Consider the following 71,650-nt stretch of genomic DNA (forward strand, 5'->3'; position numbering starts at 1 on the left):
TAATTAAAGATTGACAGCATGCAAATCCTCTAGAACTAAATGTATTTTTCTCTGGGTTTGGTGGTTGGGTTTTTTTTTTTAATTTCGGTTCCAGGAGCTTTGAAAGTTCATTAATTGAAATCTATGTGCATTTCATCATTATGTCTTTGACCTTTATACAGCTGAGCACCCCAGTGTCTCAGAGCACCTTGTAATCTGCAGCTGGCTACTGCGGGAATGGCTCACTCTCCCCACATGCTGCAGCACATGAGTGAAGGAAAGATTATTTGGCAGCACTAAAGGACCTAGACTGTTACCAAAAAAACCAAACCCCAAATCCCACACATAAAACCTACAGTGGCTGGCAAGGAATATTTGTACTGAAAGAGAAGTTTCCAGCCAGTAATTTATTGGGCAGATGACACAAACAAGTTAGCAGTACCAAACAGCGTCCCATGGATTACAACAGCAAAATACAGTTTTAACCAAATATGGTTGCTCTGACTCAAGAATAACTCAGTTTGCAGATCCTGGGGAGATGATCAAACACCAAAGGGACTGCATTTTTTCTGGCATGTGTAGGCTGACTTCACTGCACACACTAGGGCTCCCAAATTCAGGGCTAGCCACAGACAATGCAGAAGATTAAGGAATAATTAAAAGGAGGCTCAAAAGTAATCAAAAAAATGCAAATCAGTCTGTTCTTAGAGCCAAAATTTTAATCTTGACCCCATTTTCCTCTACTCTTCAGCAGTACCACGCAGCCTTCTCAAAAGAAGTGTCCCACCTAGATGCTTGTCAGTACTTGTCTGAGGCTCAGGCTGTTGCTGCTGGAAGCCATGTCAGAGTCCACATCCCATCACCCTTTCGCTTTTGCCAGTTTCCATATTGCCCTTGCACAAGACCCTGCTGTGTTTTCCTCTCCCTGCTTACGGGAGCTTTGTGTATCTTTTCCTTCCTCATGCTAGGAGCTACCTGAACCTTCAGGTTCACCACCATTCTTTTTGATTTTCCTTTTTGTTTAGTAGACTAATCATTCGGGTTGCTCACATTTCAAACCCCTACTAAGAAGAAAAGAGTAGCAACAGTTGTAACTGCTCTTGCTTGAAGATAACACCAGCCACCATTCACTGATCCTTTAAGTCCTAGACCTTCCTGAAGGCCATGGAACTCCTCCATTTCCCAACCCTGCCCAGCCTTCCTTTCTGCTCCAGTTTACACTTGTCACCTACAGATGTCCCACAGATCTGTGGGACATGCCCTGGAGCTGGGGGACTGGACAAACTACAGCTTTCACAGACAGAAATGTTACGAGGTCAAAGCACCCTGGGAAGAAATAAGATGTGGCAACAAAAAATACTGTCACCTCAAAAAGAGACAGAGGTGGACAGAGGTTCCCTGTGGGGAACAGCCCATCCCATATGACCACCCATGCAGTAGCAGCAGCTCAGCCCTCTGGATGTTCACCTGCTCTGCAGCAGCCCGTGGCCTCCAGATCAAGTCTATCAGCTGTTGCTGACAGAACAGAGGAACATGAGGAGGAATCCACATGTGTTGTCCTTTACCATCATAGGGGATAGCGTTTACACAAAAATACAGAATTGTATCCTCAGTTGTTGAAAACTATCACTGCCCCATTCAATCCAAATGAGTTACAATATATACACCAATGGAGGATTTTCTATTCTGCTCTTTGCTCTGAAATCTCTGTTCACAAATACAAGAGAGCATAGATAAATTATCAATGTCTAGTCAACAGGACACCTTCTGCTTCTGGGTATCCTGGTACTGTCCATTAAACTAGTGCTCACCAATATTCTTCATGTCAGTATGGTGTCTGTCTGCAACTTTTTGCTCGTTTTGTCTTGGCTTTTGTTTTAACAAAATCTACCGAGTTTTTATAATGTCAGTTGGGCGTCAACTTGAAGCAACTATGGGCCAACTAAACCTGCACTTCCTAGCAGGCTAGTTGAAGGTATGCAAACTTCAGGGACTTCCTGAAGGCACAAAGTCTACTGTGTGCTGACAGTTTCCAGCCTGGACTTTGGTTGTGACCTACAAACCCCTTCCTTTTCTCTATTAATTTCTTTTGCATACTGAGTATGCATTGTCCCTCTCTGCTGCCTATCTTTGATTCAAGCTTACCTATCCAACTAATTAACTCCAATATACCAAATGACCAATAAGCAATAAACCATAGAGGATGGGAAGAGAGCTGCTAATGCAAGGAGGAAGAAATAACTGTTTTCACCTTCTCTTCGTGCAGCTTAGAAAATGGTTGACTTGAAGACCAGGTGACTTTGACTAAGCACTGATTACAGGATAGATAGATGTCCAGAGCTCTCTTTCCAAGCCTTGCATGACACACTATTTTCCATTTCACTAGACCTTCCAGATTTTAGTTAACTTGCTCGCTATTCATAGTGAATGCACCTTAGGCTGGCCAAGCTGGGAAATTTATAAACCATCGTAAGGAGAAAAATAGGTCCACACCTTTTCATTTTACTGAAATACATTGAATTGAGACATCATTTTTGGAGGAACAGAGTGGAAACCCTGCTAATGTCTGGCATAAGAATAGGGGCTGTTCTTCCTAACACAGAGAGCTGGCATGAACACCTCCCCCCGGGACAGATCGTTCATTACCTCACTGACATTAGGCTGAGGAAACACCTCTAAACAGTATAGGTTGTGCACAGATTTGGCAGGAAGTAATGGCGCATTTGTCTCCATCTAATTCTGTTTGAAGTTCATCCTGTACTAGCAGGGACTACAATCTACCACCATCTTGTGTAGCTGTGTAAAATGAAATGGTGGTGTCCCTCTATTTCTCCAGCAGTACATGCCTGCAATGCAAAGACTCTGCTGTAGAAGTCAAGAGCTGACTCAGATTATGGCCAAAAATTCAATACACATTAACTGCACTTAGGAAGGCAACTCAGATGCAGAGACATGACATTAGTCTTTGACAATGCTCCCTTTTTATATGGGAAAAGGGCAACTATTGGTGTGAATCCTAACCTGGTTAATTTTTTTAATGGAAGACTAACAATCCTTCATTTTGTTCTATAGATGCAAGAAGGATCCCTGCTATTCAATATTATGACTCAAATAATTGCAATCAATTATAAATCTAGCCCTGTTGCTGGTTTCATCCCAAATAGTGCACATTTACCTGAGTTTCCCCTCAGCTGAGTTCATGTCTCCCAGTACTTCCATCTTCATTTTCCTTTATCCCTTCTCATCTTCCCTCTTTCTAGTAACAGTCCAGGGTTCAAAAGTGACACATAACATACAAAGCAGCACTGTTACCTCCATGGTATAAATGTGGAAATTACTGGTGTAAACAATGCTGTATTCCTCAGGGGCTGCAGGAGCTGCAAGGCTCCATTTCCCACACCACTCCTCAAGGATTTATTTTACTTCTCAGCATACTATCCTCTGACACCTGCTTAAGATTTTGCTCCTTCAACACAGTTGATGAAGTTAATGTTACCTGCTGATGAAGTTAAATTAACTGGCCAGGAAATCTACATTTTCAGTTTTTAACAGCAAATAACAGAGATGAGTTTTGATTTAGCTAGCTACTTCATCTGGAATTGATCTACTGTCCCAATTCTCTCTGGGTTCCTTTATCACATATATTATGTTTTTAGTTTCATAATAAGACTCATATTTTGGTTCCTCTGTCTGATTTTTCTTCCTACATGTTGTTTCTACAAACCACCACCCACTTTGATGCTTCCTCTTTTCTGTTTCATTCTTTTTTGAAATTAGGTTCATGAAAAGTTTCCAGTTAGTTACATTGGCTTTGTTATTTTCTATTGATTATTCCAGTCCTTTTAGCACATTCCAATTGCTTTAATGTACATTGGAGTTATTTTTAGGGACTTCCATTTGTATAATCACCCTTCTCCACTAATAACCCTAAAGCCATGAATGGACCTGGATGAGCAACCTCCCTCAGATTTGTTCTATTCTGTACTGTTGGCTTTATTGAGAGGCTTACATCTGAGCTAAGTCCATAAATCATTTGCCATGTACTGATGCTGTGATTAAAAATATTGGCATTCTGTCACCACACAAATATAAGGAAGTAAGAGTGGTCATACTGGGTTAGAAAAAGATACACCTTGGTCAGTACCCTGTCTCCAACAGTGGCCAAGAGCAGTTAGGAAATGAAGGGTACACAAAGGGGCAAACACATACAGTACCTCTCCTAGGTACACTCTTGGCCTCCATTTATTTGCAGCTTGGGAACTTCTTCAGCTGGAAGTCTACTTACCTGCTACTCTCAAAGGATTTTTCTTCCATGAACTTGTCCAGTCTTCTGAACTCTTCCCATGCTTCACCTTACAACACATGTACAATGAATAATACCACATGGTAAGATCAATATACAGTCAAAATGCCACTCAGAAATATTAATTCTGAGTAGTATCCCAGGTTTAAGTATAATATTTAGAAACAGAATGGGATTAGTTTATTTTTTTTAAAAAAAATATATACAGGGCAAGCACCTGTAACTAATCAAAACTATTAGTGTCTCAGTATGAAAAAATATATTAGCACTGTCAATGTACTTTGTTTCCAACTGCTAGGTTGTAATTTTAAAATGTTTGAGTTACAACAGCCCCAATGCATGGATAAAAGGGCAAGATAAACATGCTCTGAATGAAGATGGGATTTCAGGATGTATTCCTGTGTTTAAAATCAGAGAGGCTCCCCTCTGGAGGAGATTTTAGGGACTTCTTTAATGCAGAGATTTCTGATTCCCTGAAGAGTACCTAACTATAGTTGCCACCTGAAATTCCCTCTAATAACCCTCTCTCCTTAAAAGTGCTGTATTCTACTGAAATTTAGCCCCTCCAACTCTGCTTTTTGCTTTATCAGAGCTCTTACCAAAAGATCCCTTGTCCATGCTTCCTCTCACAGTCAAAAGGACCAGGTGGAGGAAAGTCAAAGAGAACAACTCAGTTGTCTTTCTTCACAGATGGCTGCCTGGTCATCTAAGGCCACATATTTCTTTTCTTCAAAGCTATATAAATTGCCCAAACAATGAAATCAAATAAAGATATAAATAACACAAATGTCTTCACACTCTTTGCAATTAACATTTAAATTGACATACTATCACTACTCAATACTTCATTTTCCCTGGTTTCTTGGATATCAATTACCTATTTAAACAAGTTTGTTACTAAACAAGAAAACAGTTACTGGAATTCATTTAGGCCTCTATGCCTAGTTTCTTATACTTTCACATTTTTCCTCAGATATTTCCTTGATCATTTCTTTTTTATACACTATTTATATAAGACTTCCCAGAAATGTCTAGTGTTCTTAATCAATTATTACTTTGCCTCCTCCAAATCCAATTTTTTTCTATCAAGATGTCTCTTTAGGAAAAAGAATGGCTTTACCCATGACTAATTTTAAGATATAATGATAGTGTTATGATAGCAATATTTTTCCAGCATGTAATACACAGACTTCTGATGATCCTTATACTCCCCCCCCTAAGAGGGTCAGCAAAAGGTGAGATATAAAAACCTGCAGGCAGGCACCTTACAGTCACTGCATGGAAGTATGCACATCCAGTGGAAAATATTCAGTTCATGTATCAAAAAAATATTTAAACCCACTGTGATAAATGGCATTTTAGTAACTTCACAGGTTTCTTCATGACTACAGGGAATTCCTAGACTAATTCAGATAAAGACAATTTTACGTAGGTAAAACATTCTGTAAGACAACCAGCAAGCTTCAAAAATGACTGCATATATAGAACACCACCAAACATGACATTCTTTTCCTCAGTGGAGCTTCTCAAGTTTGATGGATTGCAACTATATATTCTCACTCAGATAATGAAATGTGTTTCAGATGTGAAGAAAAAGTGAGCTGCAAAACCAAAAATCAGATTCTGGAAATCTCCTTCCCTTTCCAGAGCTGTCTTCCAGATTTCACTCATTTACCTTTCAGCTGCTTCTGTAATGACATTTCATTGCTGTGAAAATGCTTAAGCTGAAGTTGCAAAGTGCAGCACTGATGTAGGCTGCAAAGCACTTACGATTCAAAGACTGCTTGGAAAAGGAAGCAACGTGATCATCAAGAGAGGTCAAGCAGGTGCAACCCAGCAGAGCTCAATAAATGAGTCTGTTAATGACAAACTGATGTGATAAGAAGCAGTCACTCAATTTAGCTGCACTGGTATTACAGGGTTAGCAGGGGTACAATACTCAAATATATACTTACAACTCTGACATCTGTTCTTTCAAAATACCTCCTTCAGAAATAGCTCTGATTAGCAAACAGATTTCAGTCTTCACAATCACAATGAATTAAAATTCACTGTCAACATGTAACAGGCTGTATTGTTATATCAGTTTTAGATGCAGCTAGATAACTTCTAACTTACACTTTAATACTGCTTGCTTAGGAGTGACATATAAATCATTAAAACATGTTTACAAATTAAGGAAAATTAATTGTTAATAGTAATATTTTGCCAAATATTATATAGTGAGGGAAAATGAACAGACTATTTACATAGTGTGGCAGAAAGAAATCCCAATTTATACATAAAATCTATCTCTTTTGTTTTCATTTCAATGTTTGGGTTACGTTAGATAGCAACAGATCTTCCTATTATCACATTTCTCCCAAGAACAAGACCATATAGATCTGGCTGATAAATCTACACAATAACCACCACGTAAACAGGTAACTGGTTCATAACACTGTCTAAAACAGACTTGCTCTTTACAGTTTAGTAGTAGGCACAGCCTAACATTAGTCTAGTATTTTTTTGCCATTACAATACTACAAGAGACCAGGTAAAGACAGAAGCCAATCTCATCCTTCTCTAGAGCCTAGTCCAAAGCTCTTTTAGGAGAATCCATTTCTATTTCTCTTTTATAACTGGAACAGCCCAAGCAGTCCAAATGCTCTTTGAGAATAAGACAGGCTGAAGTAGGTCAACCCAAGCTTCTCCTGGTTTTAACAGTCCAGAAGCAGCATGCAAATCAACACTGAAGAAGAAATACACAAGGAGTCATCATAAGATGAAGTATGGCACAAAATAACAAAGGACTACAAAAGTTGTCCTTTTCTTTTTCAGGACTACAACAGATGAGAATAGCTGCAGTATCTCTACAGCAGCTCTCTTCTCTACAGATAGATGAGATACACCATGACTGTTCCTATGTCATCCCATAGAAAAAAAAAAAAAATAAAAAAATCAATTTTTTTCAGAACTGACAGCTTTGATGACTTACTGCTTTGGGGCACAGGGACTATGACCAATCAAATAAATCCTTCAGTTTTGTGACACACCAGCTCCCTAATGGATGCTTACTAAGTAACACCTCCCCTTTTCTTCCCTCAAGCTGTTATTTCTCCACATACCAATATAATATTACCTGCAAGGAAAGAGAACAACTGGAACATGTGCTTCTTCAGGCAGCTTTCAGTTTTCCCATAATTTTCTCTATTGTTTCAGAAATATTAAACTCACAAAGACTTAGTGATTAAAAACCCATTCAATCCAGCTCTATGAGATGGTGTACAACTGTGACACTCTGGCTGGCCATATGCAGTGGTTCATCCCAACATACACTACTAACCCTAGTACTACTGCTAAGTTTCGTGAATAATTCTTTAGAAGCAGCCTGTTTAGTTTTTCTCCAGTTCTTATGTCATAGGAACCTAAACATGGAGCTTTTACATTTATGATAGAATCATAGAACGGTTCGGGTTGGAAGGGACCTTTAAAGGTCATGTAGTCCAACCCCACTTTGCAATGAGCAGGGACATCTTCAACTAGATCAGGTTGCTCAGAGACCCCGTCCAACTTGACCTTGAATGTTCCCAGGGATGGGCATCTACCACCTCTCTGGGAAACCCATTCCAGTGTTTCACCACCCTCATTGTAAAAAATTTCTTCCTTCTATCTAGTTGAAATCTACCCTCTTTTAGTTTAAAACCACTACCCTGTGTCTTTTTGCAACAGGCCCTGACAAATGTTTGTTCCCATCTTTCTTATAAGGCCACTTTAAGTACTGGAAGGCTGCTATAAGTTCTCCCCTAAGCCTTCTCTTCTCTACGCTGAACAACCCCAACTCTCTCAGCCTGGCCTCACAGGAGAGGTGCTCCAGCCCCCTGATCATCCTCATGGCCTGCTCTGGGCTCGCTCCAAAGGGTTGTCATGGTTAACCCCAGCTGGCAACTCAGCACCATGCAGCTGCTTGCTCTTTCCTCCAACCTCACAGTAGGATGGGGAACACATTCAGGAAAAAAAATTAAAACTTGTGGGTTAAGAACAGTTTAATGGTGAAAATAAAATAAAATATTATGATTATTATAATACTACTAATGACAATAATAATAGTAATGAAAATTAATATAGCAGAGAGAAAAATAAAACCCAAGAAACTACAAGTGATGCACAACACACCATCCACTGACCAATGCCCGAGCAGCAATTCACCCTTCCCAGCCAACTCCTCCAGTTTATATACTGAATATGATGTTCATTATGGAACATCCCTTTGGCTAGTTTGGGTCAGCTCTCCTGGCCATGATCCCTCACAATTTCTTGTGCACCTGCTCACTGGCAGAGCATGGGAAATTGAGAAATCCTTAATTTAGGAAAAGCACTACTCAGCAACAACTAAAATATCAGTGTTATCAACATTATTCTCACACTAAACACAGTACTGTACCAGCTACTAGGAAGAAAATTAACTTTGTCTCAGCCAAAACCAGGACACAGGTTCATGTCTTTCCTGTGCTGAGGACCCCAGAGCTGGACGCAGTACTGCAAGTGGGGTCTCATGAGAGCAGAGTAGAGGAAGGACAATCCCCAACCTCAACCTGCTGGCCACACTTCTCTTGATGCAGCCCAGGATACGGTTGGCTTTCTGGGCTACGCATGCACATTGCTGCCTCAAGCCCAGCTTTTCATCCACCAGCACCCCCATGTCCTTTTCCACAGGCCTGCTCTCAATCCCTTCATCCCCCAGTCTGTATCGATACTGGAGGTTGCCCCAACACATGTGCAGGACCCTGCACTCGGCCTTGTTGAACCTCAGGAGGTTCACATGGGCTCACTTCTCAAGCCTGTCCAGGTCCCTCTGGATGGCATCCCATCCCTCAGGTGTGTCAACTTCACCCCTCAGCTTGCTGTCATCTGCAAACTTGCTGAGGGTGCGCTCGGTCCCACTGTCTGTGTCATTGATGAAGACATTAAACAGCACTGGTCCCAGTACAGGCCCCTGAGGGACACCACTCATCACTGATCATCTGGAGAGTGAGCCATTAACATGTACCTTCTGGATGTGACCACCCAACCAATTCCTCATCCACCAAACAGTCCACCCATTAAATCCATATCTCTCCAATTCAGAGAGAATGATGTTGTAGGGGACCATGTCAAAGGCCTTACTGAGGTCCATACAGATGACATCCATAGCTCTTCCCTTGCCCACTGATGCAGTCACTCCATCACAGAAGGCCACTAGGTTGGTCAGTCTGGACTTTCCCCTGGTGAAGCTGTGCTGGCTGTATCAAATCACCTCCCTGTCCTCCATGTGCCTTAGAATAGCTTCTAGGGGGATCTGAACCATGATCTTTCCAGGCACATAGGTGAGGCTGACAGGTTGTTAGTTCCCAGGGTGCTCCTTTCTACCCTTTCTAAAAACGGGTGCAGTGTTTCCCTTCTTCCAGTCACCAGGGCCTGCACCTGATTGCCATGACTTCAAATATCATGAAGAGTGGCTTGGCAACTACATCAGCCAGTTCCCTCAGGACTCTGCCATGCATCTCATCAGGTCCCAGAGACTTATGCATGTTCAGGTTCCTCAGGTGGTCACAAATCTGATCTTCTCTTACAGTGGGAGGGACTTTGCTCCTCCAGTCCCCATCCTGCAGTCCCTCCACTTGAGAGGTGTGGGCAGAGAGATTTCCAGTGAAGACTGAGGCAAAAAGTTGTTGAGAACCTCAGCCTTCTCATCCATCGTTACCAGTTTGCCAATCTTGTTCATCAGCCAGGGTATGCTTGCTTTGACCTTCCTTGTCTGGCTGACACACCTGTAGAAGCCCTTCTCACTACTCTTTGCAGCCCTTGAAGTTTTAAGGCCTTTTATCTGTAGGTCTTGTGTAAGGTTCAATGATCTTATCCTGAATAATATAAGTGAGAACAGAAACAGGCAAGTTATTGTCAGGATTGTGATAATCTTGAAAAATTTTTATTAAGCTGCACCTAAAACAAATCATTCCAGACAGATACAGCTGGGTTCCAGAAACCTACAAGTATTTAGAGAGGATGAGACAACCATAAACTAAGGATGACACTGTGTAATCTTAAAAATTATATACAAAATACTGAATAGTTTAATTAGCTACAAAACCACATCAAAATTTCAGATCATATATACAATAAATATTTTAGGAATGGATCAGTGATGTTTACTGATGAAGACATTTTACATGTAGAACTTGGTCTCTGCAATTAATTAAAACAGCTTTTACATTTACAGCTTTTTCATACTGTACTGAGAAGACAGCTTTAAGATAAAATAGTTTTAACAATTTTCATTGATGCACATGTAAATGCTGCTCTTTTTTTTTATTTTGTAAACTAAAAAGGACATTTAAATAAAGTAATTAAGTCTGGAAACTTCCATTTAAATAAAACACCTCTAAAGTGCAAATCCACCATAACATCAAGCTATTAAAAATATATCAGAACTTCTTGGTAAGGCATGGTTTTTATTTAGCTACCATCAGCTTTCTCTCCAAACATGGACATATTTTCCATCACCAGTCTCTACTCGTCAGATTCAGGCTCTAAATTATCCAAGTAGAACAGAGATCAACTTTGCTACCACATGTACATTGAGGCTGTTTCCCAGAAGACGGTAGCATTGCTTTATTGTTACTTTATCAGGAAAGCCTAAAACAAAAAAAACCATATAGTTAAACATCATTAGTCTGGGTTTGTTCCTGGCTTTTAGTCTACTTTTTTCAGTGAACAGTTCAGTTATCACAGATTGCAGCAGGGTTCACCTACCCTCCCTCTAAAATTCATGAAGTTACAAAAATAATTCCCAACCAGTTCATTAGATTTGTATCAGTTCTTCCATAAGCAGTATTGTAATCTCTAAAGTTTAAAAAGAAGCCTCAAAACATTGATCTGTTGTGTGACTAATGCAGATCTATCTTCTCTTCATATAGCTCAAAAAAAATGCAGCAGCCTCAAGTAGGGGCAGCAGCACCTAAAACACCGCACAACCATCACTCTAGAGAACATCCAAAGGAATGTGGCCACAGCACAAAGAAAAAGTGATGATTCTCCAGAGGGACTAAACTGCATTTCTCAATAAGCTTTATATTGTATTTCTAAGCCCCTCTAAGCAGTTGAGACAAATCAGATGAGTCTCACAGTGCAATATACAAGCAGTACAGATTTACCTATGAGCAAGCCTTATTCAGTGAGTGATCAAGCAGCTGAACAATTTTCCATGTAATTCAATGCTGACCCTGTCAAATGCACTCAGAAATACAGACAGCATCTGACACGTTCTTCACATGCTAAGTGCATGGACTGGCAGGAAGAACAGAAGCACAGAAAAAATTAAATAGGTCCAGGTATTGTGAAAGGGCTGTGCTGTACACTGGGTGCACAAAGGTGACCAAGCTTCTGAGAATGAGGAAGTTGCCAACAACCAGCTGGTCTGCTGTCACTGTCCTTGCTCATACTCTTAGCTTACTCCATCTGTGAACTAAAGTCTATTTGGTTCAACTTGAGTGAAAGATGAACAGCAGTGGTGGTTCAACCATTAGGGTCATTTGCTAAGCTGCTGAAACTTGATCACATGCAATTATTTGATCATTCCCTAAAAAGAAAACCTAACTTTGAGCCCAAGGTCATCACCAGCCAGATCAGCTTTGATGCATAAACACACTGCATGTGCAAGCAGTGCTATACATGTTCTGAAGTTTTCCTAGCACTTCAGAAAATTCCTCTTCCAGGGATTGCTCAGGAGAGAACACGGTTGGACAGTTGCTGAGCCAAGGGTGGAAAGCTGAGGAGGTGGTGTCTGGGAGGAGTTGTTCCATCCTTCTCTGCCAGTTATTAATGCCTCGAATGTGGACTGCTTTGGTAAACATATCTTCTGCCAGCTCCATCGACTCTACCCAGCTTCCTGGCACTCACATTTGGGCAACTGTTCTCTGGAACAATCACTTGCACTCCCACACACGTTTCCTTAGACGAAGTTTTCACCTTAAACCACTGAATAAGGTACAGAATCTACACATTTTAAAAGAGTATATAAAAATATATATTTATGCACACACACACACACACACATATATGCAATTATAGCTCAAGAAGCTTATCTGCACCCTGAAAAATTTCAGTTTCTTCTTCTGCCTCTTGGCACCTGAAAGCCCAAATTAATTTTCAGGGCTCACTGTTTCCTTAATCCCAAGCCTTCTCCATCTGCCTGTTAACATTACCTTGCACTTTCTATCTTCTTGGCTCAAGTGTAGCCTACATCAGAAGGACAGATATCACAACTCATAGTACGCTGGCACCTGCAGCACAGCTCTCACCATGTCCTTTAGGTCATGCATGCTACTTGATGTTGCGGTCTTGGCAACACACACTACCACACTACACTGGCCTTCCACTAGGCTGCCATTTGATTCCTAATAGCTTATATACATCACTAACAGGAAAAATGGAAAAGGCATCCTGACATCACCCTCATGAATGCAGGTCGCAGGTGCAAGAATGCTCTGATCAGTTTTAATGATATTGCTGTGGGACCCACAGACACATGACTGCAATATTTCACTGACCTATAGTGCAATTGCTATTTATACATTTAGATGTTAAAAGCACAAATAAATCTCTTAAACGTTAAGAACGAACAGTGATTTTAACTCTGGATCTCATGTATTGGAAAAGGCCATCAATTTGTTAAAATACAGAACCGTTTAGACACAATCATGTTTCTTCTGATAATACTGTAGCTGCAGCTAGTAACGGCATCTGTTACAAAGCTTCCTGTCATTCACTTTATTTTCAGCTTACAGTTTTGTCATTCTTTAGCTCCTTGGACCAACAACATATTTGCAGTGGGTACATCTCCAGGCTTTCTGTTACTGAAAATTTGAGCCCAAATGTTCTGTCACTACAGAACACAGCAGAGAAATTCTAGCATGTTTTACTCTGAAAACACCACATTTCAGAATAATGACTTGAAATTTAGCATGGGAGAAACACCCTTTGCTGTAGCCATAAATATAGCAACTTTCAAAAAAAACCCCACAGCTTGCAAATCTTCAAAAGAAACTTATAGTACCTAAATTCACCAGAGATTACAACCACCCTAGAGCTGAGTAACACTTTTTTAAAGTACAAAATGGGAAATGTCTTAGATTAAACACACAGGAAAGAAATGTCAGACTTCTGACTCAGCGCATTGGGAAAAACTTGTTCTGCCTATGATTCAGGAGTATACGTGAGAGGAAGCCACCAGATGAGAGATGCTTGTTTCATGTGTTGCGGAAGTTGGAAAAGTAATAAAAAGAGGCAGGGAACTGCAAGAACTGTAAAGAAGGTCCTGTGATTAAGGCAGAAGGGTATTGCCCTCTGAGAGATGGAATCTGTCTCTCTCCCTCCCTCTGCAATTCCCAGGTGACAAAAGAAGGTTTGCTTAATGAGCACTTCGCAGATGGTGACAACCTGGATGCTCCTCAAATTCAGAAGCCTGACTTGTCTTGAGAGTTCAGTTCAGTTCTGGTTTGCAAAAACACTGAAGCTCACAGCTGACCTTAATAGATCTCAACAGAGAAAGCATGATATCATTCCAAGCACTCTGAAGTAGTGAAGGTCAGGTTTCGCAAACTGATTGCCCTAAATTAATGGACTCTTCACAAATAAATTTCTCCATTGTCTCAGTTCTCCATCTGTAAAATACAAGCCATATTAACCCTACTACACCTCTCAGTGATGCTGCAAAGACTGATTTAACATTTGGAAAACACAAGCTGTATTGTTTAAAAAAAGAGAAAATGGACAAATCTGTGCTCAAAAGGGAGCTTGAACAGCATGATAAACATATACAAGTCAAATCCAGACATGTTTAGCTCAAGTTTCTTTACACTACCTTATATCAATACGGAACAGAGCTGTGCTAAGGAAAAGGCTGTCTGCAAAAAGAACAAATTTATTAAAGAGAGGCTATGAAAAAATACTGCATGTTGGCATGTAACTCAACACAGCACACTCCTGCAAATAATCCTAAGCAAGTAAGGTTAGTGCTGACAACTCTAATGTTTGACTTTTCAACTTTAATAACATTCTTTAAATGTAGTGATTTTGAATACAACTAAGTAATAAATGAGAAAATAAACTAAAATTGCAAAAGAAAGAAGTATATAAAATCTTTTGTCACTCCTCAGTACACTAAGTCACTGAGAAAGTCAAAGAAAAATACAGTAAATTACTCAAGATCAGTGGTGTCTTATTCTGCTGAAAAATAATAAACTGATCTGATGTGACAGCAGCAGGCCAAGCTCCTTAGTAGGTAGTTGCAGCTACACTTCCTTGACTGCCTTTCTTTACAAGGAGAACTCTGGTGAATTTTTTTCAGGCTTAATTCTGGTTGACCTGTGTCCAATATACTGATTTGATGAGTCTTGCTCCTTGACTCCCTCTTCCCCCCAGAAACAGTTAGAAAATGAAGTAACTGACCAAGGGCTAGGACCGCCTTTTCTAGAAAACAGAGATGACTTAAAAGATCATTAGCTGAAGAGTTTGGTTACTCCTGAACAAAGAAGTATATGTATCTTCTGAAATTCCATTTCTGTCAGCAGCTGCAAATGTGTCGAAGGGAGAAAGCAAGCAGCTCAAACACTGAGAACCACTAACAGACCGTCTAAACTGGCAGGATCTCTTGCCTTACCACAGTTGTGAGTAATGCTGACTGCTGAATAAATAGTTTCAACTTTAAACAAAGGTATTCCTTCACTGCCATTCAGTAATAGAGCATTTCTCATGCCAAAATTTTTTTCTTAGTTTATGAAGATAAACCTAACCACAGAAGCTGACTTTTATAAAATATAAAAAAAATAGTGGAAATTCAGAGAAATTCAGAGTTAGCCGAATACCAAGAACCAATCATAAGAACTGAATGGTCCAAGAGGAAATGCAAAATAAAAAGCATGGATTAGTCCCCAGTAAAAAGACTACACTGGTATTTCTGAAGAATGATGTAGAAATGGGTACTTTGTAGCACATACCAAATTCCAGAGGGAATCCATGAAGATTTGCTATTTCTCTTGGAGTAAAGTACCTCAGTTTTAGTGTTGACAATTTCATAAGCTTCTCTTCTTCTGGTAACTCCTCAATGTGTTTAAACACTGATTCAAGCTACAAAGAATATCCAAACAACAGATCCAATCAATGCAGGCCAAATACGCAAAATTCAACACTCACATCTTAACAGAATATTTCTTTATCACAGTGCCAAAGACAATAGAGTATTTTTGTTGAAAGTATGATTGGTGTTGTGTCTTTGCAGCCAGTATCTCAACACATGGACTTGCAAGAAAGAATCAATGTTGACATGACAGCATTCATCATTTCTTCCTCCAGTTACAAGCTATACTAGTACTTAACGAGGCAATCAAAGGATTATAAACATTTGTTAATGACAGGATAGTGACTTAATATTGCAGACCATGCACACAAATTAAGCTGTATACATGCAGCTGTTTTAATATATTCGCTTTGACATTATCCTGAATTCCAAAGCTGCATTCTTCTTATGCTTAGAAATGCCATACAGTATTAGTCAACAGCACATAAGTGCAAGAGGAGGTGCTTGTGTACAAAACAGGCTTTATGAAAAGTATTTGAATGATGATTCACCAATACATTTATTTTTACCTTCCCCAATGCCAAAACATCACTTTGCGGTGAACTTAGGATCAACAGTAAAACTTTTCAAAATACTATGTCTTCCCAGATAAATAATACTTTTGAAATTTAAACACGTTAAACATTTGACAATATTTACTGGATCATCTGCATACAATAAATGGCCCTAGATTCACAACACTGTACTGTAGTTTCACCATAGAATTAGTCATTCATAATGTTTTCACATAGCCCTGTGAAATCTCTGTATGACACTATGGATAATAAAATAATAGCAATACATATTCTCCATCGAGAGAGGCACACACATAATTTTGATTTAAATGAACTGTTGTTTAAGAACACAAAGTAAATCAACTGGAAACTCGGTTGCCACAAAACATAGTTTTAAAAGCTTTTTTGTTATAATATTCAGAATAACAAAGCAGAAGACAGAAAAAATAGTTTTAAAACAAGCAATTCTCATATGTTAGTCTATACATTCTTACCTGTACATCTACTGCTGTCTGCAGAACTGAGCCTGTCCCTTCAACATAGTGTCCATACCTTAACAACAAAAGTAATAATCTTAAATTAATAGTTTCACCAGACCTCACAGCACTGACAACTACAAAGATACAGGGAAGTTCCTTAGGTTCCTTTGCTTTGATTAACAAATAGCCTCCTGGATAGATAAAGCAAAAGGCCTTGTTATTAACAATGCTAACCCTTGGAATGCAGTAGCCTCTGAATGTGCTCTCTAGGGATGAGTCTGCAATCAATGCACAAGGGTTTATCCACACTAATGTCTTGTATGAGGCAACTATACAAGGCCAAGGAATTCGAGCACAGCATCATCAGAAAGGGCCATCTGCACTGCACAAACCAATTTTACACTAAGGCAAAACATGTTAAAGGCCAAATGGTCCTAGGGGTTCAAATCAGCTCTCTGCATTCAAAGGAGGACCATTAGTGTGAGCCTTCAGCTTCTATACTAATCCATTAGGAACAAAGTGGTTCAGCCAGGTTTAATTTTTGGTTGCTTGTGGATTTTCCACAGAGGGAAGAGATGGATGATGGCCAGGTATCTATGCAGAGTAGTAGAAGAAAGAAAGAAAAAGAAGAAAGAAAAAAATGAAATACAACTAAACAGTAAGCAAACTTACATTCTAAAACCATACGATAGCTTTTTTTTGATGCTTTGTGGTTGATTGCACAACATGTTTACTCTGTAGTCTCTTCCAGGCTATCATTTAAATATAATTACAGGCTTTCAGAAATATGCTCTGCTGGTCTAACTGTGATGGTGTTAGTCTCTCTGTTCAGGACATTCAAAGTCAAGTCCACTTTTGCACAGTGGAAGAACTTCAGAAGATCCCTAGTACAAGATGGATGTGGTCTGCATCAACCATTCACAGATACTACTCTCTAGTTTTATCTGTGTATCTGTAAAGACAGTTATAAAGGTCTTTTGTTTCACTTGCGGCCCATTCTAAAGCAAGGCACTGGAAAAACTTCTGTTTCAAGATTTTTAATGCTACAATGAACAAAGGAATAGTCTCCCTTCAGCACAGACATAATGAGCCAGATGCTCAATCTTGAGAAGTTTTTCTTCAGCTGAAAAAGCTTATGAGTAGTTCTGCCAGTATCAGTGAGAGCAACACTCATTTTAAAATAAAGTGCTTGCAAGTCTTCCTTAGGATCAGAACAAAAGGCCCTGAACACTGATGCAGATTAAAATGCAGTTTTTTCATCAGTCCTTCTGGTCAAAGGGAAGGGGTTTGAAAGTACAGCCGAATCTGGTGAATCAACAATTGGTTACAGAACTGGTGCCATAGCTAGGGGTGGGAGACCATGGGACTCGCTTTGAGAAACCTGGGCTACTGGGAGATGATGGGGTCTGTCTGTCAGAGAAGGGGAAGAACATATTTGGTCAGAGTATTGCCAAGATGGTGAAGAGGGCTTTAAACTAAAGTTGACAGGGGAAGGGAACCTCAATCCATCCCACTCCTACCAGGTTGATGCCAGTGCCAGCAGGAGATGCCCAGAGCCTGGAGAGGGGTCACAGGTCAGCAGGAGAGCACCTGAAGAGTAGCACAAAGGAATTTCAGAAGGACATGGACCTGTTCAAGCAAGTCTAGAGGAGCCCACAAAGACAGGCAGGGAGCTGGAACACCTTCCCTATGAGGACAGCCTGAGAAAGTTGGGGTTGTTTAGCCTGGAGAAAAGAAGGTTCCAGGGAGACCTTATAGTGACTTTCCAATACTTAAAGGGGGCTACAGAAAAGATGGGGAGGGACTCTGTCAGGGAGTGTAGGGATAGGACAAGGGGTAATGGTTTTAAACTGAAAGAGGGTAGATTTAGATTAGATAGAAGGAAGAAATTCTTCCCTGTGAGGGTGATGAGACACTGGCACAGGTTGCCCAGAGCAGCTGTGGCTGCCCCCTCCCTGGCGGTGTTCAAGGCCAGGTTGGACGGGGCTTTGAGCAACCTGGTCTAGTGGAAGGTGTCCCTGCCCATGGCAGGGAGGTTGGAACAAGATGATCTTTGAGGTCCCTTCCAACCCTGTGATTCTATGAAAAACACATGGAATCCATCTATGTTGTAAATATATCACCTTCAATTGCTTAGCTGCATCCTGAAAATGCAACAAGTTAAACAATGGAACACCCATAGCACTGAAGAATCCTGATGTTTCTCTTATATAGCATCTGACTGTATCTCAGATTATTATTTCTGAGCCAAAATAAATAAATGAGGATAAATTTCGCAGTGGTATTTTAGAGTTTTATTGGGGAAAAAGCACCTTTTAACAGTATCCATGTTATATAAAAGTCTAAATAATTGGCACTACAGAACTCACAAAAAAACTCCAGGTGGTGTAGAAGTGGTTTGGGGGCCAGGGAGGAAGCATGTTGGGTTTTTTTCGACAAAAATATGGGCAGATGGCCAATGTTAGCTGGATTATTATTAATTATTATTGCAGCTGCTGACTACAGAAAAATTAAAATTCCTACTTTAGACTCAGAACATAATTAAAGATGGTAATTTTTGCCATAGTAAAAATGATGCATTGATTTTCTGACATTTCATTACCAGTTATAATGAAAGAAGTTGGCTTAAGAAATTACAGTCTTCAATTTTCATCTGACTCAAGATTTTCCCCCCCTTCTATTTCAGTAAGCTTTTAAAAAAACCTTTTAATTTCATAGACATAATATATTATTTCTGGGTATATTGAGTCCTGTGACTAACAAAAAGGTAATTTCCATAATGCTAGAGAGAGTCTCTGTAAGTAATTTTACACTATTTTAGAAGGTATTGCTTCTCTTTTCAATAGCACATCAAGAATTTACAAGTAAGCCCAGAACCATTATATCTAAGGAAGCAGTTTTAATTTGCTCTGTCCTTTAAAATGGACAACTTCCTCTCACAACTCCAGTCACCACAAACCTACTTTTAAAAGAAACCATGATGTTTGTAGTCTCAAGAAACTCATGTAGTCTCAAGAAACTCAACAATCATTTTCCAATTACCTAGAAGTCCAAGATCCGAAGTGAACACAGGATCATCTGCTTAATCTCTCATGCATCACAGCCTGTAACATTTTGCCCTATACTCCACCAAAGCCTTTCAGCAGATGTACTGGTATGACAAAGGCAGAAAGGCAAAAACCACTGATGAAATATCAGGTGTTTGAGGTCCCTGAATAAGCAAGGACTGGAGAAGGCATACTTGGATTATCCCCATCACACAAACCTTGCTGGAAATAACTGAAGACCAATCAAAACTGAAGGAAATTTTTCTCCCAGTCTCAAAGTTGATGATCAGTATGACTTCTAAGAAAGACACCAGACAGGTATCTCAGCAGAGGGATTCTCTGTACTACTTGGATTACTGTTCTGCTTCATTCAGGGTCCTCTTTCCTAAATCTTAAGCTCTGGAGAAACATAAAAACAGAACTCCTAGAACACATACAGCAGCAACTTATTCTTGGCCTTAGAAAGTGACCTGAATGAAGCCTGAGATGTAATTATAATCTTTCTTTTAATGCAGAGCTGTAAATGATATGACCACACTGAGAGCCATGTTGGAAACTTTCCAAAAAGGAAACAAAGACTGTAAATCAGATTCCTACGTTTTGGGCCAAGAAGGACTACCACAGCTATCTGTTCTGGCTCCTTCCACATCAGCAGAAGGGCAACAGTCACATTCAGTGTCAGATTTCCCACCACTATATGTAAAGACTTCATATTAACTAAAGAGCCTCCTTTGATGTGATTTTAATAAACATGACCACAAACTACCATGACGTATTCCGGTGAAACCACATATGGCCCATTTATTTTTAATTATACTTGAGGCAAACGGGAGATACATAAGAGATCATTCTGGCCGAAGTTTTTTGACTATTCTAGTTAAGAAACAGATCTCCACAAAAATGTTGATCCCCCACAACTCAAAAGAGCGAGGGCACAGAAGGTGTATGTCAATGAGAGCTGGGGGAAGAGCGTTTCTGTTGCAAAAAGTTTGAACTTCTGAAATTCTTTCTCTTCTCAACTCTTATTGTCAAAAAGTTGAAATCACAAAATCTGCAGAACTCTGTCAATCTGGAAGTCTAACTTCTAGTTAGCTTTAACTCATCAGCTAAGTCATGTTGCTGAAACACTCTGAGAATTCAAAAAAAAACCCTCAAACTAATCTGAAAAATTCACCGACATTAACATTTTCCACAAACATCCAGGCTCCATCTGGCATTTTCCAATACAAACGCATTCAGTGGAAAAGTTCCTGACTGTTTGTCTGTGGGTTTCAGAACACTTAACAACCTCCAGCAGTCAAACTTAAAATTGTAAAGTACAAATCAGAAAACTACTAGACAGAAAAGCACTGATGTTCTGCTCCATCAAATATTATCTGAAATGCAGCAACCTAACTGGTTTTATGACATATGGCCAATCCACAGCTGTTCTGACTTACAGAGCTGAAAAATCCAAGAAATCAATAAAATGTACAGTGGAGACAGTTTTAATGAGGAACAGATCTATCGTGCATGACACCTTGTAACTGCATTGAACAATATAAAAAAATTCATTAATTAATCAGCACTATACCAGTCTACTGGAACCATATTTCCACAGGGGTAATTAAGCTTCTGTGAAGGTCAACAACAAATGGCACTTTCTTTTGTGAATGCCTTTTTGGAGTGGGTACATGATGTTCTGCCAGACAGATTCTCATGCTAGCATTCCACTGGACCAGGAAGCATACTATATAAGGAGATATTTTTTTTTTCTAGAGGCCTGGGGTTTTTTTTTATGAAATGGCTCTTCTTGATTTACAGTACACAAGCAAAAATACAGTTAAAATTCCAAGACACAATTCAGCAAGACATCTTCTATGCAACTTACCCTTTTGTAAAGCATGTGGATCTCCGACAGGTGGGTTTAACAATGTCTAACAAGAAAGCATAGCGCAATAAGTACTTTGGTGGTAAGAAATACAGACTCATTTCTTCATTTTCCTCTTCCAAGAAGTATTTCAGCATTTGAATAGAGGAATCATTGTCCTGACTACGTTTCCTTTCCACTTCTTCTACTGTTTCAAGCTTAAAAAGAAAAGCTCCTTTTGGTAAACTCTTCTTGCTGCTGCAATCAGGATCAATGTTTGGATCCAGATTCTTCTCTTCAGAAGACGAAGAACAACTAGCTTCAACAACTTTGTCAGCAACTTTGTCCTTGACTAAGTCTTCTAGGTCCTGATCTGGGAATCTTGTCAAAATCTAGGAACAAATTGTGAGAAATAAAATTAAAGAACTCCATTTGATAAACAAGTTGACAGCAGACTCCGCAGTGAGAATTCCTTCAGAGATGCTCAGAATAAAGCAAATAATCTTTCAATGTTATCTTCATGAAGATTTCAAAAAATGTTACCATCAAGATTTGCTGACCTACCGGCAATGATGCCAGGAACAACCACAAATAATTGCCTTTGGAAAAAGACCTTTCCAAGGGTGTGAAAAAGGTAGCAGAATACATTGGTTTCTAGCCCACTATCAGCCATTGGCATGCATTTCAGTCCTTACAAATCTCAGGCTGAAAAAAGACAGACAGAATTTAACTTTTCTGTTGATACTACTTATCCCTCCCTCCATTCATCACCACACGCCACTAAACTGAGAAAGTAATGCTCAATCTCCATGAAACAAAGCAAATTCAAGTAACACTAATACACTCACCTGACCAGGAGCTTGAAAAGAAAATGGTTCTTGGTAAAGCTTTGCAATTAGAAAATATCGCAGCCTAGAATTGGGAATGCCAAGCTGCAAGCAAAATCCACAAGACTTTAGTCCATGTGATAAAGAGAGAAAAAGTGCTTTATAGCATCATACAAGTTATCTACCATTATATACAGTAATAGAACTATGCCACACTAATAGTATCCTAATCACTTACAACTTCCATGCCTAGCTATTTTCAAGGAAACAACTGGCAGTTATTCTTTGCACCTCACGGGTTTTACTTTCTCTGTAGATGAACAGGAATGTAAACAAACTTTCATGCAAAGAAAGGAAAAAAATGGCATGCATCACCATTGCTTGGTACAGGTGCTACTGTTTTCCATTAAAAAAGCAAAAGACATCTCCTTGTCTTTTTGAACAAGGATTATAAGACATTTAACAATGAAAAAAAAATGCACCACAACTGGTTTTCAAGCTACCCTCTATCAGCTTCTCTAATATATACAATACTTCACTGATTCTATTCAGTCCTGTGCAATCTGAAATGTCTCTCAACTCTTTTTTCAGTTGCCAGGGAAACATGCAAACAAAGGCCCTCCTCCTGCAAATGACACAGTCACATTTTCCATGCTGGGAAATTCAGAGGCATCAGCATTTCTGAAGCAATGAGGCTCCTGCAGGGAAAACCACCTTCCTGGTCATGGTGTAAATTCGTGCCTTTTAAAAAAATATCAAATGGTAGCAAAGCAGTATGGGACTAGTATCTGAACAATAACAGCAGTATGGTTATGTCAGTATACTGATGAGAAATCAGATGTCTTGCCAGATGGTTTTCTCATTCAAAAGAGTATCTTTAGCTCTGAGCATGACTGCTTTCTAATACAACAGATCATTTTCACATATTCTTGGCTCAGTGCAGTCTGAACAGTTAAATAATATTAGAGCAATTTCAGTACTCACACAGGTTGGAGACAAGAGAAATTCTTGATATTTAAATCCACATGTTTCTAGTGTTTGCAAAAGTTCATTTCTGGCAGTGAAAAGAATCAAAAAGTAATTACTCCCTTCATATAAGTTTTAGGCCCTTTTTTATTCTAAATAAAAAAAACATTAAATGTAACACCTTAGATACCAAAACATTCAGCACATTCAGTGAAAGAACTGGACAGAGAATTACAGATACGAAGTCATCCATTTCTGAACTTGAGGAAACAACATACAATGTTTATTGTTACTGTAGTCAAAAATTACTGCTACACATTCACAGATGTCTCACACCTACTTCGGTACAAACACCCCTTCAAAAAAATATCCCATCTCTAGAAGAGTACTTACAGTGTGTCAACAAGAAAGATAAACAGAGGGCAATACATTGTCTTTATTGTGAATTATAAACCAGGAGATTACAACCCCTACAAATAGCTCACTAGTTCCCCTCTGGTCACATACATGGCATCAGCGAAACCTAACAAAAGGGCTAACTCAAGAGATGAGAAAAAATGGTGGCTTTGATAATAACAGTGAGGTAGGACTGTACTTTATAAACCATGGAAAATCACTACAATGGAAATCTTAAAAAGCCTTGTCTTTTCTATTCCATGCAGACTGCACCAGGCTAGAACTATACAAAAAGCAGGAGCTGTGACCTGTACCTGGCACTGTATGTGACACTGCACCCCAAGTGTTGTAAGAGAAAGCAAGCATTCTGACTGGAGTGTTTTCTGAACTACAACTTGTTCCAGCTTGTTCCAAACACTAGCCAGTGAGCAATAGCCTAGGGAATCACAGGGTCTACAGCAGCAGCCTGCACCTCCAACAAAATGTTGAAGTATTCACAGAGGACTGCTGCACACTGGCTACACAGAGCGCTGAATGTGTTTCCCAGCTGCCTGCCATATTCATCAAGGTACATGATATGCAAACTGGCTGGCCTCTTGGTGCTTTAAGGAAGGAATTCTGGCAAGGAATGAGAAAGATCACAACCCCCTGTTGCCTGCTTTGCCTACAAGAGAGGAGAATGCTCCTGCTGTCATTAGGTAACATTGACAACTTTCCTCTTCCACATTTCAGACAAAGATTATATACAGTCTTCACCCTGTATCTCTGGACCATTTGATGGCAACCTTGAACCAGTGATAATCTGCCATCAACAAAGGGACTGAAGAAAGCCTCTGTACTGTACTGTGATCTTAACACAAGATACCATGAACTCCTGTCATGGCTAAAACCCCAAAACCTCCAAGTGCTATACCTATTATTATCGTTCTTTGAAAAAATCCATAATGACCCTTTCTAAAGGACACTGGATCATCAAATAAAATTAATGCAGTCAACTTGTTATAACATATTTTATCGGCTTAGAGAAATAAATAGCTAATTAGAAAGTTCTTTTCACAATTTAAGATTTTCATTCCTAAATTAAAATAATATTACTAATCCACAGCTGCTAGCTCTCCTATCTCACTACTTTGTTAACTTGAATTCTAGGAAATAAAAATCCTGCCTTCCCCCTCTAAAGAAAATATTCTTTATTAAAAACTAAAATGTGCACAAATTAGACTTTACCTTGCAGAAGAGGATTCAAATCCTTTAACATTTTCTAAAAGTATGTATTTTGGAAGCTTCTGGAGTCTACAAGGGGAAAAAAAAAAAAAAAAAAGATCAACAAATTATAGTAACAAGATGTAAACCACATTATATTCACCCAGATTTTTTTTTTTTGCTACGAGAAAGATCAAAGTATTTCCATATCACGGTAGCTGTTAAAGTTTAGCATCCTTGAAAAAACATGTACCTCAATTTTCAAGGTTGCTTAGATCGTATTATTTCCAATTCAATTAAATACATGGACTGCTGGTAATTATGAAACCAAACAAAACCCACTTATATTCAGTTGGTCTGCTGTACCCTCCTGTATCCCATGCACGTACTTCTGAAAATGCTTACCACTGTTCATTTCCTAAAGCATAGTATTATTATTCAACAGATTGAGTTTCTAATAGGAAAGATAATTGTTGGGGGGAAAAAAGGTCACTATTTAGCCATGGAACAGAGAACTTTTGTTTTAAAGTGCTTAAACCTAAAAACAATGTCAAAATGTTATATCAACTTTAGTAATAACACATCAGAACCAGTATTCATTTAATTGCTTTAAGAAATACATGTTTAGAGATCAAACTGCAGATACTCTCAATTTTCTATACTTTATTTTTTTCATTTTGATGGGATGGAGGGGAAGGAGGCGCCTGAGGTTTAGCAAGATCAGTGCAGAGGTCTGGAAAAAGGCTCATTCCAAAACCAGCATATTAAATCTCTGGAGAAGGAACATGCCCAAACTGCCAGGGACCATTCTAACAATTTGGAAGCATCAATGATTCAGATTCAAGTCTCTGGGAACATTCCCTGGCACTGATTAATTCGCTAGTAAGCTAATGTAGACACAGTATGTCTGTCACACATTGGGTTCTCAAAACAACATATAGAAACAGGATACTAATGCCACCAGACAGTAGCTCCATGCTTATTTAAGTCAGCAAGTGTCTTTAGACTTCCACTGGAACAAATCACAGCAGAATTTGTTTTAGCACATTCTTAACTATCAACTGAAGACATTCACATGAAGAATTAAACAACTAAAGCATTTCACAAGAAATTGGAAAGCATACAAGATGCTACATAAAATTTAAAAACACTAAAAATAATAGTGAAAAAATAAAACTAAACTGAATAAAGCAGCAGCAGCCAAATTCCCTGCAGAGGAATGGAGAATATAATTGTTGGTATGTTTACCCACACTCATGATCATCACCACCTACTATGAAACTTATTTTTAAAGTAATGAATCCAGAGCATAGCTTGAAATGCAAGAGCTCATACAGGATCAACAGACCACAAGACAAGTAATCATTATAAAAAGAGTACGTGTTAAGTAACTGGCAGGTATTAACATTACAAATGTGTCTGTTAGCATTAGATTTCCCTGGGTTATGGCTTGGACATGATAAACAGACAGTATCCGGACCATCTGGGTCAGAATGCTGGCTAGGTGCTCCAAGGATTTCCTAGGTCTTTCCAGATCCTGAAATTGTCCTTTCCATGTCTCAAATATTTGTTTTTCCAGGCTATCTTTGAGCTTCATTTCACCAGCATTTCATTATAAAAGGCTGAACATAAGGTAGGAACAGCCAAAAGACAAGAAATTATTTTTATAGTTTCCAAAAATTGAACACATGCCATATACCAATTCAGAATGCAAAATGGTAACTCCTATATTAAGAATTTCCCTTTTTTGGGCTGAAATACTCCATACTGAATGTCTGGCAAACACGTCATATCCAAAAAATACACAAACACTATCTCAGTAAAACATAAATCTATTGGAACTGAAAAACTCTGCAGAAGCCACCATCCTGAACATATTACAGGCTGCTTATACTAAGTACTGCCTCAGGAAACAACCTGCCCAAGGGAGATAAGGGACACCAGCAAGGTCTCATGGGGTACTGAGATAAAGCACCACAGCCAAGCCCAGCATCTCTGCATCGTCATGACGAAAAACATATGTTCTGCAGTGTCTAAAGCTTTGGTTTTGAGAAGGAAAACCTTCTGCCCTAGCAACTATATAGCAATGTTTCCATATTAATGCACAACAGTGTCGCAAAAGCAGACAGCCTCTTAACTGTGTCTCAGTTTAACGGAAAGAAATACTGAGGTCAGGATTCCCTTAAGGATAAGTAAGGGACTATTATTCCTGTAAATTATTAACTTACACACTATTTGCTCTTTTTTACTTACCGTTTTGAAAGGTCAGTCTGGAGGACTGAGTAACATTCCTTGTTCCAGAAAAGACATCCTTTGCAACTTTTAAAAACCCACGTTGTCTCCCTATTTTTGTGTCTCTGATAGAAGCAGGGGTATATTAATAATCTTTGTTTTTACCTATTGTCTTACTAAGCTAAAGAATCTGTATTATGTTGTGTGTTGTCTGCCACAGATTTCTTAGGTGGTCCCAGCCAAGCCACTCAGCCCTTCTGTGTCTGTGTTCTCTAACTGCTGATGACAAGGGCAAAGAAGAGGTAGTCCCATTTAATGTTACTGGCTGAAAAAAAGTTGTTTCTGGAAGAAGGATGAACACCCTTTTCTCCCAGTGTTAACAACAGTTTGAAAGAAAGGCTGCTGTTGGTACTAGTTTCCCTCTGTGCTGAAAGCATTATTAAAAAAAAAACAAACAACACACCAAAAAACAAACAAACAAACAAACAAATGGCCAGATAAACCTACCTTCATCCTCCTCCAATTCTGACAATATTAACCAATGAAGGACTATACAGAGAACAGCTGTTCCGGTCTCCAGCAGAAGCGGGGCTGCCAGGAATGGCATCTGGTGGACTCTAACTGACACAAATGCTCAGGCTCATGCCAATTGGTGCCCAATGGACATCTCAGTCCAGAAGCAGAGATTTCAACTGGATAACATCCCTGAGCAACTGCTTGTTCCACTTCCCCAGGGAAGGTTCTTACAGTGCTGTGCACCTTCTTCCCAAAAAAGACTACAAGCCTTGCTTGGAGCTAATTTTTAACACTCTCAAGAAGAACAGTTTAAGTCAGCAAAACCCACTTTGTTTGGATTTACTGTTTCAAAATTTAAGGTATAAATAATACAAATAATTACGGCTATTTTATTAGGAACTGGGGTCTACCAGGCAAAAATGACAGATCAATACAAAGAAAAGAGCACTGTTCAGACAACGCACTGCTATTCGAACTCTTTAATATTACTTCTCAAACCAAGAGACTGTATTACAAACCAAAAATATGCAATCTTCCCAAAAGATATTTTGGTGCCCCAGCATCACAAGGCAAAATAGACACTTTAAGAAAGAATGAAAAGGGTCGGAAGACATATCGTATTGAGTAGTCAATAACATTTTTAAACAAACTTTCAAATATTACCTACTCAAAAGGTGACTCAATGTTGAATTAAAGCTTTTTTAACCTGGTATTTCAAACAATTTTCATGTTTCCACAATGCCTATTAGCGAACTATTACATTACCTCCTTCTGCTTCTACATAAAGTCAGTGCAAGATCGATGTTAAATTGAAAATAAGTAACTCAATTTTTTTCATTTATGATACAGTTTAAACAGACACACAATACAAAGAAAACCAGACAATGAATACACAGTAACTATGAGATGGTAATGGCATTAGTAAAATACAAGTTAGATATGATCATGTGAAAAATAAGTAATACAACACAATGCTAGTAGTATCCCTATAAAATATTATAGATTATTTGTCTTGCTGAAATATAAAAGATGTACTTAGTTACAACAAAGGCCTAAGAAGGTAGAAGTTCATTTATACCTTGGGAGAATATCAAGGATATAGAGAAAGCTCTTTGTCCGTGGATCGGATACATCACCTTGCAGGCCAGTTCTAAGAAAGAATGAAGAAACACCTGTGTATTACTCAGAACAGACTGACATTTGACTTAAATCTTTCTAAGAATGCTGACACTTTTTGCTTTGAGTTTCAAAAGGGATTCTGCAAAAGCACCATGTACAGACATGAGGACCTGCTTACAAAAGCAGTGTCCTAAGAAATGCTCTAAGGAATTAAAATCTAACCCTGGAATCCATCAGCTCAAGCAAGGTTAAAATTGAAGCATTCAGTAACAAAATCCATTCCCCAGTCTGCTGCAAACTGTTTAGCATTCTGGTCTTGTCCAGCAAACCCTTGAACATACTTGGCTCTGAAAGAACAAAAAAACCCCACTGGGTTCCTGGGAATACCCCAATATTTTACATTGAATATATTATTTCTATGAATTAAATCCTCAGTGCTCACCTCTTCGCAGGATTGGGCCCCACATGAATAACTCTGCAACCAATTTCGTAACATTAAACTGGACAGCTCATGTAGGTTATAAAAATGATATAATGTAATGATTCCAGGCCTGTGTTACTCTAACTTGTATTAGCTCTTAAAAAAGAATAAAGCCTTGGTAGAAGCACTTTAGCATGTCTCTAAATTAATTAGTCATACAAAGATTTTTCTTTTTACTGTATTATAAAAATAATAATAGTTTGAATGAATGATTCCTATATACATCATACATTTACACAAATACATTTGTATAGATCATCATGACTTCAGCAGGATTTCTTTTTAATCTTAGGGCATTCAATGAGATATACATTCTTACACAAGCAGGTCCACCATTAACAGACTTTTTCATGAAGTTATTACTTTACATTAGTACAGTTACTAGCCTCTTACCTCCACTGGTTGCTGCTGTCAAATTATATGAATTTGAAACTAATCTGACAAATAACATCTCAGTAAATTCAATACTTAATCGGCAAAACATTCCTCTATATCATCCACAAAATAATTTCAAAGTCATTATCCTCCCAGTTTTAGAGAAAAAAGAAATACTCCTCAAAATAAACTATTAGTGTGCACATGAAATTTTCAAAGTGCAAATAAAACCAGATTACACTCTTAGTCTCAGGCAGAAGTGAGACATTCCAATCCTCCTTCTGGAGTTGCCCCAGGAAAAGATTATATTGATAACTAAAGGGAAAGGAAATAAACCTAAACAGCAAAATCTGTGAATTGCACTGTTAGAGGACAACAGAGTATGTAAAATAGGTGCTGTAAGAAGCTTACCTAATTTAAACTGAATTAAATTATATATTACAAGAAATGCAATCAATAATTAAGATTCAAATTGCTGCATTTCTTTCGCTTCAGTAAACATCACTGTGAACAGAGCTACAATGTCTTTGCTCAGGAAGAAAAAGATATACAGATGAACTACACATAGTGTCACTCTTGAAAACATTTCTCCTTTAACAGCACATACTGTAATAACTGAACTTTTCTCCAAAGTGTGCTATATCTACCTTGTAAATGGCTGACAGGGAGGACTCATCAAAATCATATCAAAAGATAATCTGTCAAATTCTTTCAGTGTTATGCCCTGAATAAGGAAAAAAAATAAAAGAATGTTGAGTGTTGTAAACGGTATGAAACTCTCAAGTCATCTTTCAGATCAAATTACCTCTCTTACTTCCACTATATGCTGCTTCTAGTAAAAATGGATCTAATCTCCCCTTCAACCTAGTAATTTCCATCTTTTCTATCTTGTCAAACCATACAATGCAAATATGCATTAATTGCTTTGAATATGAATCAAAACAACTAATGATGTTAGCATCAATACATAATAATGAAGTTTTTATCTACTGATTCTTTCAGAAGAGGTGTGTAGTGGTTCTTTCAGTAGATCACATGAAAATGCTGACTAGTTATTTCTCCCCATTCCTCTTCCAAATAAAGTATTGTTATTAAGATATTAAGTCTTCATACATTAAAACCATTATTAATATATGCAAAACAGGTGACAAAATCATTAGATCTTCTCAAAAGATAAAAGTATGTGCACAGAAGAGTAGTTCAAGTGTTAACATGAAAATTTTTACAGGTCCAAACTGTGGGTTTCAACTCTTAGGAGCTCACTACCAATGCACCCTGTAAAGTTTAGTTTTTTAAATTCTAGTTTTTGCCCAGCAGAAATCTCTCAAAGATATTATATGGCTGAAAGCTTCACTTTGAGAAAATATTTCTGTTCAGAGAAGAAAGAATTAGGTCTGTGGCATGAATTAATTACACAGTTACAAGTTCCTCTAGACTAAATTTTAAAAAACACTAGAAGGACAACATATTAAGGAGTCAAGAAGAAAGAAGAAGGATAATGATCAAGTAACTATAAGCTGAACAAAGAAATCACTGCCTTATATATTTTGGAGAGTATCTATATAGCAAACGTAACATAACTGCCCACAGAAACCAGACAAAAGCTGCTATTTTTTCCAGTAAATTTGAAGATGATCTTACTGATCTTATCTACTATGAGGAGACACAGGCAAGCATTCTTATTCTTTTCCCATATAACACTGTAAACTGTCACTTAGCCTGTTATTATCAAGTGCTGAATAAGCATTTAACCTTTAGCCACCTATTTAAGTCTTATTTAAGATGGTGTCTTAAAACAAATTAAGTATTACTGTCATGTTGTAAAACTGTAAAAGAAGATTAGTAAGTATATAGTAATTTCTAACTAAATCCAGGCAAAATCACACGCCTAGTTTGCCCCTCAATTATTAAAAAATAATCTAATTTTACCTAGTTCTCCTCCATATAATCTGGACAGAATTCCTAAAACATTTGATCTATTGAGCCCACAAAAAAACACAAAACTGACCCATCCAGTATATTTTCTTGTGTTTTACTAAGCTCAACTATAACTACAAAAGGAGGCATGCCTTCAAGTAATTTAATTAAATTCTTTCAAAATACATAAAAAATATTTTTTTAATCAAAAAATATTATTTTTGTCATTCTTTTATTGATGGTAAGCATTCCTCTCGACATTCATGTAACATTTCTTGATGCAGCAGCCAAGACTTTCAGGAAGAGACTGCAGTGAGTATCCCTCTAACTTCAACAAGCAACTACAGCACAAGAAATCAAACCTATTGTAAAACTGTTCTATTCATAACAACATAAATTAAATCTTTTTGTTTCTCCCTTTACTAATAAAGACAGTGAAGACAACTTATTTCTGCAAATACCAGACTAGAGTAAAAAAGACATTCATTACTCACCTCAATTGTTTTTGCCCATAACGGCGTGCTGGGAAAGTTGTGCTTATAGACTTCATTGGCAAGAGTGTTCACATCAACAGCAGCAACAACTTCTGCAGATGTGCAGCTTTCTAAAATTAAAAAAAGAATTTGAAAACTGTAGTTTCTCTTGGAAAATTGTGTTTGTTCACTTGCGCTACAGCTATGCTCAAAAGGGAAATCACATAATCAAACTCTGCTGTGCTGCCTTTAAAACTTAGTATGAAAAATGTACCATGTTTCTAATTGTATGGTAAATACTTCCCTTCCTTATAGATCAAAAAATGGAATTTAACTTTACACTTAATTTGTAGATACAGTCACACATAAACTCCAAACAGGGTGCATCTCTACGACATTCCCACCTGCACCCAGCTGGTCTCTGGGGCCACCAAGTTCCTTAGCTAATGGAACGCAGCATGAGCGAACCTGCCAAGCCCCCCTGCCACTGCCTGAGCCTCTCCAGCCACGGACAACTTAGGGGAACTAAATGTGGTATCTTAGAAGTATACTACTCCTCATGGTGAAAAAACGGCACCAATAAATATGTTTGAGGTACATCTACTCTTGCAATAAAACTTTAAGAAGTTGCCCAAAAACCATTTGTGCTTATATGCCAATAAAACCTTGGGCCTTGAACACAACTGCTGCTTCCTTTGAGTTCAAGGTCTGCAACATACCAAACGTTCTGAAGGACAACATTTGGCAGCTCCTCTTTTGATATCAAAGGAAGTTCTTCTGGACACTTTGAGATGTTATTGAAAAGAAGAGAGCATTCTGTGACAAATCTACTAAGAGCTAAAATCCTGAAGGAAAAATACACTAAAAAGAATGTAAATAGGCAATGGTTAATTTATAGAGTAACAGAATAATAGGTTCTACAGAAGCTAAAGACATAAAAAGAACAGTGTTTAATTCACTGCTCATCGTGTCACACTGTTTATTATTACTAAGCACAATACCTTCACTGAGGCTTTTTAATCCAGAAAGATAGGCCGTGGTCACCGTTATAGCCACAGGCAGAGAACAGTGACCATACTTCCTGATAATGAGACCAGTTTCAACCACTGAGAAATTTACATCATGGTCACCATTACAAAGCCCCAGATGAAACACAGGTGATTTTTAAACATTTTTTGTGAGCAAAAAAGAAACAAGGCAAATAGCCACATGCCTTTGAGTAGTCTCACAATGCTCAAGTAACATATTAACAAATGACCTTATGAGACATCTTATGAGTTACAGCTAGCCAGCTAATTATTTACAGTTTGAGAGGATAAAAATATAACTATGATGTCCCCAGTGGATTTAGTTTTGAGTAATGCAGTTATCATCCATCTACTATCTTTCAGGTTTTCAAGGCCATCTTATTCAAAATTAAGATGAAAGAGAAATCTGGGTACTGGAAAGACTGCAGCAGGCTTTTTAACAAAGACCAGCCTAGTTCTCCTGGGTTTACTTAGCGCAACAGAGGGCAAAAAGGAGTTTCACAAGAAAAAAGATTTACAGACAGCTGCCCATTAAGGATCAACATATAAATCATTATTCACAGTTACCGTCTTGACAATTTGACTGTAAATTGTAACGGAGTATTAAATAGAGGTGCATCTGCCATGTCAACAGAATGACTACACCTGAGATTACAGAACAGGTATGTTAACACTGACATCTAGCGTGAAAAGAACATCACCTTAGCAGGCTGACTGACTCAATTTACAAGCAGATTCAAGAACCAACACTTTCATCTTCCTAAAACAAAGCTGTAACACCTAAGTAATGGGAACAAACTTCAAGTGCTGTTTAAGAGACTCTTTTTCTCATTTATTCTTTCAGTTCTTAAAATATCCCAACAAGCTGATCCTTACTGCATGTTCCAGGCACTCCAGAAGAGGGGGAAAAAAAATCAAGAACCTCAAATTATCATCTAAATTAACAACAGTTAAAAATTACAATTGGAAAGGCAGGCAGTGTGTTTTCTCTCACAACTCATGATACAGACACTCACCCTTTTTACTAACATCAATCCAATCTCTCCCTGCATACATACAGAAAAAAAGAACTGGGGATTTGCATCAAGGGACTACACAGACCCAAATGCCTGGAAATACTGAAAGAGAGCACATAGCTAATAGTCATTCATTGAAGCCCCTTACAATGCAATGCAATGCTCAGTGTAAACCAGAGGTGTTTACCCACATGGAAAAGGCACGAGAACTTTCCCTGAACTATTCCACCCAACATCCTCTCTTCCCAATTCAAAGACCTGATAATTTTTTCAAAGCTTCTCCTTTCCACTCAAAGCTGTGGCTCACTTGGGAGTTCCTGTTAGAGAACACACTCCCTGTAAAAGCTGATTAAGTGTATTTGTGTGGAAATACCCTGGAAATGCATGAAGGAGCTTAAACAAACAAGCAGATCTCACACATCCGACTTAAAGAAGAGCATGTGTAAATTTTAAACACTGCAAAGATTAAATATTTTTAAAGAACTTCTCCTGAAATTTACATAATTTCAATGTTGAACTATGATACTCTGTTTTGCTATAGCATTTATATTTATTAGCTGAAATGACTGTAGGAATGTATCATAAAAAAGAAAGCAGAATCTTAAAAAAAAAAAAACAAAACAGAATCAAGACTCTTTAACTATTCGCACTGACAAAAGGCACAAAAGAAATTCAGGAATATGAAAATGCCACTGAATTGCTGACTTAGCGAAATGTTAAATCAACTCTTCAAAATATACAGCAGAACTTCAATAGAGAAACATACACAGCTCTGGAGACTTTTTTTTTCCCCAAACAAGTATGTCCAGTTTTCAAAACACAGCCATTTAAAAGAATTACAACTATGCAGAAAACGATTTTATGCAGACTATAGAAAAAATACACATTTTCTAAGTGAAACTAAGAAGCTGCTTGAATACTTGATTTGCAATATACCTCAACACCACAGTTTTTGAACCGAGACTTTGTACTTCTACGAGACATTGTAGCTCAAAAGGAAGCCACAGACATGATGAGGAAGTTACTGAGAGGGGTATTCTGGCTTATTTTTAGACAGACTACATTATAATACTCTCTTGGCGGAAAGCAGGTGAACTCAAAATTTTATCATCCTATTAGGAAAGTACTGATTTTGCACTTGAGTCTTGAAACCTCTAGGGTCCACACAGCAGGAACTCTTTAACTGTTATTTAAATTGCCTAAAGAGGCAGCAACCAAACTTTGGGTCTCAATTCCTATTTTGTTGTATACACAGTGCTTATGAGCCATTTCAGCTATGTAGTAGTCATTCGAGTGAAAGAGACACTGCTGTAATGATTGAAAGGCGCAGCATTTGAAATGAACACAGGAAACGTGCATTAGCTCCTGATTTGGAAAAAACAAACCCAAAAGGTGTCATCTTCAAATGCCAAAAATAAAATAAAATGTCTGATATTACAATATCTGTCCTTTTCTTCTCTAGAATCGATTCCTTTGTCATGTGTTTCTAGTAGACTTAAATTGAACATAGATCTGTTTATATTCACCACTGTACTTTGTAATAGAATCACCAGTGTCAGCAGAGCACATGAAATACACGGCGTTACACCAAGGGCAGAGCCTGGTGGATCTCAGCGTATTGGAAAATCAGAGCCAGAACAATTATCTACTCTAACAGGTATATGGAAACAGATGGAAAAGGGAAGATTAGTCACATGTTTTGTCAGTCCCATTTCCTTCTAAAACAGAGAGCAAGGATTTCTTTTAGTTGTCAGCTCTTGGCTGAAATGATTAGGCTTAACTGCCTAATCAACATGACAGTAAATTTGAGGCTTGCTTCCTGCAAGATACTTAGCAACTTTTTTCACTGCTCTATTTGTACGGGATTTGTTCATGTTCAGCCATATAATCTATGCAAATTTACATTATAGCACAACTGGCACCATCCTGTGCTATGAAGGGCTATAGTTTAGAGAAGCATTATATCAAAATGAGTTTAGGTGTAAAAACTTGCTCAAACCAGCAATATTTTTATTTCACATTGTGCTGAAACCTAAAGCTGCTTGCCTGTTTTGTCTCCTTTTATCCTCCTGAGATAGCTATGCTCAGTGTAATTACGCACACCAGTTTATTATGCTGTGCAGTTCACAGATATAATCAAGAAAAAGGAATAAACAGAGATGATAGAGTACAAGAGGCTTAAATTCTTACTCAGTAAAATTGAAATATAACAATAGCAGTGGAAAAACATCACCAACTTTATCACTGCAAATTTATGGTATTTTTTAAAAGATGTCCTTTCACATCTTAGGCACAGAGACTTTTTTCAGCGACCCGGCAGACTACAAACACTTGTGGCAGAGACCTGGAACCCATTTTTCATGGGAAAACTGCCTATACTAATAAACCAGTTTAAGTTTGTTTTGGTCGGGAATGAGAAAGAGCAGGCTGTTTGTCTGGTGTAAAGTTGCTAAGGAAATGAATTTGTAGCCACAGATTTTCTAAAAATAAACCACTATTTTTCACTGCAGAAACTCTACACTTTATATATTAAGAATACATTTACACACATATATAAAGTATAGCTTTAGACCTATATGATCTAAGCTTGGAGCACAGGGTGGCAAGAAGAAAAAAAAATTCACTCCCATCTCTTAGCTGCCTCAGTCTTTCAACAGTGTGAATTTGAACAGACTCACTAACTTCTGACCTTAATCAAGCTAAACTTTCTAAATTATATCTTTTTTTTGTGTGTGTCATTGCTGTTAAACTTAAAATACTATTATAAAGCATTCAAAATCTAAACCTAGAAATGCTGCATATGCTGAATTATCCTCAGCTGGAGTAGCAACAGAGAGCTAGACAAACCCCAAGGTTATTCTTTTTAAGGTTTGGACTGAAATCTAAATTCAGGAACATCCTTCTTTTCACTGTCAAAAAGAACCTGATTCAGCTATGTAACTATGCACTAATAACTTCTATGTACTGTTAATAGAGAAACAGAATATAAACTTCCATGAACTTAGTAAAATTCAATTATTTCTTACTGTAGGCGAGGGCAATCTCAAAACCAACTCCATACTACTTGGTGCCAAATGCATTCCACTTTAATGACAGCTGCCAAAACAATGAACATCCTCATCCTGCAAGCTCAAGTAAATGCTATTCTAAAAGTTAGTTTATGGAAGATCACATCCAAAAAGGCACCAAAGGTAGAAAAGGCAGTGTTCCTGGAAAACACCAATTTGCCAATTGAAAACACTGGCAATTTCACAGGAAAGAATAAAGTTGGACCAGCTCTGCTAAACATAACTGGCTACAAAGCTGGCTACATAATGCGGCCAGGAACCAACGCTAAGCCAGAACTTGCCAGAAATGCAGAATCCCTTTTGTAGGGCAAGTGGCTTTCCTGGGGTGCTGCCATATTTAAGTATTTCATGCTCTCTCTCTTTTCTACACGTTTCTATTATTTTTCTTGGCTGTATAGATTCACTAGAAACCATACCAAGAAAATAAACTATTACACATAATCTTCATCTCTCATGTATCTGGTTTATGAAAGCACTGGCAAAAAGAAAGGCCTTTTTTTCAAGCTTCATATCTATATGGAAAAAAAAAACCCACATTCTAATATTTCCTTATTTGATTTAAATGAAAGATGCCAAACTGTCTGCCATTTGCTAAATGATATCCAAAAAATTTCATCAGAGGCATTTTCAAATATCATTGTTTCATGTATGCTAGGCCTAAAAGATATAAGAAATCCTGTTATTATATACAAAAAGTACTTACAGGAATATTCTTTTTTTTCTGATTTCCACATAAAAGCAGACACTTAAATCCCCCTTTACTTTGTTCCTTCATAAATTGTGTAAGAAAACTGAATCCAGATGTCTAAGAGACTTAGAAAAACAACAGAAAAGATCAAAATGCCTGATTATATTAGTATTCCTGAATGTAATTTAATTAATCAAAACCAGTTTCATATAACGACCCATCATTAAATACTTAATTCAGTGCAAATCGCATAGAACACTTTTTATTCAAACTGCCTGATTATTAGTTTCAACAACACTCAGAACAGGATTTTCATCTAGAATTGTATGGTTTTAACTTTCTCCAAGACAACAAAGCCTTTGGGCTTCCTCATATGCTTCTCAGAAAAAATAAGCACCCAGATTTGAAAAAAAGTTATACCAACTCTAATGCAAATAGCATTTTATCTGCAAGGTTTGCAAATTTCAATTGGTATTAAACACTTAGAACTATCTAGGGTCATTTACACAAATAATAATTTAAAGTCTCCTCTTATACACCAGGCCTTCATCTGCTTTGGCTGGTACCACAAAAGAACCTGTGTGTCACCCTTCATACTTACTGTAATTTCTTCAGTCAAATGTAAACCCAGAATAACACAAATTACAACATGCACTGACACTAAAGCATTTGTTCAGCAAGTTCAGAAAACAGTAAGCTTGCAAATAAATTTATCCTTTCAGGAAATAATACAAGGGGTTTGGTTAATCCCTTCACTTTCCTAACTACACAAGTCAGAAATGTGATACATGCTCTCAAGCCTTCATATGCATAGTAACCACTGGACACAAGTTCACAGTATTCTGCTAATCTTCTAAAGCTGTATTCCCAATATTCCCATTCTTTTAAGTATTTTGTTGTGTTGTAAATGATGCTTTCTTAGGTTGCCATCCACAAGATATCACATCTGGCATTACAATTTATTAATTATTGCAAAACATTACCAAACATTCACAAGACATTTATTATTAAGAACAGAGATAATATTCAATAAGCATTCATTATATACATACACACACCAACACACGACCTATAGCTGAGTGAAGAGCCATGGTATAGGCTGAGTTTCATGAACCAGTCCACCTTCAGGGGAAATATGGAAATTGTCTACAACCTGTAGATAGTTCCCCATCACTTCAGAAATTGGACTACTAGAAAACGCAAATATTACTATTACAGCCATACACACAATATACAATGTCTAACACCCTCTTTTCATTCCACAAAGACTCCAAAAACTGCAGTTCCATAGAAAGATGTATTTTGCTCTTTATAATCTAAGGATGTCTATGGAAAAAAGAAAAATGCATCCCTACCAGAAGTAGCTGGGATTATTTACAATAAAAATGTAGGTACCTATTTCAGTATGTCATGTATTTTTACACATTTTATAAATATAAAACATATACATACATTCTAGATGGTAGAAAAAACTCAGCACTGCCAACTGTATATTTTAAGTGAATGAATGATCCTAAACTGATTTTACTCTGTAAGCATAACCTTTCAATATTACTTAGCTCACTGGAAAATTAATAGAATAAGTTTTCACCTTTCACCTCATGTTTTTAGGAAAATGCTCTCTGTTATAGAGTATAATAGAAGGGCTGCCAATGCTTATTGAAGGCTGAAGCATTTGAATATTGCAGTTAAAATTATTATGGTGATTCCCTTCAATTATACAAATTTTTGTTGAAGCCTGTACTTCAAAGTAACAAAGCCCAGGGTACTTTACAAAGGAGATCAACAGCCCTAGCTCAGTTTTTTATTCAGGGAAGCCAAGTCACAGAGTCTACAGGACTTGCTTGAAGGTCACACAGGCCTTAACAATAAAATTCAGCTTCGGTGTTCCTCATAGCTGATCAAAAATTGCACCTGGGCACATGGTCTAGAATGAATTCTCTGTACCAGTTTTCCTATTTAGAAAATGCTGTTACAAGTCTCACATATGAAACACACACCAGTTATTCATCTAACTATATGCAATGAAAACCAAATCTGCATCCACACCAATGGCTAATTTGGTCAAATAGCCCTGGCTAATCTGACCATCATTTCTGTGCCTCTGCATGATCAGATCCCATCTGCAGCAGGAGTTCGCCAGTAGAAGACAGAGCATGTATTAATGAAGACAAAACCACAACCTTCCCAGGAGCAGCTACCTGTGCCAAAGCAGGACCATGGATCCATAACTTCCATCCCAGTGTGCTCCTGGGTACCCGGTGCCACCCAGCAGGCCAGGGATGATTCGTGGCACTGCTCGGTTTACAGCCACAGATGCCGAGCGCAAACACACCGCCAGCCAGAACTCAGCTGCCCGTGCCCCTCACACCTCACCCGCACGCAGTCCCTGAGAGCAGGCCCGTGAGACGGCCCCGGCCTCCTTTAACACCAGCCCCACCCCACCGCCATAAGGTCACCTCCCTGCCCCTACAGAGCGGAAGGTTGTGTCGCCGGGGCTTGGGATGGGGGGACGCCCTTCCAGCCCACCGCTTCCTTCCACGCCGTGCTTGTGCGAAACAGTGGGAGGGGGCTGGGGCGGGGGGCGACGTTCCCTGCTGGGGAAGGGGCTGCAGGAGGAGAATGCCCACCTCAGCCCACCCTATCGAGAAAATGGCGCTATCCACACCCTCCCCTCACGACTCGGGGTCCCATCGAGAAGATGGCGACCCCGGAGATGGGGGCGGGGGGGAGGAAAAGGAGTCAGGCGAGGGGGCGGGCGGCAGCAAGCACCGAGGGGACGCGCTAGCGGCCGCCGCCTGCCTGTACCTTTCAGGGCCTGGTGCATCCCCCCGATGCCACTGTAGAGCTCCAGCACCCGCAGCGGCGCCATTCTCCGGCAGCCGGCGCCCGGCCCGGCCCTCCCGGCAGCCTCCCCAAGCACCGCCCGCACGTTCCGCAGCTCTTTCGTTCCCACCTGCCCGCCCTTCTCCAAGCTCCTCAGGGCTGACAGCTCCACGCCACCCTCGCCAGCTGCCGAGCACCGACTTAATTCGGCGTTGAAAATTGCTCGTTAAACCCCGAAGAGGGCTTAGGCCCGGAGGATGAAGCCACCCGCTGGCATGACTGGTTCCGCTGCCCCCTGAGGTGGTCGTGGGGCCGATGCTGGCTCTGACACCTGCACCCTCCCGGGCGTGGGGGCTCGGGAGAAGGCCTTTCTCCCCACCATCAATGCCCTTGGGGGCTACGTCTCCTCCTGGCTGAGGGCTTCTCACAAGAGCAGCAATGAAATCGCCAGCGCCATCGCCCTTCCTCAGGCCCTGTGCCACCAGAGTGCCCAGTGCTTGCCAGGGAGGCGGAGGCCAAGCCTGGCTGTTAGCGACAGGGCAGCAGGGAGGGGCAGGCTGGAGGCTGAAATTCATCTGTGTGGCTTGTACCTGGCCAGGGCACAGGGAGAGAAGGGGGACACAGAGCGGCAAAAGGGGTTTTATCCCCATGTGGGCATGTGCGTGCTGGCCTGCTGTCCAACTGGGCAGCTGATACGAATGGCCCTTGACAGCTTTATGGGCCTATGCGTCCTGTGATTTCTGCATGCAGTGATGTTTTTGAGAAGTCATTTCAAAGCCTGCACCGCTGGTGGAACAGGAAGGAAGGAAATAACTGATGAAACTGTTCTATTTTGCCCCAACACTACGAAATTGCTGTTGCTAAATTGAAAAGAAAGAGGCAGCTCAAAGACATGGTCACCCATGAAAAGTAGTTTGTTTTTAAAACAAATACTAGACAGATGCATCTGCATATATATATATATATATAACAGAGTAAATATCTGGTACACAATTATGTGGGTTACCCACCATATACAAGTAGAGACTCACCAATGCCTCATTTTGCAGATTTACATTGTAAAGTGAAGATGAAACACTAAAAAAACCCTAACCAAACCACCCTGAACATGTTTCTCTAATAATTTATTGAGTTAATCATATTTTTGTGGAGCTTCTTGAAAACTTGTCAAAAATAAGGTAGATTTGAGAAATATTTGTTTTTCTCTAGAAGTGCCTCAAACAGCCTGTCACAATAGCAGCTCCTACCTCTTGCCTTTCTGTGGAGGAAGAATTTTTAGCTAAACTGGAGGGCAAATAAGAGAGAAATCTCCTGCCTTTTAACATGCTTCTCCGGAATATGGGACACACCAGCTGTGGAAAACAGAGGAATTGGAAACAAAAATGCAAAGTAAGAATATTGGTCCTTGCCAGATTTTTCGACACAGTTCTGTCATTCACCTGTGGATCTTCATCACCAGATCCTGGGGATGCTGCTTTATTTGTCAGCCATAGAAATAAGCAGGTGACTAAAACACGAAGTCCAAGTCTACTTCTAGAATTTCTGAAAGGAAATGCAGCGGTCAGGGTACCAGAGGAGAGCAGCACACATTGCAGCCAGCAGTGAGGCAGGTTGCCTGCTTGGATGGCTGATGAAGAACTGAGAAAGGTGAGTAAATCACATGGCATAACAAAACCAGGAATGTGCCAGCTGAAGAAAACAGTCATAGGACAAAGATAGTGAGGGCTCCTAAGAAGAGGGTTCAAGATGATGAAGAGGGCTACAAAGAGCAAGGCTGTTATCAGCTAAGAAGACACACTTCAGTAGGACCCCTTCAAAATACAGATGCAAGGTGAAGGTGAACAAAAAGGTAGCTTTTAGACTAGGGAAATTAGTAAAGCTGATGAATGAGTTTAAGCTTCTTAAACTAGTATTTCAGCAATGCTAGATACTGTGATGAGTGGGAGCTATAGGCAGCCAGGAGCAGTTCATTTATTTGGAGCTGCCCAGTACCTGGAGCAATTAAAGCTACAGAGGAGCAGTATTTCCTTATAACAGGGACACATAGCTGAGCCCTGCTTTTCCCTCTCCTTTCCCTGACTCCAAGGTATTGTTCTCATTCACATATGGGAAAGGTGGAGTCTGATGGAGAAAGCAGCAGAGATGTCTCTGCTGTACTGGTGGCACTAGAACACGCCCTGCTCAGGGGAAATCCTCCACCTACCTCCTCCACCAGTGTAGTAAACTGGAGAATCTGATCAACATGCCTCCACTCTGGCAACAAAGAAATTCATAAACGAGGATGGGATTTTATTGGCTTTTTCTTGTAAAGAGTGGGAAACACCAAAATTTCCCTAGTGCTCATTTTTAAACTGCCAGTAGTCAGTTTTGTAATTATGTCTGTGTCTGCCCTAACCTGGTTCTCATTATTGACAGCTGTGAAAAGGACCAAAATTAAGAGAAGGAATCTGGAAACAGTTACTTTTAGTGCTCTTTTCTTTATAAATGTAAAGTCAGCCTAATTATACCCATACCTTTTGGGTAAGACCTTACATAAATAGCATTTAAGGTACCCTGCTTATTTCACATACTGGGCCGATGGCCGAGAAGGGCTAACATCCATGGCCACTCATATCCTTCTTAGTGCAGAAAAGCTGAATACTGCAGAGAGAGGATGAGCCCTGTGAAAGTGGTTGTTCATACTTCACTCAGAAAATCGTGCTAACACATGCTGCCACTGCCATGGGGCAGGCTAAATGGTTGCTCACTCTTTGTCTTGTGACCCCAAAGCAGCCACATGTCTCCAGAATTTCCCAACTGGAAAGTCTCTCTCCCTTACTGAAATTTGGATGACAGCTCCTTCTTTCTCCTCTCTGTGCATATAGGATGAATTCCTGTAAATCTCAATGAATGTTTAATTTGATTAACAGAGGAGATTAATGACAAAGTTGGAGTCCAATGTCCACCTCTGGATTCTTAACATTTTTTAGGATACAGGTATGGGCTGTTTCAAGTATCAGTTAAGCCTCAACAATACAGCTGACTTCAAGTAACAATTGACAGGCTTTTCTAAAAAGATGTTAGTTTATTCTAGATGAGCATATCTATAGAACTATGCTAATGGACTGATGAAGCAGCTATTTTCTTGACTCTAATATATTTATAGTAAAATACATTTTAAGCAAACTGATCATTTAATGACATTTTTAAAGCTGTTGACATAAGGATGTGATATCAGCATTTTCATTGAGACAGCTTTTGAAAGCTCCTGCCTCCTAGCAGCTAGCAGCATTTCCTCAATGTAGAAGTTTCCAAAGTTTGCCCAGATCTCTGATGAGTGGTATGATACAGGTAATCATGCTAGATCTGAAACTGTTGCCCTGGTAACCAGTAAACACATCCAGTGAAACAGCTACATGTGGTTAAGAGGAACACGCAAACAAAACCACTGCAATATGTTTTCTTCTTAAAATGCTTTAGAATTGTTAAAAATGTTACAGTTATCAATGCAGCCAAACAACATCACAGAAACATGCAAAAAACACTGCCTTAAGATTCTGCATTGTACTTGGCAACTGAAAGGTAAAATTACAAACTATAACTGGAACACGTACTCTCATCCTCAATGTGAGAACAAAAGATTTTAGCTGTTGTGTTCTATAATTCACACCAGCAACAAATGCACACAACAAACATGCACAAAACATTTTACAGGCATCTCAAGCCTTCTGCAGTTACACGTAGCTCTTCTCCCTGCCCTCCCACCAGCAGCAGAGCAGAGACTGACATGCCAGCAAGGCCTCTGCCTGAACCCAGCTGTGAGCAGGAGGTTGCCAGTCTGCAGTGTATGTCACAGGGTTTTATGGATGCCACAATACCGCAGCAGTATAAATTGCTTGAAGTTTCCTTTGAATGTAACCCCTCAACATAAGGCTAGGTAGTGGAAGCTAGTAGACCTGTAGCTGTGAAGTGTTTGTGAGCATTTCCTCTATATTCAGAAAGTGGAGAGAAAGCAAGAAAAATCTCCCTCTGCTGATACACTGGCTGTTCAATATGGACAAATATTAATGTTGACGGCTGAACAAGAAACAATGCTTCTCGTGTCCAAATGTCCAGTCCAACCTACTAAATACCTAAGTGAGGGTCAAGAAGAGTATAGAGAGATCTCAGCTGTCTAGAAGGGAAGCTCATGTTCTAGGTCAAAAATCACTGTGGCTATGAAAGAATGTGAGGCGTGTCATACCCTTGCAATGCAACCACTGAATTGAAAAAATTCAGAGAGTGTCTAGCATAAATTATTGTTTCAATAACCATTGGCCCAGTATGTTACTAATAAAACTGAAAACCTTTTGCAGTTTATCAAATCAATCTGTACTGGATGTAATATTTCACGAGGGAATTTATCAGACTTGCTTTCTGCTGAAGTGATGTTCGGTAAAGGTAGTTGTCAGCCACAGACGTGGCACTTCTGGGAAGCCTGATGGGCCGTGCCAGTATGGCTAACGAAGCCTACGATTTTCATTTATAATGCTACGCATCTGCAGGACTAGAAATGAAACCCACATCAAATCAGGTCTGTTAGCCTCTCCCAATGCGTTTCTAAGAACTCTATACAGGGGAAATTTATGTAGCTGAAATTATTTGGAAGAGTCATCAGACACAAACATTTTTAACCTTTCTCTTTTCAAATATATTAATCTCTCCATTTTGGAATCTTGTTTTCAGGTTCTGGAGCTATGCATCTACTTTGTAGGGAATAAGGAATAAAAAAAAATATATTGCTTCTCTAATTAAATCTTTACTTTTCTGGTTTAAATAAATATAAATCTAAATAAATCTGTCCTGTTTGTTATGTTTGGCTTGCAGTGGTCACCCAGGCTGGATGAGAGGCATATGTTTACATAATGTTATTGACTTTCTTGTTGTACTTACACATTCCAGCGCTTGAGAAAAAAAAAAAAAAAAAGGACAAAAAAAAAAGGCTAGTAGCCAAACAAAAAAGAAAAACAAACCCCAAAACCTTCGCTAGACTGAACAAAACAGTCCGTGAGCTCTATAAGGCCCACTGCAGTCAGCCAAAAGATTGCTGCTGCAACAAGTGTGTTTTGAATCAGACCCTTGAAGGGGTCACAGGAAATGGGTGACAGCAGGCACGGAGCCAGGCCTTGTTAAAGGAGGGATCAGTTCAAGCCGCTCCGGCAGGATGAGGTAATGGCGTGGGAGATCCCAACTCCCTTGCAGGGGCAGGAGCAAACAGCATGGTGCCTGCTGCTCTTTCGGGGGGAGGGGGGATGAGAGAAAGGAGAGAAAAAAAGAGTGCAGATGGTGAGCCTGGATATGCCTCTTACCTTTTTGCTTCAGGCAGGAACTTTCTCTTCCAGTATCCCCATATGATTTGCACAGTGTGCAAACTGAGAAAGACTTGTAGCTCTGTGTTGGTGCTGGTCATGTCTTATTGCTCACAAGGCCATCTCGTATCACCTAAAGCTTTTGTATACACAGACTTGTCTCTTAAGGAGTTCAGCCCCTGCCCAAACTTTGTTTTTTCATTCAGTCCCATGTGATAAATTTAATCTTTGACTAAGACTGTAGTTAGCACAGGTAATGAGATCTCTTATGCTGGTCGCTGTGGGAGTAGGATTTCAGTAGTAGGGTGTTTCATTCAGAGAGAAAGAAAATCTCTAAAGCAGCCACAGTAAAGCTGTAACTGTGGACCTGCTGAACTCTCCTGGAATTAGATAAACCACAACTGCAGACAGTAAGTACGGTAAAACCTGCCCAAGAAGCTGAGCGCTTGGTCCCTAGTCAGCACGGAGGTGTCTTCCACCCTGGCTATATCGCTGGCACTTTGCAAATGAGTTACTTTAAAACTAATTTAAAGCTATTTTAAATCAATTATGAACTGTAATTACGGAAGTGATTGCACTGTAAATATTCTCTTTCTCACTTTGGATGTGTCTACAAATCTCTGTCAAGCATATAAAGCCTAGCGTCTGGGACACAGCTATTTTCTCCTAGAAAGTCTCTTGGACAATAGTCTGTAGAAAAGCACAGATTTGAAGAAGTTGTGAGATTTTGTAAGTATAAACTGAAATTAAGGATAAACTGGAAACTTATTCTGAAAAAAATCCCAGCTAAAATATAAAAGTGTAATTTTTGGCTGCTAGGTCTTTTGGGGTCCTTTCCCTCAGTTAAGTATTGCCTCAACTAAGAACAAAAAGCTCAGGGGTTTTCTACAGTTGAAACAAACCTTTTTTAGAGAAAGGGCTATGAATTTCCAATGTTATTTTTGCTGAGACAGTCTGGAGAAAGAAGCCCCAATAAGCCTAACCTAAATGTCTCAAGAAAGCCTAAAATAGTTATTTCTGAAGAAATCTCCTTGCACAAGACACATGCCAGTATGCATTGGCAGTGTCAATGTTCATCTGTAGGGAGTTGGGCTGATTTAAGACTCCAGCAAACATGTTTCACATAATTAGTAAGTGAAATACAATGGGAAATTGTGGAAATTGTCTGTTGGGAACCCTGCATGTCAGATGAAGTCCCTGAGGATGACTTCATTGCAGTTACAGTGCCAAGTCAGATAGACTTAGTTCCTATGGTATAGCACACAGTTGTTGAAAAACTAACAGAATTAAATTCAAGTAATTAACTAACCTACACTGTTCATAATTTCCATTGGGATTACCAGTCCAGCCACCATGTATGTTGTAGTACAATAGTATTGTGTCTTTCATCTGCAGGATATATCTCAATATTCCTCTTGATACCACAGAAGTTGATTATTTTCAGAACACAACTCTAGGACAGTGGCATTATTACCATATTCAGGGTAAATAATTTCTCTGTCACTGAAAGATCCCGACAGCTGACCTGTTGTTTCATCCTGGTGTGCTTCGGACTTACATGGTAGGCTTGGTAACTTCCATGTCATGGAGTTTATAGGAAGTGCCCAATCTATGTCAAACAAACACACACAAACATTGTCCAAATGCAAGACTAAATTCTCAGGGAAAATTTCAGGCAGATAGTGAATTTGTCTTTGTAATGGGAAGCAGGACACCTTTCCACCTGAGAAAATGTGGACGCCTCCACTCCTCCAGATATTTGCTCATTTCCTTCTCCAGCCATATGCACCATCTGCTCTACACATAATAAGTTTTCCACTCCATTCCCTGTAGCCCACTATTTTATGCATACTATCATCTTAAATCCGGATCATTTTGCCTCCTCAATCCCAACTGGACAGAATATATTTATGCTCGAAAATTAGGCATAGAACTGGCATGTAAAACCAGTCTCGTCTTTTTAGAAACTCAGCCTTCTCAGCTTTGGGGTGTGTGCATCACCACCTCTTCCCTTTGTAAGGAGCCAACTAATCCCAGAATGGCTAACACAATGTACACTCAGTTTATGAGTCTTGTTGGAACCAAGGATTTGGCACAAGAACTTGGACTGAGAAATAGACTAAAAACTTGGCCCTCAAGGAGCTAGTAGTGTTCTGCTTGTGCTGGGCATCTCAAAGGAAGAATGGAACAATTGCTGCGTGCAATTAACGATTCTATTGCTGCGTCCTGCCTCTTCCTCAGAAAGAACATCATCATTTCCTGGTATATCATGGCAAGAAAACATTATGCTATTTATGCTTTGTGTGAGTGATGGAACTGAGGGAGAGAAAAGAATGAAGTCACTCCTCAGATTTAATTGTTTTTTGGCTGGAGGAGCTCTTTAAGCAGTTTGCTTCAAAAACCTTGGCCAAAAAGAAGTAGTAAATGTCTAACTGACAGTGTTCATTAATGGCACACTAGAATCACTTCTTTCAGCTTTTTCCAAAAGAGAGAATGGATGACTCATCTTTGAAAAGGTTTGCAGTCTCAAAATTTGAACCAGTGATCACAGACAGATTAATATTATGGCTTCCCATTGTAATGCAACAAATGAATGTTCATCCACGCTGTTGACTTCTACCTGTGCCAACAGCCTACTGCAGGGAAAGCAACCGAGCACCGTTCTTGACAGCAAAGTCATTATAGCGAAGTCAGCAATGTGGCATAGGACAGAATGAAGCCCTGCACATTACACAACAATTTACATAGATCTTACTGAAAGCTTAAGCTGACTATAAATTAAAATCATTTATCTGATATTTAAGTTAAATGGTCTTTATAAAGTGCCTATCACGATCCTCAAAGAGTTCCTTGGTTGTTGGCAAAATACAAATTTCATGAAGCTAGGACAGCAGAGAGCTAAAATGTCAAATTATCTCATTTTGGGCACCTAAATCAAGACTGAGGGACTCTGCATTCTGGGAATTAGCTCTGCCTAAAGAGTTTCAGGTTGAGCATCAAGCCTCAAACCACACCAAACCTCTTGTCCTTTATGTCCCAGTCATTGCTAAATGTATTGTTGATATTCAGCAGTCAGTATATTGCTAGTAAGTGAAGTAAGATATATGGAGTATACAGGTTGTCATCCATTTCTTTAAGGGATGGATCAAATAAATTGTTATACCTATGGTAGAGCTGAAAAACTTCTCTTTCTCTTGTCTGTGTTGCTAAAACTGTGCATGGTGTTTGAGACAACCATGGCACTCGAGGCAGAGGGCTGGGCTGTACTGGCTTTGAAAATGAGTACCTGAATTGGTACAGAATCACAGAATTATCTAGGTTGGAAAAGACCTTGAAGATCATCCAGTCCAACCATTAACCTGACAGTTCCCAACTACACCAGATCCCTCAGCGCTGTGTTGACTCGACTCTTAAACACCTCCAGGGATGGGGTCTTCACCTCAGCCCTGGGCAGCCCATTCCAACGCCTAACAACCCGTTCTGTAAAGAAATACGTCCTAACGTCTAGTCTAAACCTTTCCTGGTGCAACTTGAGGCCATTCCCTCTTGTCCTATCGCTTGTTATTTGGTTAAAGAGGCTCATCCCCAGCTCTTTGCAACCTCCTTTCAGGTAGTTGTAGAGGGCGATGAGGTCTCCCCTCAGCCTCCTCTTCTCCAGAGATTCATCATATTTTGATATAGAAAATGTCCTATTCTGGCAATTAGAAACCATAGTAGAGGGGAACTTTTCGCACAAGAATAATAATTTTTGGAAATGTAAGTCATGCAACTGGCTTGCATGAGTCATGTTCAAAACACTTCCCTAGTGATGAAACCCCTGCAAGTTTCATATAGTTCATTTTACATTAAAATATAATATTGCAGAGAGACTTGGTTAGTTCTGAGTATAGACCCTAGTCATTTCCTTGAAAAAATCAGCAGTTAGTCACACCAGTTTGATATGCTTTGCAACACTGGCAATGACTGTGGGCAACATCTTTTTAAAAATAGATTTCATAAGAGAATTTGCCAATTTCTTTCTTAAGACCATTAGTCAAGGAAGTTACTCACAAGGGGAGACTTCAGTGCCTGGACATTTAGATGTTCTGCAGCCCAGTGGTATTCAAATACCCAAATCATCTTCTCCCAGGCAGCATGCAGGGAGCTGTATTCTCTGGGTTCAGAAAAATCGGCTCTTCCCTGGATGCACCGGCCTTTCTTGGGGGCTCCTCCTTAGACTTAGCTCTCAGCTAAAGTGGGGGACCAACCCAGCTGAATATTAATAGCCAGAACCAGTTTTTTGGAAACAGGAACCTTTCTGTTTTCAAAACCGTAGCAGTTTTAGCCTTTTCAGACCACAGCTGAAGGAGGAAGTACTGTTTCGGACTAAAAGGTAGAGCACTCACTCAAGCAATAGGCCACAGCACTTGCTATGGCTGAGCAGTACGGAGAGCCCCTATTCAGTTTGCTGTAGGATGGTAAGAGTCTTTCATGTCCTCATGTTAAAGCAGATCCCTTTTGCCTGGAGTTTGTTCAATATTCATGGAGCAGGGGAACTATGAAGAAATGTCTCTACAGCCTCATGCATGCCGGGACTTAAAGTTGCTTTATGGTACTGACAACAAAAGTGATTGCATTTTCATAGCTGGATGATTTCCCTTGTTTTTTAATATTTATGGGTCATTTGATACCTCCTGGAAGCGGAAACTTTACTAAAAGTGCATAAATCTGATTAATGAAAGCATTCACATATGTTTAGTCAAGATCTAGAATAGCTGGAAATCACATTCAATATTTGGACTAAATTTTTATAGTTTCTTACTATTTAGATGAAATGGCAAATTAAAAAAAAAAAAAAAAAAAGTGAATGCCAGTCTTTTCAGTGGTGTTTTCAGACCAGCAGATATTTGTGGAAGAAAATCAGAAAAATCCTGACTGTTATGAGGACCTTTTCATTTTTAGTGTAACAGACGTCCAGTATAAAGCTGTTCAGGCATTTATACCCTCTCCCTGTGCATACCCATTTTCCGTGTTAATAGAAGTTACACAACAATCCAGTATTTTTTGCTACACTTCTAGGGCTTGATTCTGTATTTCATTCTTGTTAGTGAAACAATAAATCAGTTCTCTGGCCAAAAGCCAAAAAATGCCAAATCAGATTTTGCAGTGTGAACTGAAAGGCTCCTGATCAAAACACTGATTTCCTTTTTTAAGAGTGACATTGCCTTACCTCTGATCTACCTCTGTAGAGGTAAGAGACATCACACACTGACCAAGCAGCTGCCTGACTGCATACTGGAAATGCAAATGAAGGCATCTCAATAAACAACACAGATGACAAATAATATGAATAATCCCCAATGTGGTGTTTAGTGATGCTGTTAGCTGTCTGTCCTTCAGGTATGAAGCGGTCAAGATCCTGACCAGCCAGAGTCTCCAAGAGTCCCATAGCACTTTCCTTAAAATTAGGATGATTACTGTGGTTTCATTTCAATTCAAATAAGTACACTCTCCATGATTTTTATGGATACACTGAGATACAGATTCTTTCCTGACAAGTACTGTGGAGACTTTTTCGCATTTCAAGAGACCAGATCTTGTTCTCCATTGGGGTTTGGGATGCAAATGTACGTTAAATTTATTACAGCCTTACAAGAAATTTAGAGCTTCCTCCATTTATGCATCTGTGTAAGTGCCAACCAGAAAAAGTCACTTAAAGGTTTACTATAGTCCAGACAACTAACAATATCTGAACATTTCTAGGAAAATTTCATAGTGAGAAATAGCAGCGAGGCAGGTGGCCAAGAGTACATATGGCAGCAGTGACATAAACATATGGAAATTACACTTGAAACATGGGGATTGGGTCATATTTATTTACTAAAACAAACATTTCTCTGAATTTTAGGGGCAAAGCAGCTTCTGAATGAAGGATGAGTGCTGCATGTGTGTGCCATTAAAGTGCTTGTGGAGTATAAATTGCGCTCTGATAGAAAAAAGGGATTGGGCACAGCGCACCTTTAAAAAGCCAACAATCTGCTAAAACTATCAATACTTCTGAGTAAAGCATCTTTAATCTGTGAGGCTGTTGGTTATGTGCTGCTTTAGTTTTTTGCCTGCTCACAGAAGCAGTGTGTACTTTTGTGCCAGGGCTCACAAAGGCTTACAGCTCAAACTTGATGGCTTAAATAAAGGGCTCTCAGAGGGCCGGAGAGCACAACAGCATCCAGGCTGGGCTGTGGGTACCCTTAGCTTCAGGAATGCCGTGTGACCTCTGCCTCCTATTCAGTGGGTGAATGGAATGAGCTGTAGTCCGGGATTTACGCTGCAAGCACTTCAGTAGCTCAACCTTGTCAGCTTCATTTGCTTGACTAAGCTTCAGTGAATAAAGGAAACTAAAACCTCAAGGACCTACATTTAGATACAAACTACATTGCTGAACTTCTGGTTGTCATCTGAATGAAACTAAAGTACAGTTTCCTTTACCAAAAAAATAAATATCCTTAATAAAATATATGGGCTCTGATTCTTCCTTGTAAAGTACAATACCTGAGGTATAATAGCTGACTTCACTATGAATTGGGGTGTGAAGATTACCTTTCTTGCTGCCCACTGTTCATGTTCAGGTTTATCAGAATTTGCAGTGAAAGTGTTTGCTTCTGAAGGACTGCAAGTTAAAAGAAATTGAAAATCAACGGTAGTTTTGCATCCCGTAAGCACTGAAGTAATACATTACAGATAATACCTCTACATCATATCATTCACTTCCCATAACAAAGAGGAAAAAGATATCCCTTACCTGACATGCCAGTGCGGGATTAGAGAATATGCTTTGTGCTTTGGCTACTTAAGTGATAAATTATCTAAATATCAGGGATTCTGTCATCTCCCTTAAACAACTTCTGTATCCATACCAAAACCAATCTGCTGCTACTCAGTCTAAGGTTAAATTTTATGCCATTGTTATTGCCCTGTACTACCTATATCATTCTCTACCACTGGTAGCCCCATTTTGATAGTAAAAGAAACAGGGATCCCCCCGCTCCCTCCTCACCGCTGTCTCGCCCCTTCCAGGTTGCAGGAGGAGATGCTGCAGCGGGAGGAGGCTGAGAACACCCTGCAGTCCTTCAGACAGGTTAGCGGGGGCTGCGGGGGGAGGGAGCGAGAGCCCGAGGTGGCGACGGCGCCTGGGACGGGACGACGGGGCTGCAGGAGTTTGCTTTCCTCGCACAAAGGAATTCCAGCGGTTCTCACGCAAACCTTCCTTGTTTTCTTTAGGGGGATGCTGCGGTCTGAAGGGAGGGGGGTGAAACTATTGTCTTGCTTTATCCAAGTCTAGCCTGGTTTACAAAAAACGCTCCGACGTGGAATCGCTTTCCGATCCAATAAAAGTGAAAGGGGGCCATCTGCTCGCTTGGCTGAAGGGTATTAATGGTTTCTATGGGATTCACCGTGGAATGCAGATTGAAGGCATTATGGCATTATGGCAAGTGTGGTGGCAGCAGATTGAAATAATAGATCCCTTTGTGTCGGAGGGGAGGGCGCAGTGGGCTGCATTCTTACTAAATGTGTAATGGTGCGGGCATATTTCGAGCAAAAAGTGTCTGTCGTGTATGTGGTCCGGTTTTTATACAAAACAGATCCTTTTAAATGAAGAGCTTTGGTCAATGCCTTACTGGGCAACAGTTTCAAATATACAATTTTTCATATGGGTGTTTTCTGGCAAGAATAGACAATTTGTTCCTTGGGGCGAGGTCAAAGCAGTCAAGTTTGCCTCCTCTGGATGTCCGTTAGGAACATAGAATTTAAGCCTCTGTAAACAAGATGTTAACATAGGAACAAGTTGCCTTAGAGTTTAGTCTCTGTAGGATGCTATGATGTTACCCAGATAAATTAAAATGTACGTGACAGCCAGAGCCAACTGTGCAAACAGTATTCAAAAAGTGTTAAGCTCGGGTTTTCACTTGTGCAAAGCCATCTTTCAACTTGGATTAAGCCTTGTTTGGACTAGTAGATATTTAGGAATGTGCCTTCTCAAAACAAGGTCTCTTCCCTAAACTTACTGGTGCAAAGCGGCATTGCTATTGTTCCAGCTGGAAGTGACTGCCCTTATCTACAGACAGCTGGCCACAGGCTGACTTCATCTCAGAGCTCTTCATTGGTGTAGCAGATGTCACTGTTCAGGAAATCATCACTTGATTGTCAGTGTTTCCCTAGGCAAGGCTTTTGACTACAGTATATTTATAGTCTCTGAAGGAGAGCAGGAGTCTTCTTGAGTTAATATGTGGAAACGAGACACCTGTTCCCATTCGGAGTCTGGGAGTTCAGTCTCTGCTGGCATTTTGGGGACAGAAGTTTGAAACAGAACAGTCTGAGATACTGCTTTAACTTAAGCTTCTGAGTGCTAAGCCAATTTAGCATAGTGCGAAGTTCCATGCAGAAGCATTTAAGTTTTAGAGAACCTAATCTCTTCTGATTCATTGCTCAAATCAACTGAAGGATCCTTTGACTTAAGTCTGGCTTAAATGATCTTTCAGACTTAATTGGTGCACTTCAGGGCATGTCTACCACTATTTCAAACCAATTAAACTCGTGAAGGCTTTAGGCTTTTACGTGAACTTGGCTTTGTGCATGTCCCACATTCATTATCCAGCTCTTCCCTGCACTCTGGAAAGGAGTAGTTCAGGAGCTCAGCCTTGAGCAGATCTGTGTGTACAGAATGGTCAGAGCTGGATCCATTTAACCTCATAAAGTGTAGCTTATGCATAAGAATTGCAAATCATAGTCTGTGGAAACAATACACTAAATCCACTCCATGACATAACTGGTGCATCCTAGCGTGATTTGAACAATGGTAATACCTAATTTTTCCTTGCTGTGGAAATGTAGGCTTGACATGTAAGATTTGAAAACTAAATCCGTTTCAGTGTAAGTATTGTTCTGCAAGTGAAATTAAATTCACAGAACACTGAAGTTGAAACATTCTGTTGTGCTTTCCATTGTAATAAAATGCACATTTTTTTGTTAAGCCATTATATTCTTGCACTGAAAAATTGTGTATGTAGATTCAGAACACTTCAGCAGATACTTCAATGTTCTGATGTAGCATCAAATTTACTTTTTACTTGATGGAGCAGTTGTATACCAGTATTTTAAAAGAAAGTGAAAAAATATTTTAACTTAGACTGTATTTCCAAATTCCTGCTGTTCAACTCATGTACTGAATTTTAATTTAATTCTTCACCAGAACAAAGATCTGGTTGTACTCATATGCTGGAGGGGTGTATAGCATAAACTAAACCTAAAGGTTCAGGGAGTTCTTTCCTCTGGGACAAAACAAACATCACAGTTAGTGAGAAAGTTCTTGACTGCGGTTTTGCCAGCTGCTCTGGCAGCAAGGAACAGGTCCTGAACCTATGACAAGACTAATAGGTCTGCTCCTGGCTAACATGAGGTTTGTATGAAGTAAACACGGATACTCAACTCTGCATACTACGTGACTGGCATTAAAGACTCACCTAGGATAAAATCAATGTCTAGTCCAGGTGCATGTATGTATGCCTTTCACTGTGTTCACTCAGGCTACAAGCAGCTTATTTATGTGGTTCTCCATAAATCTAGGAAATACAGATAAACTAATGATAACATATATAGTAAAATACATAACATGTTTTCTAAGTGTCTTCATTTTAAGATGCTTTCAATTTATTATAAGCTCCTAAAAATCCTATAGCTGTTCAGTTGTTCTGAAAAACTTAATACTCTTTAAGACGCAGATTTTTGTAAAATCCACTGGAAACTCTTTGGATGTCTGTCTAATTGCGTAAACATGTTGGGTTATAGCCATGTAATTTCCTTCCAGAATGATCTTCAGGGGTTTTTGTGGGGAGGAGAATATGAATTAAGGAATTTGTTCTCTGAATTGAAAAACAGAGACGATGTGAACTGTGTGGGTGTAAAACTGGAATTGATAGGGAAGTTATGGAATAACACATCAAAGGGGTATTCTGCTAGATAAAGAAAACAGATGAATTCTTCTGGAGCAAGAACCTTACCCCAAAGTCAGAGTGATCCAAAGAACAGCTTTCTAGGAGTTTAAAGAAAACACTCGTTGTTTCAAAGGTGCCATAATAGTGAGAACTGCTGATAAGCTTATGCTTTGGGCAATCCAAAATAGCTTTCACGGAAGCTGTGAAAACCTGATACGTTGATGCCATGTGAACATAAGCATGCAACTGAGTATCTAACTAGTACAAAGGAACAGTCATTCCCTTTGCAAACTAACTGTCTTGCACATTTGAAATGTAAGAAGTTACCAATCAATGTTTTGTTATGTTTTTGAACTAATTCAGGTTGCTGCTTGTAACATCCATGGCATATCTTCTGTTATGCCTTAAATGAATTTTTGCTGTTGATTAAGACTATCTCTGTACAGCAAAAGGTGGAGTCTTTGCCAGCTACTGTGAGGGTGTAAGCAATGATGACTCCATTTGCATTTATGCTCATACCTTCTTCTCAAGGGAGATCTGTTGAATTGCTTGGAGAAGTAAATGCTTGCAATTCCTATGCATACCTCACTAGCTTTAATATATGCTTTCAAGCTGTGGTTTGTGGACCCAGAGTGCTCTGTGGCCAATCACCAAGGAGTCCATAAGAAGTAAACCAGAAATTAAGCCCACTGATAGGCATTCAGGTACATGGGTTGCAATTTTAAGCCTCACTGGAAAAAATGGAAGATTGCAGATTGCAAGACTAACTCTTTTTCAGTGTAGTCAAGCTAAAATATCTTATAGCTGGCTTCTGACCCAAGTACCTGCTTCATCTTCAAGCAGAGTTTACACCCACCATGATCTGTGTGCCCTTGAGTATGGTCAGCCATATGTTGGCAAAGATAAAGTAGTCTACATATGCTGTATAGTTCCCCAAAATCACAATAAAGGTGCGTATAGTGGTCTCTGAGGCTGGGGTAGGAGGTGGCCAAAAGAGGTTTTTCACAGCTCTTGATTTCATATTGTCTTGCCAAAAAGGTCAAATGTTGCATCAGTCTGTATGCTACTGAACTTGCCATAGAAGACTTGTCTGCATCAGTTTGTAAAATTGCTAATCATTCTTCTCTCTGGTCAGGATGTTGACAATGCTTCCCTGGCACGTCTTGATCTTGAGCGCAAAGTTGAGTCCCTGCAAGAGGAGATTGTCTTCTTGAAGAAGCTTCATGATGAGGTAAGCGGAATTGAGGTCTGTAATTAGATGCTGACAGTCTAGTGAGCAAGTAAGCTCTTCACTGATTCTGGCCCAGAGTCCTCACCCGCATATGCTTTCTATGTTGTGTATAATAACACCGAGTGTCTGCTTCTCTCTAAGGAAATCCGAGAACTGCAGGCCCAGCTCCAGGAACAGCACATCCAGATTGATATGGATGTTTCTAAGCCTGATCTTACTGCTGCCCTGCGTGACGTTCGCCAACAGTATGAAAGCGTTGCTGCTAAGAATCTTCAGGAAGCTGAAGAGTGGTACAAGTCCAAAGTAAGTAAAATCTGTTCAGATCTATTGGGTACTTGGAACTGTACATAACAACTTTGCTGTAGCACTCAGTGTTTCCTCTGTGTCTCTGCTGGACATGAACACAGCCATGGTAAAGGGTCTTCTTTAAACTCCTAGTCTGGAAAGAGTATGGCTGAAAACATTATTTTGTGCCATAACTACAGCATCAGAATAATGGATTCATACTTGGAGTTTTTCCTGTGCTTGTACCTGAAAGCAGATGTTGGATGAAATACTGGAGAAAGGAATGGATGAAAAAATGATGAAAAGTTGGGAGACATACAGGCTGGGGAAACAAATAGGAAAGGCTTAACTATGAATTCCAGTTTAACAATTAGAAATAGAAAGGCATTTTAAGAGCAATGCTAATATTTAAATGTTTCAGGTGTTAAGGCTTGCCATGGCTTCAGTTGCCAGTGTCTAAAAGAAGTCTGTTATACCATTTCTGTTGAAGTGTTACACTAACCAAACTGGGGATTTCCACAGTTTGCAGATCTCTCTGAAGCTGCTAACAGAAACAATGATGCCCTGCGCCAGGCCAAACAAGAAGCTAATGAATACCGCAGACAGATTCAATCTCTCACCTGCGAAGTGGATGCCCTTAAGGGAAGCGTAAGTAGAAGACTGCAGTTGTTGGGACATTCTTCCCTTTGCAGCTTTAAGCACTGCACTGAAGTTTAATTGTTAATACAGATACCAATGCAGCTGATCTCCCATGCAATAAAGCAGCATACTAGTACTTTTTGAAAAGGATGCTGGGGACTACAGTGCACTGGTTAGATTGGTATACTGAGCTAGTCTTAAACTATAAAATGTGAGTTCATTCTCTTGCTATAACATTCACTGTTTATGTAACACTTTCAAAGAAAGTGTTTGTGGCTTGTCTGTCAGGTACAGCTGAAGGTATAAAAAAAGCTGGGGGAGCAGTGGAAAGGAGGTGCAAATCCTGCTGTTACTAGAACCTGACTGCCTTAAAGGCTGTCTTGAAATGGATTTAACTGTGTGTAGTACACCTACAATTCCCTTCACTGAGGACTGCCTGCATTCTGACTTCTGCTGCATGTGTTGGACTTACTGTAAGGGATTATTTTGGCACATGGTAGAACAAATACATGGCACACCTCAGGTCAAGTAGCAGAGTAACCCACTGAGACTTTGCAAGGGGAAGAAAAGGAAGTGACAAATTTGGGACATATCTGGGAATTTTCAGAAAGGATGCTAACATAACTCAACTTCCCTTTTAAAAAATTGAGGGCCTTGAGGGTGAAGAACAGTGGCTGAACTGCAGCAGTGTTTGACTTCATTATTCTCTTCCAGAATGAATCCCTGGAGCGCCAAATGCGTGAAATGGAGGAGAATTTTGCTGTTGAAGCTGCTAACTACCAAGACACTATTGGCCGTCTGCAGGATGAGATTCAGAACATGAAGGAAGAAATGGCTCGCCATCTCCGCGAGTACCAGGACCTGCTGAATGTAAAGATGGCTCTTGATATTGAGATTGCCACCTACAGAAAACTGCTGGAGGGTGAAGAGAGCAGGTAAAAAAATGACACACAGATACTTTTCTAAACAGCAATTACTAGAAGACTCTCTATACCCATGTCTGATTTTATCCATTTCTTCTTTTCCTTCAGGATTAACATGCCTATTCCAACCTTTGCTTCTTTGAACCTGAGAGGTAAGCTGTTTCTGCTACTTCAGTTTAGACAGTTGTTCTATCATTAGCAAAAGGGTTCTAGATAGTTCCTTTTACTTGTGTACTTGAACTTGTATAAATGCAGTTCTGTGTAAATGTTTTCTTTAGATATAACTGCAGTATTTGGATGGTAGGAGCTACTTTGTTCGTGTGCACAGATATTTTTAATTATCAGTATGTAGTGAGTGATTTGTTTGTATGCTTGCTGAAGGTACTTTAAGAGGACCAGGGAGAAAAGGGAGAATATTTGCTTATTCAGAACAGGAGACTTCTTCATATACTAAATTGGAATTCTGAAAGTAGACACTAAAACCTGTTACACTTCATTTTTATGAGGAGACACTTCATCTAGACTATTGGTAATAATACATTTTCTTCTGCAGAAACCAACATTGAGTCTCAGCCAATGGTTGATACTCACTCAAAGAGGACACTTCTAATTAAGACCGTCGAAACTAGAGATGGACAGGTTGGTGGTAACTTTGATTTTATTTCTTTCACAGCTGGTTGCCTTAAAATGCTCTTCAGTTTTGAACAGCATCTGGCAGTCTGAGCTGCATGGCTGAACATGCAGATGTAGCAAACAGACTTCTGTGGAAACAATCACAAAATTCTTCTGATAGTAAAACCTTAAGTGGCTGGCAGTTACCTGTGTAAGGAGTATTCAAGTTCAGCTGAGTTAGCAAATTCTCAAAAGATTTCTCACATCACCTGAGGAAAACATGGCAGTAAATAGAGGTACCTGTTTGGGACAAGACACTGTGTTCAGACTAAGTAAAGCTGAAATAGTTTCTGTGCTCTATTTACCAGCTAGAACTTCTCATTCATAAGAGAGAATTGATACCCACCTGTTCACATTTCTGTAGTACTGGATGTTCCAATTTTAACTATAAAAAAGCCACAATCTTACTGCTAAAACTTAATGAAAGTGTCTCTGTTTTTCAACAGGTTATTAATGAGACTTCTCAGCATCATGATGACTTGGAGTAAAGCTGAAGTGAAGATGCATACCTATTAATGCAGGAGAAATTCTTACCAGCAAGATTTAAAAAGTCCATGTCTTAAAGGAAGAAACAGCTTTCAAGTGCCTTTCTGCAGTTTTTCCATGAGCGCAAGATTATTATGCTAGGAAATAGGTCTTAGATCTTGCAAACTGACTCTCCCTGAAGGATTAGAGTTTACAATGGAGTCTAGTTTACAAATAGCAATATCTTGTGCTGCAATACTGTTTTTAAGTATCTGAATTCAATAAAACTGCTTTTTCCAGCACAGTATGAGCAACCTGTCGCTACTTCAATAAACCTTTGGAAAATGGCTCTTGATGTGTTCTAATTTGTTAACTTTATGACTTTCTGGAAAGCCATAACAACATAATGCTGGAATTACTATACGGTTGACATCTCCAGTATTGGTTGTGTGGAATGCTGTTTTTAAAGTTTAACTAGATAAACTATTACTCATTTACTGCTTAGGTTTTGGAACCAACTAAAATGGAATATAACTGGCAGATGCATAATGTATTATGATATTTCTTATCACTTGAATAAAATATGATACTTCAAGCTAATAAAAATTAATCTTGCTTCCATATACTAGTTAACTGGGTTACCAAAGGCTAAGAATGCCCAAACTACCTTAAAACTCAGCTCTGTAAAACGTAGTAGTTAAGTAGCTGTGACACAGTTCATGCAAGTCCTTATCTAAGACAGCACCTTTGCAAAGTTACCAGCTGACTTGATGCATTGACTTCATTTTCCAGGAAAGACTAGTTCCCAAAGGGCTTGTCTGTATTGCAGAAGCTAAAGGAAAGCTTCACATGGAGTGGGAGTTAGGAGAGGTATTTAAAGGGAATGCATAGAAAGATAACTTGCCTCACTGGTAACTTGATTCTAGCATTTAAACCCCTTTTAAAAAAGGAGAACCACCATCTTCTCTGCTGAGCATCAGCTTTAGTGCAGCAGTATGGGTAAGAGAAAACTCCCATCTGGCCTGCCATAGTCTTCTGGGAGGCAGAATTGAAAGGTTGGAGTCCTCTGTGAGCACTTAGAAAATTTATCTGCAGACCAAGATTTGAAATTAAAACACAAGTCAAAACCTCAGCACAGCTCTTGCCTTGCAAAAGTAGCTACTCTGTTGTGCATCACTCCTATAAAGCCTGCTTCCTTGCATTCAGTCCTCATTCAAGGAAATGGTGGTAGTTCATGTTGTACACTCACAAGCACTTGGGAACTGATCTGTAAGAAAAAACTTACTGTTATCCCCATCTGATAGGGATGAAAAAAAATCCTTAGCAGTTCTTCCCTTTGCTTCAGTGCAAGACTAACCAGATGTAGTGCAGGCACTGGAGTGAGGGGGCAGTAGGAGTCCACTTTTTTCATCCCGTTGCCTGCAGCATCAGGTTAGGAAATCAGCCAAGCTGCTAAAGAGAAAGGTGGGCAGTGCCTGGGGTATGCTGAAATCTTGTACAGCTCAGACACACAGGTATCCAGCAACCTGGAGGTGGGGGCCTAGGTGTGATTGCAGTTTACATCTTTGAACTTCCCAGGGAGAAGTGCTGAAGCTGTTCACAGCAGAAAAGCGCCTAGTTTTTCGAACAAGGTGTGGTGGTGCTCTTCCTACCTTACTTTTCTCTAGTAAGCGCTCACAGAGGACTTAAACCTCTCATTTCCACCTCCAGTCAATCCAGAGGGGAGTTTTCTCTTCCCCATTACACCACACTTGGGCTGCTGTTTAGCAGAGCATACAAACCCATTAGGCTGGGATATGTGCCTGTCTGGCTTGGTGCTTTAGGTGCTCACCTGAGAAAAAAGTCCCACAGATGGTCCTGTGTTTGTTCTGGTGACAATTCCATGCAAAAGGGCCATAAGTGACCCCGAGGAGAGTGCCTGGATCCAAGCCTCAGCTACTGCTTGCTGCAAAGTGGAACAGATTCAACCTGGTCTACAGTGTGGTGAGCAGGATAGTCTCATTAAAAAGAGTGAACCCATCCTCTTTCAGGCCGCAGAGGTTACAGACACCAGGTTTTCTACTATGTATCAACATCTAAAATGATTAAAAAAGCACAAATGAACTTGCATGGGAGATGCTTTCTGTGACAGTGACAGCTCTGGGCATGTGCAATAGCTCATTTTGAACACTTAATAGGTGTCTACAACCTTTCAGGGTAAGACAGGGTAAGGTGCTCATGTCCTGCCTATTGCAGACTACTGAAGTCTTTCTGGATCTAGGCATTGAAGATGTTGGGCCAATGCTTATTGTAATTTTTTGCAGTTGAAGCAGTGTGAGAGCCCTGGACAGTGGCATCTGGCAGCACGTGGGCAGGGGGAGCCAGCCCCACCAGGGCACAGTGGGGACCATCAATGGCTCTGGGCAGAGACCCCCAGCACAGAGTGTTTTCTGAAATGCACATCGACTGCTGGAGATTATCTGAATTGTGACAGTCTTTCAGATGTTGCTTTTCCCTCTGACACCATCTACCTGGCTCGCTGCTTTTCTGTCACCTTTGATTGCTTCACCCAGTAGATGAAAGAAGTGACTGTACCAAGCACTGAGAGTGCAGCAAAGGAGTTATTCCTGGCTCAGAGCAAAGAGAAGTATGTGGCAGAGCTTTCAATCATGGGAAAAATAGAAAAATAAATAAAAATAAATAAAAATAAAGCCTAGCTGCCAAGGGGATAGGAAGATTGCAGGAAGCCTCCAAAGGCCACACTCTGTGCGAGTGCAAGAGTACCCTCACAGTAAAAGGGAGAGAGGATGGTGACTGTGTAAACTTCTCAGTGTTTGATCTAGGCACACCAGGCTTATGCTCGTCACATATAATCACTGAAAGCTGCTTAGTGTTGAGCCAGCAGCTGACTTCAGAACTGTATTTCACATCCTAATAACTGCAGGCAGCAGCTGTACCAAGCAGGGCAGCCCCTACCAGTGGTCAGGCACTTGTCCTACCCTCCAATGAGCACTGTGAAGCTGCTTCCATGAGTTTATGCAGTGACTACCTCCAAATGTGTGAGCTGTACTCACAGTAAATAATATGAATCCTCCAGATAATTAAGAAGCCTCATATTTAGTCGATTTTGCTTCATATAGCCAGAAGCTTGCCTTCTTTTCCTTTGCTTTTTTAAAGTAATCTTACAAAATATGAAAACTATTAGCAGAGACTCTTTATTCCAAGCCCCTGGGAACATGTAGTTAATACATTTCTTCTGCCATCCAGTTTGTCTGCTTTAGTATACAGCAAATATACTTTTCCCTCCATCCACTCTCTTATTTACCTCTCCCTCTCCCTCTCCCTCTCCCTCTCCCTCTCCCTTCCCTTCCCTTCCCTTCCCTTCCCTTCCCTTCCCTTCCCTTCCCGTCCCCCTCTGTGCCTGAGACTGCAGGGTGCTACCCCACAGCACCAAGCTGCCCCACAGACTGTGTGAAACCTCCTAAAAGGGGTCTGAGCCAAATCTCACCATGTCAGGCAGGATGCCCAGTGCCGCCTGTGGCTGGAGTACTTACAGGGCTCATGCTCAAAGTCCTATTTTCAGGTGCAAAATCCCACATGTAAGTGGGTTACTGGGCACTTTGGGACTGGTCTGTTCTCCCACGAGTCAATTAAAACATACTCTGTAGACTCTCAATCACCTCTAGGGACCCACAGAGCATGGAGAAACTTGTGGCTGACATCCCTGTCATTGGACTGTTGGCAGCAGTCACCAAGGACCCATGCTGTGTGGAGATCACATGCTGATGGGGCACACCTGGTGCTGGGAGGCTTCTGCTCCTGGACAGGGCTTGCTTATGCCAACTGTGGAAAGGGGGGGTGTCCGGGGAATATAAATCCCCACATTTGACAAGGATGAGCAGCTGAATGGCTGGATAGAGAATCTCACTGGTGCCCTAACAGCAGGTAAGTACCAGAGATTTTAATTGCAAATCCTTCCACAGGGGAAGGGAAGGCTGGCTATTACTGAAAATTTTAAAGTCATTTGCATACAGTAAACTGCTCTAAGAGACATTTGATTGAGTGCAGCCAGGTATGAAGAATTAGGAAGTACCAAAAATAAAATGATAGCTTCAATCGTCATTTGGTCCCTTTGTGCTCATTCATAATGCTACATACTTCAGTTCATGGACCTTGTCTCATTCAGTGCACATATCCATTTCAGGAATCACCACCACTCACTGCCAGAGTATTTTCAGACCTCCTGTGTGTATGTTCGCCCAGTTTATTTATGTGCTTTAAAGAGTCTGAATTTTTAATTTCCTCAAGGGTACCCTCTGTTGTTCTTCATGGTTCTTTACAACACCCCTGTGAGAAGTGGGGTATTTATCAGCCCTGTTTTTCACATGGGACCATGGAGCACAGCTCATAAGTGGAAGCTAACCTCAGGGGTCGGTGTGAGGCTGGTTAGTACTGTGTACTTTTAAGAAACACTGATTTCAGATCCAGGTATTTTCCTAGTCTAGATGTCAGATCAAGTTCCCACAAAATGAAGCTCAGGCATTCAGGGGTACCAAGGCAAAGCACAGTTTAAGTGAAATTCCCAGCCTTGGCCAGGAAAGCTATAGCACAAGCATGAAAAAAATCTGGTTCTGCAACACGGTGTAGAGCTGCTTTAACCATGGGACCCTTCTCTCTCTACAACATATTACATCCTTCATTCCACAGTTGCTTTCTTCTGTAATAAGGACAGCGATGCTCTTGCTAACAGGCCCCCTCACAACCCAGTCCAAGGCTATTCCTCAGGCCCATGAACTGGCCAGAGGTCAAAGCTCCTTATAAGCTTCAGCCTGCAGCAGCCAAACTCATTGGTTCAGAAAAGGGCAAGTCCACAGCAGCCAAATCTCTGCACAGTGGTGTATAATAGTTTCCATACAAACTCCTCAGCCTGACATTTTCGGCCCATTTCTTTTTCAGAGACGTATTGCAGCTGTCTCCCTGTGGTGGGTTACATGAACTGCAAGGGGAAGACCGCCTATGCGGAGCATTGCTCCTCTCCAAGGTGGAGCCTTGACTGCAGTGTACCATACAGGATGGTATGGCCACAAAGGGAAGAGTTGCAGCTTTCTCCAAGAATTGCTCTGCAGTTATTCTCTGCTAATGGCTGTGATTCTGAAGTCCAATAAGATGTCTCAGACTTGGCAGACAGCAAATAAGCACACGTCCAGGATGGAGAAGAGTGGTGGGTTGAATCTGGGCAGCAGTCAAGCACCCACACAGCCACTCAGTCACCACCATCACCTCCAGCAGGACAGGGGAGAAAACAAGAAAAACAAAAGTGAGAAAATATGTGGGTGGAGATAAAGACAGTTTAACTAATGAAGAAAAGGTCAGGGGGGGAAACCCTAAGAAAAACTAAAGCAATCATCCACCACCTCTCACTGGCAGACAGATGCCCAGCTGTTCTCCAAACAATGGCCACCTTGGAAATCAAAACCCTTCCTTCTTCTTCCTTTACTTCAGTCTTTATTGCTGATGACTGAGCTGATTGAGCATGATGTTGCATGGTATGGAATATCCCTTTGATCGGTTCAGGTCAGCTGTCCCAGCTGTGTCCCCTCCCAATGTCTTTCCTGCTCCCAGACTACTCGTTGAGGGGGCAGACTGGGAAACAAAGAGGAAAGCCTTGATGCTGTGCAAGCACTGTTCAGCAACAGCCAAAACGTTGCCATGTCACCAATACCATCTTAGCCACAAATCCAGAACACAGCACCATAGGGGCTGTTGGGAAGGCAATTAACTTCACCCCAGACAGACCCAGTACAAGAATTTAGGAGAGGTTCAGACAGTGTGCTGGGTTTGTGTGGTGGGGTTTTGGTAGCAGGGGAGGGGGCTACAGTGGTGGCTCCTGTGAGAAGCTTCAAGAAGCTCCTCCGGCTCCAAGTCAGACCCACCTCTGGCCAAGGCCAGGCCAATTTGCAATGGTAGCTGCACCTCTATGATAACGTATTTAAGAAGGGGAACCTGAGAGCAGGAGGAGTTGTGAGAGAAATACCTATGCAAACATCAAGGACCGTGGAAGAAAGAAGGAGGAGGGTGGAGGTGCACTGTATCAGACACTCCCCTGCCACCCATGGTGAGCGGGCAGACTATCCTCTTGCAGTCCGTGGAGGTCCACATTGGAGCAGATGCCCACCTGCAGCCCGTGGAGGATCCCACAATGGAGCAAGTGGCTTCACGTGAAGAAAGCCAGGACTCTGAGAGAAGCCCAAGCTGCATCAGGCTGTTGCTGGGAGGACTGCAGCCCATGGCAGGGACCCACACTGGAGCAGTTCATGGAGAGTTCATGGAGGACTCATGTTGGAGAAAGTTCATGGAGGATTGTCCCATGAGAGGGACACTATGCTGGAGCAAGGGAAGAGTGTGAGGAGTCTTCCCCCTGAGGAGGAAGAAGTGGCAGAGATTATGGATGATGAACTGACCACAACCCCCATCCCCTGCCCTCCTGCGCTGCTGAGAGTGTAGGAGGTAGAGAAATTGGGAGCATAGCTGAGCCTGGGAAGAAGGGAAGGGTAGTTGGAAGGTGTTTTTAAGATGTGGTTGTATTTCTCACTGTACTACTCTGATTGTTAAGTGTTGGTGGTGTTTAAATTAAATTGATTTTTTTCTTCGCCACTTGACTCTGCCTTTTGCCCATGACTATTATCATTACTAGTCATCCTTCCCTGTCCTTGTCTCAATCTCTGAGCCTTTTGTTTTATTTTTTCCTCCCCATCCCTGAGGGGAAAGGAATGAGCTGCATGATGCTCAATTGCCCTCTGGGCTTAAACTAGGACAGTCCTTTTGTGGGGTCCAGCATTGGGCATGAGGAATTTGAGATAAGGATAGTAATTGGGAGAGGTAACAAGTAAAACATGGACTGAACAGCATTAGTAGAATCAACATGGGAATTTAGGTTGTTGCAATTGCGGTGGAAGGATAAGGGGTGGATTGTGTATTTTTGTTCAGTATTGTGATGATGTTATTCTAATTTTGGTGTGGGGAAGTAATTTTTTTTTTGTTGACGTGAGTGAAGTTTGTGAAAATTGTGTGATGAATGTGGATATTAATGATAATTCTTGGATATGTGATTCAGAGAGGTGAGGAGTGAAATGTGTTGCATTTTTGTGTGGTGGGGTTTTGGTAGCGGGGAGGGGGCTCCTCCAGCTTCACAAACTGTTCCAGTGTGGGTCCCTGCCATGGACTGCAGTCTTCCCAGCAACAGCCTGCTCCAGCTTGGCCTTCCCTCAGAGTTCCGGCCTTCTTCAGATGTAGCCACCTGCTCTGACATGGGATCCTCCATAGGCTGCAGGTGGGCATCTGTTCCTCTGCGGACCTCCATGGGCTGCAGGGGGACAGCCTGCCCTCTCACCATGGGTGGCAGGGGAGTCTCTGCCCTGGAGCACTGCCTCCCCACCCCCCAGCCCCCCACCCCCGCCCCCCTCCTTCTTTCTTCCACTGACCTTGGTGTTTGCATAGGTATCGCCCTCACAACTCCTCCTCCTCTCAGGTTCCCCTTCTTAAATATGTTATCATAGAGGTGCAGCCACTGTCACTAATTGGTTTAGTCTTGGCCAGAGACAGGTCTGACTTGGAGCCAGGGAAGCTTCTCAAAGCTTCTTACAGGAGCCACCACTGTAGCCCCTTCCCCTGCTACCAAAACCCCACCACACACAAATCCAGCACAGATGGGTGCCTGCGTCTGTACCAGGCAGCTGGGTGGAGGCTATGTATGAGGGCTGGGAAGGACCCAGATTCAAAGTCCATCTTTTCCAAATTAGGAGCAGGGTTTTAAGCCCAGATCTCCCAACATAAGACACTCTATAGATTTTACGGATGCCCAAGAAATGTACACTCTAGAAAAGCTCTGCCCTTTTATATAACCAGCTTTATTATACTTGGCAACGTGAGTAATACGAGGTGGTTTTGCTGGCTGAAGTGCTCCACATGCAGACCAGGTTTCCATCCCCATCCCTAGTTAATGTTTAAATCCTGGAAAAATAATTTGGCTCCCACCTACTGTAAACTAATGCAATCATATTTTTAAAGCTTATTGTGTGAATTGGGGATGGTAAATTGCAAACACACCTTCTGCTCCAACAGTCCTTCTTTGATGATGTTTGCTGGAGTGCATGACAGGTTTGCTGCCTCTAGCTTTCCCCATCAGACCTTAGTGCCTAGCAGTTGGGCAGCTGTAGATGTTCATGCCTGTTCCACTCCTGCCAACCACAGCACAAAGCACTTTCTCTGCTGCTTTAATCTAAAAATATTTGAGTGTGACCTAGGACAGGTCTGAAGTGGTGAATTCTTGCATTGGTAGGATATGCTTCTATCCTGGCCAATTCCTGTTCTGGTGTTCAGTTACTCTCAGAGTGAAAAAGTTGTTTCGTATATTTAAACATCAATTCATGTCCATTGTCTCTATGAATACTGAATCTTCTGTACTCCCTCTATCAGGTGTTTATACACATTGATGTGATTCCCCTGAGCCTTCTCTTCTGGCTGAAAAGTCCCAGCTCTCTCAGCTTTTACTTGTACATCAGATGCTCCAAGATCTTCATTGTCTTCATGGCCCTTGGCTGGACTTGTTCCAGTACATCCATCTCTTTTTTACTGGGGAGCGCAGAACCGGACACAGAACTGCAGAGGGGTCTCACCGGGGCTGAGCAGAGGGAAAGGCTCACCTCCCCCAGAAAACTTAGCTTCATTATATTGAGTTGTACCGATTGGTCATGAAAAGAATCCATAGACAGTTGTGGCCTGGCAGATGGGAGGGTAAGTAAAGGCCAGTGCTCTCCAACAACGTATGAACAGCCATACTGGGTCAGACCAGCGATCCACCTGGTGTTCTACAGTCCTTGCTGAGGAAAAAGGTGTAAGAAATGGGGCTAAAATCCCTGGAATAAACTTATTTTTTCAGGCAAACAGAAAATCAGGAGCTTTTTGAGCCGGTGGTTTTATTCAGAGCATTGATGAACTTGTCTGACCTGATTTGAATCCTTTTACATTTTTGGCTTCTCACAGCCTGTATTTCATAATTTGACAGGGTACCAGGGAAAAACATTTTCTTTTGATTATTTTATCCTCACTGTCTGATCATGTTGTTGACTTTCCAGTAGTTCTTGTGTTATGAAACATAGTAAATAATCATTCTGCATTCAACGCTTTCATGCCACCCCTCATTTGACAGACTTCTCTAGTAGCTCCTCTCCATCACTTCTGCATGTTTCTAACATTTATAGCGTCTTCTTATCAAGAAGCCATCCTGTAACCCTCATAATCCTCATCACTCTTCTCCTCATTTTAGTTCTGCTATAATCTGTTTAAAACAAGATGACTGAGACAACAAGCAGTCTTCAAGACACAGGCATTGGAGCAACACAGAGTGACATAATGGGAACTACTGTTTTGTGCTCAGTTACCTTCAAAGTAAGTAAAAATATCCCCTCTGCTTTTTTGATCACTGCTCAGTACTGGGCTGATGTTTTCAGAAAGTTATCCACAGTGAGTCAAAGATCTATTTCCTAAAGACTAATACCTGTGGGTTATTTTTTCCCCCTACTTTGCTGTCATTGACATTAAATTTTCATTCACTGTTTGATCACCCAGTCATCCAGGACAATAATATCCTTCTACAACTTTGAGCTTGGTGCTAATATTGATTGCCCTTAATAATTTTGTACCAACCGAAAACTTTAGTCAACCTACTAGTCATCCTTTCCTAGATTGCTGAGGAATATATTAAATGGTAGAGTCCAGTGTGCAAATACTTGTGGGAGCCCAGTGACAGCTTCATTTCACAGTGAAGGCTCTCTATTATTTCTGTCATTTCCTACTTTCTACCTTAAAATAGGGAGAACCTGCCCTTTGTATTGCTTAGAAATCTGCAGTGGTCATTTTGCAAAAGCTTTTGACAAAGCCTTCCATCTGCATCACCCTTACCCACAAAACTTGTAAAATCCTGTAATTTCCACCAGATTCATGAGGCATGACTTCCTCAGGAAAAAATGAATGTGGAATCCTACCCAGCACAGCTGCTCTTACAGTTCCTTCTGATTTTGCCCAGCAAAAACGTTAGATTTATTGCTCTATAGATTTCAGCATCACCCTGGAGCCTTTTTTAGAGTCTGAGGTTATACTGGCCATTGACTATTCCTCTGACACCATAGGCAATGCAACAAGCAAATCAGCAGTTTCATGCTGAGTTACTCCAGACCCATTTGATGGTTGCTGTTCTGCCTTCTTCTTACCTGTCAATGTATTGATTTCTTCCAAAACGTCTTCAGTTTGAGACTGTTCTTCATCTTTCACAGGGGGCTGCTTCATCCTGTTCTTAATGAGCTGTATTCACGCTAGTTTTTTTCCTATGGCTTTATCTTTGCTGAGTAATCCTTCAACCTCTTGACTGTCTCACTTGAAGCTGCACTGAATTTCTGGCAGACATCATGGCTTGGATGTGTTTGAAAGTTTTATTAGGAACTTGCGTCTCAAACTTGTATCTGACCTATCTCACTGGAGATCTACTTTTCATTTCCCACAGTTTTCTGGTTTTTCCAATTGGACATGACTCCTGTCAAGTTCTACTAGTTCCTTTCATTGTTCTTTCTAAGTGGGCTGTGTCTTTTGTGAGAGTTCTCCTTTTCTTTTCTTTTCTTTTCTTTTCTTTTCTTTTCTTTTCTTTTCTTTTCTTTTCTTTTCTTTTCTTTTCTTTTCTTTTCTTTTCTTTTCTTTTCTTTTCTTTTCTTTTCTTTTCTTTTCTTTTCTTTTCTTTTCTTTTCTTTTCTTTTCTTTTCTTTTCTTTTCTTTTCTTTTCTTTTCTTTTCTTTTCTTTTCTTTTCTTTTCTTTTCTTTTCTTTTCTTTTCTTTTCTTTTCTTTTCTTTTCTTTTCTTTTCTTTTCTTTTCTTTTCTTTTCTTTTCTTTTCTTTTCTTTTCTTTTCTTTTCTTTTCTTTTCTTTTCTTTTCTTTTCTTTTCTTTTCTTTTCTTTTCTTTTCTTTTCTTTTCTTTTCTTTTCTTTTCTTTTCTTTTCTTTTCTTTTCTTTTCTTTTCTTTTCTTTTCTTTTCTTTTCTTTTCTTTTCTTTTCTTTTCTTTTCTTTTCTTTTCTTTTCTTTTCTTTTCTTTTCTTTTCTTTTCTTTTCTTTTCTTTTCTTTTCTTTTCTTTTCTTTTCTTTTCTTTTCTTTTCTTTTCTTTTCTTTTCTTTTCTTTTCTTTTCTTTTCTTTTCTTTTCTTTTCTTTTCTTTTCTTTTCTTTTCTTTTCTTTTCTTTTCTTTTCTTTTCTTTTCTTTTCTTTTCTTTTCTTTTCTTTTCTTTTCTTTTCTTTTCTTTTCTTTTCTTTTCTTTTCTTTTCTTTTCTTTTCTTTTCTTTTCTTTTCTTTTCTTTTCTTTTCTTTTCTTTTCTTTTCTTTTCTTTTCTTTTCTTTTCTTTTCTTTTCTTTTCTTTTCTTTTCTTTTCTTTTCTTTTCTTTTCTTTTCTTTTCTTTTCTTTTCTTTTCTTTTCTTTTCTTTTCTTTTCTTTTCTTTTCTTTTCTTTTCTTTTCTTTTCTTTTCTTTTCTTTTCTTTTCTTTTCTTTTCTTTTCTTTTCTTTTCTTTTCTTTTCTTTTCTTTTCTTTTCTTTTCTTTTCTTTTCTTTTCTTTTCTTTTCTTTTCTTTTCTTTTCTTTTCTTTTCTTTTCTTTTCTTTTCTTTTCTTTTCTTTTCTTTTCTTT

General features: G+C 40.0%; 2 protein-coding genes across 11 annotated transcripts; one reads left to right on the top strand and one right to left on the bottom strand.

Annotated features, from left to right (window-relative positions):
* Window positions 1-10,207: 10,207 nt before the first annotated feature.
* TRDMT1 (tRNA aspartic acid methyltransferase 1) lies at window positions 10,208-52,408 on the bottom strand. 10 transcript variants are annotated; one of them, XM_026843455.1, is made up of 11 exons: window positions 40,420-40,529; window positions 31,833-31,942; window positions 30,069-30,145; window positions 28,525-28,596; window positions 24,723-24,788; window positions 23,118-23,187; window positions 22,155-22,238; window positions 21,328-21,698; window positions 16,426-16,483; window positions 15,298-15,427; window positions 10,208-10,936 (listed from the first exon to the last, which is right to left on the bottom strand). In XM_026843455.1, the coding sequence occupies exons 1-11, from the start codon at window positions 40,481-40,483 to the stop codon at window positions 10,836-10,838; spliced, it is 1,203 nt and encodes a 400-aa protein (XP_026699256.1). In that variant the 5' UTR covers window positions 40,484-40,529; the 3' UTR covers window positions 10,208-10,835. The 10 variants fall into 10 exon arrangements, 8 of the variants coding, with proteins under 8 accessions (XP_026699256.1, XP_026699254.1, XP_026699258.1 ...); XM_026843453.1 differs by having other exon boundaries at window positions 22,155-22,259; XM_026843457.1 differs by lacking the exons at window positions 30,069-30,145; window positions 40,420-40,529 and adding an exon at window positions 52,341-52,408 and having other exon boundaries at window positions 22,155-22,259.
* On the top strand, window positions 50,330-60,553 carry VIM (vimentin). The gene is made up of 9 exons (XM_026843327.1): window positions 50,330-50,355; window positions 52,749-52,878; window positions 56,868-56,963; window positions 57,105-57,266; window positions 57,771-57,896; window positions 58,602-58,822; window positions 58,919-58,962; window positions 59,364-59,449; window positions 59,929-60,553. The coding sequence occupies exons 1-9, from the start codon at window positions 50,330-50,332 to the stop codon at window positions 59,968-59,970; spliced, it is 933 nt and encodes a 310-aa protein (XP_026699128.1). The 3' UTR covers window positions 59,971-60,553.
* Window positions 60,554-71,650: the final 11,097 nt, after the last annotated feature.

Source organism: Athene cunicularia, assembly GCF_003259725.1.
Source record: "Athene cunicularia isolate RWA chromosome 2 unlocalized genomic scaffold, athCun1 chr2_part1, whole genome shotgun sequence".
Lineage (NCBI taxonomy): Eukaryota > Metazoa > Chordata > Aves > Strigiformes > Strigidae > Athene > Athene cunicularia.

Bases quoted from the DNA above. Each gene is read 5' to 3' on its own strand.
- TRDMT1 (XM_026843453.1), bottom strand. From the start codon at position 40,483: ATGGCGCCGCTGCGGGTGCTGGAGCTCTACAGTGGCATCGGGGGGATG. The intron at 21,699-22,154 runs GTGAGTGTATTA...ATTTGTTCCTAG, and splicing joins CTTTTCAAGCTCCTGGTCAG to ATTTTGACAAGATTCCCAGA. The intron at 15,428-16,425 runs GTAAGAATGTAT...TATTCTTTGTAG, and splicing joins AGACAGCAGTAGATGTACAG to CTTGAATCAGTGTTTAAACA.
- VIM (XM_026843327.1), top strand. From the start codon at position 50,330: ATGCCGGGACTTAAAGTTGCTTTATG. The intron at 50,356-52,748 runs GTACTGACAACA...TACCACTGGTAG, and splicing joins GGACTTAAAGTTGCTTTATG to CCCCATTTTGATAGTAAAAG. The intron at 58,963-59,363 runs GTAAGCTGTTTC...TTTCTTCTGCAG, and splicing joins TGCTTCTTTGAACCTGAGAG to AAACCAACATTGAGTCTCAG.